At 37.6% G+C, this 72,089-nt stretch overlaps 2 protein-coding genes, 1 non-coding gene and 1 pseudogene across 3 annotated transcripts in view; 1 reads left to right on the top strand and 3 right to left on the bottom strand.

The window, feature by feature from the left end:
• The window catches only part of LOC133292791 (beta-amyrin synthase-like), a 9,373-nt gene extending 6,727 nt beyond the window's left edge, over positions 1–2,646 (bottom strand). The window contains exons 1-2 of the mRNA XM_061491244.1: positions 2,431–2,646; positions 1,172–1,354 (exon numbers count right to left, since the gene is read on the bottom strand). Of these exons, the coding sequence (XP_061347228.1) occupies positions 1,172–1,354; positions 2,431–2,631 (384 nt within the window). The 5' untranslated portion in view covers positions 2,632–2,646. The remainder of the gene's footprint in view (positions 1–1,171; positions 1,355–2,430) is intronic.
• A 4,224-nt stretch (positions 2,647–6,870) lies between these two features.
• LOC133292793 (small nucleolar RNA R71) lies at positions 6,871–6,977 on the bottom strand. The gene has a single exon (XR_009748971.1). It is a non-coding gene; the product is annotated as a small nucleolar RNA R71 (small nucleolar RNA).
• Positions 6,978–9,391: 2,414 nt separating this feature from the next.
• Positions 9,392–10,944, top strand: LOC133292789 (uncharacterized). The gene is made up of 2 exons (XM_061491243.1): positions 9,392–9,618; positions 9,924–10,944. The coding sequence occupies exons 1-2, from the start codon at positions 9,392–9,394 to the stop codon at positions 10,942–10,944; spliced, it is 1,248 nt and encodes a 415-aa protein (XP_061347227.1).
• Positions 10,945–32,721: 21,777 nt separating this feature from the next.
• On the bottom strand, positions 32,722–63,904 carry LOC133292788 (beta-amyrin synthase-like; annotated as a pseudogene).
• Between the last annotated feature and the right edge of the window lie 8,185 nt (positions 63,905–72,089).

Genomic DNA, 72,089 nt, shown 5'->3' with positions numbered 1-72,089 from the left:
CAAATGAATTAGAAATAAAAGAACCAAATAAACTGTCAGAAGACCGAACCACCAATATTACTAAACGATATCAGCCACAGATCCTTTATTTAAGATTAATATCGGTTTAGCATACTACATATAACAGAGATTGCAAATTATATGAATATTTGAATAAATGGATTCATCCCTTTGAATCTTTTATCACAGGGAAGAAAAATATCGGGGATGCAGCGACGGCGTCGCGATGGAGGCTATGGGCAGCAACGGCGGCGCGACAGAGGCTATGGATGGCGGCGGCGGCGTTTGAGAGTATAATTAGAGAGAGAGAGAAATGGGGAGAGGGGAGAGAGAGAAGCGAAGACAGGGGCTATTTAGGGATTAAACGAAGACCGTCGGATCGTTACTACCAATCTAACGGTGAGATTGACTGATAGTAACATTGGTTGTAACTTATATCCTTTAAAAGAATAAATTATATTTTCTTAAAATAAATAATTATCTTAATCTTTTAAAAATATAAATGTTACCGGTTTGAGCCTCTAATAATAAATAGGGAAATCAAATATAATGTTGTTGGCAAAAAAAATTTATACCCTACTGACACAGAAAAACATGGGTCCCACTTGAAATAAAAGAAAAAAAAATATTGACACTGCTTTTAGTGGTGTTTGCAGGACACAAACTTTTATACATTGTATTTGGTTTCCCGATCTTTTATGTCTATTTGATCTTTAATTTTACTATTTTCAGGATATACAATTGATTCTTGGAAAAGACAAATTCAGTGTTAAAAATTAATTAAAATTAATTAAAAGATATTCAATTGTGTCATTTTAATTAAAATTACTGTATTTTATTAAAAAAAAAACAAAAATCATAATAGGAGAGAGTAAGAGATTTTTTTTTTAAATTTAAATATTAAATAAATAATAATAATTTTAATTAAAATAACTATCATTTAAAAGGACCAATATAAAACCTTAATATATTTGTTATTCAAAATTCAAAATTTATATTTAGTATACATAAAAGTTGAAGATTAAGATAACCTTATGAATCTTAATAAAATATATATAATAATGTTATAAAGTAAAGAAAACAGGGCCTACTAAATAAAGTAACTTTACTTCTGCCGTTAGAGGATCATAATTAATAATTACCCATGAAATAAAGTATTTATGATACTGACCAAAGGAGGAAGATAAAAGAGTGGACCAGCTACTTGAGCAGGCCAATGGCCATCAGTAGCTTGCAATGCTGATAGGTAATGGGTGGCCCTTCTTAACGCGGCTGTTGTATTCTGGTACGTAATCTCTCCGTCCTCTATCTTCGGACTATCTATTATTTGTCGGAAGTTCTTTTCTCTTAGAAACTGCATCGACCAGACTAAATTATCAGTTTAACCGCTAAACATATTGCAAAATGGAAAATGAATACTTATATCTAAGGCCAATAGGCAATACGATATACGGTGTTATTAACATGACAAAAACAACAACATGCATGATGGTATTATATATCGTATATTGTAGAGATACTTTTAAAGTTAGATAAAATTTAAAAACATGAATTTAAAAGAAAAAAATATTTTTAAAATTATAAGGTTGATATCTAACTATGTTCGCGGTTTGAATTGGATCGGTTTTGAAACAAAAATTATTTGATCTAATCTCTTCGGTCTAATTCATTTGGTTTAGAATTTTTTTTTTTAAATTCAATTCAATTCATTCCAATTTTATTTTGTTTGGATTGGATCGGTTTTCGATTTTTCAAAAATCCTAAAATTTCAGCCATACAAATCACTAGTTATTTATAAGCAGAAGTTAGATCAAACATGTTTTGAAAAAAACTCTTATAATTAAAAGCTCTTTTTTTATAATGAAGAAAAAAAGCTAAAAGTCAAAAGCATCTAGGATGAGCTTTTTTTTAAGCTTTTATCAACTTTTCTTGAATTATGTGTTTTTTTTTAATAAAAAGCTATACAGAGATATAGAGAGAGAGAGATTTTTCTTGAAATATATGCTTTTAAATAATTATTATTTTTTTTTTGATAACATGCTTTTAAATAATTTTAAGTTAAAAAATTTATGTAATCACCAAACAGTTTTTAGTGCTTGTTTGGATCTTCTTCGTTTTTAAGCTAGAAGTTAATTATAAGAAAAAACTAGGCTAAATAAATTTTGAGAAAAGTTCTTATAATGAAAAACACTTTTTTTATAATGAAAAAAAAAAACCTAAATGCCGAAAGCTTCTAGGAGGAGCTTTTTTTTTAAACTCTTATCAATTTTTGTTGAATTGTGTGCTTTAGCTAATAAGTAGATTCTAGCTAAAAAAAAAGATTCAAATTTTATTTTATTTTTTTTAACTTTATTTTATAAGTGGTTTATAACTTTAAAAAAATATATAGAATCCAAACTGAGTCTGAAAAAGGAAAAAGAAAAAAGACACCTGAAAGCGCCAGAGAAGATCAGAACAGGCCTTGACACGGAAGCGATTGTTATAGAAATTTAGACGGGCAGCTTCAACCTGGGCTCGCTCCTTGGGGCTTCCTGCCTCAGGATCGAACTCCCATGTTTGCCTTCCCACGAAGTTGTTTGTCGAGAAGATATATGGGTCATTTCCACCGTCTGCTATCTTCAACCTCCACATTTTCTTTTTCTTTTTCTTGTTGGTGTTTCTTTTAGCCAAAGATGATTGCCCTATATGTACGTAGATGTAGAGTTTAAATAAGCAGATAGATTTCAGTCCTTTTTATTTTGGTAGATACGTGGTGTAAGCACACCGTTTTTCATGAGTCCACTATCGCTGCATGATTCCTACCCTGTCTCACGAAACACGACAAATCTTTCTTTGAAAATAAATTCAAAACAAAGAAACAGGTGCATACATTGATCAACTTTACATGTATTAAAACATGAGAAGGGTTATATTTACAAATTTTTATAGAAAAAAAAAATTATAATAGGAGAGAGTAAGAGGTTTTTTTTTTAAATTTAAATATTAAATAAATAATAATAATTTTAATTAAAATAACTATCATTTAAAAGGACAAATATAAAACCTTAATATATTTGTTATTCAAAATTCAAAATTTATATTTAGTATACATAAAAGTTGAAGATTAAGATAACCTTATGAATCTTAATAAAATATATATAATAATGTTATAAAGTAAAGAAAAAAGGGCCTACTAAATAAAGTAACTTTACTTCTACCATTAGAGGATCATAATTAATAATTACACTACGTTATCCCATTTTTTTGGAGGTTACAAGGAATTGAACACAACACCCTACACTACACACACTCCTAACACACACACCCCACACCACTAGGCTAACCCTAGTGGTGCCACTACGTTAACCCATTAAAACATATAAAACACAAATACAGAACATTTATTGATCAGTTTCTCTACTCATTTCCGGTATCCAATCCAAGAAGCAAGCACAACTCATGCGTGACTTCATATCTTTTTTAGAAATTTGTATATATACCATATAACCCCACGTTTTTTTATAACAACATCAAAACACGTTTTTTATAACAAGAATGGTTTGTGGCGAGAGAAGAATTATTTTAAGGGTGTATTCAATTAAAATTTTAAAAAATTATTTTTGAATACAAAACGATTAATATTGAATTCTGGATTTTAAATAATTTAAAAAAGTCAAATATTAATATATTATTCATTTAAGACAACTAAGATTTTAAATACGAAATAATTTTTTTTTTTGGGTATTCAAAAACTTGCTAATTTTAATATAATTTTTTGTTAATGTAAATATTTTTGTGACTTCTTAGTAATACATATAAATGTTACATATCCTGTTTACCAAAAAATAAATAAATATTATATCCTGTCTCTTAGTCTGATCACAACCCATAAGATTTCTCTAACAACATAGTGTGTGCCTTATATTGTTTTGAGTTCCAGTTTATGCAGTTATAGTACACTTGGATTTCAAGCATTGGCTTCAAAGTGAAGGTTTTTGCATGATTTACCTTTCAGTTCATGTATTTGGATTATGTAACTGCTATAAGCATTTTACTTTGTGCGTTTGTTTGTTTTAATCATTGCATGCATTGTTTGGATCATATGATATTGGTGGGGTGGAGTACTGTTATTGCCGGATGATTTTTTAACAAATCTATTAGGTTTGTACTAAATTTAATTTATTGAACTAAATTTATATTAAATAATATATTAACACAAGTAAATTTTTAAATAAAAAAATTATATATTTATTTGGTATAAACATAAATAAATGAATTCGAACCTTAAAATAAAATGTTAACTATATATAAAAAGTTATTTTACATAACTATTATTATGTTGTGTCTTTCTTTCTACTTCTCCTTTTTTTTATTAATATCATTAGTGCACAATAAATTATATGAGTTGCATATTATATGCAACTTATAACATATTTCTTATTCATAATATTATTGAAGAAGAGTTTGTTAGAATTGGGTCTTTTGATATTACCACATTCAACTTTAGTAAAATGTCATCATCTAATCTCTTAAAGTTTTGGGTTAAAATGTCGCTTATCATAATATTAGAGCTTCAGTAACTACGAGGTCATGAGTTTGATCCTCCTCGCCCCCACACATTCAGGTGAAATTAAGGAGAGTGTATTGGATCGGGATTTCAAAGGATTTTAATGGATTATTTTTGGACAAAAAAAATGTTGGAATTCAATTAGAATTTTAATGGATTGAAAAAATTCACTGGCAAGATTTCTACAAGAGGACTTGAAACCTTAGACAAGCAAGATTTCAAGCATGTGCAAGCTGGAAGATGACGTTTTGACGTCTAGGAGAGCATTAAAATGCTCTAATGAAGGAAACAACAAGAACTCACTGGAGCAGAACGTTTTAGCGGCCAAACAGAGCGCCAAAACGCTCCAGTAGCAACAAATCACCCTTCGAAGAGGGCGTTTTGGCGCCCAACAGCGCGCTAAAACGCCCATAGGCAGACAACAATACACTGGGAGGACGTTTAGGCCCACAAATAGCACGCTAAAACGTCCATGCACGAACCAATCAGCCCAAGATTTGATTTGATTTGCCAATGGATACTTATTTGAAATGTTTTGAATTAAAACAGAAACATATCAATCTTGATTTATTAATTGATAGAGATCCATGGGAAGATTTGATGAAAGATCATAACAAGGATTCGAAGCTTAAATTTGTCACCCAATATGCAAGATCTTAAATAAAAAAAGGAGGTAATTGAAGATTTGATTGCAAATTTGATAAGGATTCGTTGGGAGATTCAATAAAGGATACAACTTCAATGGTTATAAATAAGGAGTTGAGGATCAGACCAATTCACAAGTCCAGAGAATTACATAGAAACCTGAAGGAGGAATCCTGTTGCGGAGTGCTAGAACATTGAGGAACCAAGTCAACATCACACCAATGGAGGCTTGGGGTTCTCTTTTCTTTACTATTGTTTTTGAATTCAGTATGCTAGGCTAAACTTTTATGTAGTTAGGGGTAGATGGAACCTAATTGAATCTTTATGTTTAGGAATTCAATTGTCTCTGAATTATTTTCTTTTTATAATTGAATAAATTTATCTGTCTTTAATGCTTTCTATAAGTTTGCTCCTTATAAAATGATTTTGGGGAATTGTATGACAATAGGGATGTTGGTGCATGAACCCCGACTTGATAAATTTATCACAATCACTGTGATATAGGGATAGACATAGGGTAATTGTGCAATCTAGGAATTCTTGATCTTAATGCATGTTTTCTTGGGGAATAACTGGGGAACTAGGGTTCTTCTGAGATCACATAGATTTAGAGTAACAAGGAATTGAGCCCTAATTAACTTAGAAAGAATTGATTGGCAATGTTTTAAGAAAAGATTCTTGACTGTTTAATTCAAAACATATTGAGGAGATTGGGGGAAGTCGAAACCCTAACTACGCTTGTTTTTAATTCATAATCAATCATCATCTTTTTCAATTGTCTTTTGAATTCTGTAATTTTAATTGCATGTTAATTTTTTTCAATTCAAATTCTCTTCATCTTAATCTTGATTGTCCAACTAAATTGCGGTTAGCGAACTAGTGCTTGAAAATCCGATCCTCGTGGGAACGATCTCGTACTCCGGTACACTTTATTAATTTACGAACGGTGCACTTGCCGAGTCGCAACAAGATTTTTGCGCTGTTGCCAGGGATTTGATCCTTCAACATTAGAAGTAACTAAAAACTTTTTAGATTGGACGTTTTAATTTTCTGCACTTTAAGCATACTGCAAAAACATTTTCTGCATAAAAAAAAATTCAGCATATTTTAATTTTCTGCACATCTTTTCAATCTTAGTTTATGAGAGGTACTCTTAACCCGCGAATCTTGCAGTTTGATCCTAAGATAGAAAAGACAGAAAGGAAACTCAGAAAAAGCGCAAGGGAAAGGAAGGCACAAGAAGCAAAGGAAGCCTAAAGTTCAACAGAACCAAAGGAGGAAACAATGGCTGACAACAATGTAGTTCAGAACCCTCCAAGGACGTTGGGAGATAACCTGCCCCAGCTCGAGTTCCACAGACAACGAGCATTGTTAGACCAAATGTGGATGCTAACAACTTCGAGCTTAAGCCAGCATTGTTGCAATTAATTCAAAAAGATCAGTTCGCTGGAGGAAGCACGAAAGATCCTTATATTCATCTTGATAACTTTCTACTTTACTGTGATACATTAAAGATGAGTGGAGTCTCACGTGACGCCATCTTGCTCAGATTATTTCCATGCTCACTAAAGGATGACGCAAGAGCTTGGCTGCAGTCACTGCCTGAGGGAAGCATCACCAATTGGGATGATTTAGCAATGAAATTCTTGGCCAGATTCTTCTCAGCTTCAAAGATGGCAAGGCTCAAATCAGAGATCACTGCTTTTGAACAAAAAGAAAGTGAATCTTTGTATGAGGCATGGGATAGGTTTAAAGGACTACTCCGAAAGTGTCCTCAACATGGCATTGAAGCATGGGAGAGAGGAAGAATCTTCTTCCAAGGAATGACGCCAAGCACAAGAACATTGGTGAATGCTGCAGTAGGAGGATCATTGAAAACAAAAACTCCAGAGGAAGCATTGGAATTGTTGGAATCTTTAGCTTCTCAAGAGTATGACAATGCTCCAGTCACACAAAGGAGAGCGGGAATCATGAAGCTTTACGGATATGATGCAATCTTGGCTCAGAACGAACAAATACTGCAAATTAATAAGAAACAACAAGAACAATTAGATGCTCTTACAGAGCAATTTGCTACTTCTCAAGTTTCTTCTGTTAGTAGTACTCAAATAATTTGTGGCATTTGTGCAGATGCTCATGCAACTGAAGATTGCGACTACATGAGAACAACTGAAAAGGTTGAAGTCAATAGAATCAGGTACGATCAAAAGAACCAGAACAATCCGGGGAGGAATCAATATGGTAATAACTATAATCAAGGGTGGAAAAATCCTAACCGACACCCCGGGATAAGTTACAAAACAAATCATCAAATGAATCCTCCCTTGCCACTGCAACAACAGTCCCCACCTCAAGGCAACACTTCAGAGTGGGAGGAAGCTTTTGCACAACTATCCAAGACCACATCAGACTACATTCAGAATGCAAATGCTTTCAGAGATGAGACAAGAGCTTCATTTCAGAATCAATAAGCTTCTATCCGGAACCTGGAAACTCAAATCGGCCAGTTGTCAAAACAATTTACTGAGAGAACTCATGGCACCTTCCCAAGTAACACAGACACGAACCCAAATGCGCAATGTAATTCAATTGTCACCAGAAGTGGAATCGTGATCTAACCTGTGGAAAAGCCGCCAGTTGAAAAGAAGAAAGAAGCTGAACCTGAAGCTGAGAAGGAGAAAGAAGAAGATGCATGATATGCGCCTAGCATATAAGGAAATCTGAGCCAAAAAGAGAAAGAATGTTGATGAAATCTTGAGAAAAAGAGCAAGAATCACTGTTAATTTGTCAAAATCTTTATCAAGGATTGAATACTGATTTTATGCTAATTTTGTAGGAAAAAGCAAACAAACTGGAGCAAAACGAGGATTTTGCAAAATCAAAATTCACGCTCAAAGCGTGGATCTCACGCTGGCAGCGTGGAAGGAATTTTTCAAACAGAAGCGTTCACGCTTGAAGCGTGAATTTGACGCTGAGAGCGTTAGTTTGGGAATTCTCAGACCCCGTGTTTTGCAACGGGGCAATTTTGGAAAAGAAAAAAAAAAGATTTAAAAATCAAGTTTTTGATTCAGCAATGAGATCTCTATCCAAATTAGAGATAAGATTAGATGATTTGTGATAAGATTGAATCAAGATACAATAAAGATTTGAAATTCTAATTTATCAATCAAATCTCCAAGGTTGTTACATGAAAAAAAGGAAACAAAGTTTAAATCAAATACAAACTCTTGGATGGGCTCAATGCCGGTGGTTATAAATAAGGAGCTTGGGAGCACAACAAAGGAACCAATTCACAACTCGGAGCAAGCAGAGGGTGACTGAAGATCAAGAATTCTTCTCCATTCTTTCCAATAATTATAGTTTTTATGCTTTCTTTTGAATATTTGTTTATGTCAGATATGACTATGTCTGGCTAAGTTCTTTTATTGTAGTTAGGGTCACAAACCCTATGTGAACCCTTGTTGTGACAGATTGATTTAAATTATTTTACTCGTTTATATAAATTTCTTTATCTAATCTTGTGCGTATTTGATATTTTCCTTATTAAACCTGATCAATTTGATAGTTGAAAATAGTTTGAGGGTTTGAACCTTAAATAGGGATATTGGGGTTTCTGATCTCGAAAGGAGATAAGATAACTATTGGTATGCATACTAGGGATAGATGTATATTTAATTGCAGATGTTGGAATTACTGTGTTCATTGCTTAATTCTCATGAGGGGTTACTAAGGGATTAGGATTCTAAGTGAGGTTAAAGGGTTAAGTTACCAAGGGATTGGGATTTAATTATTAATATATTGAGATCATAATTATCTGAGAAATTATATAAATAAGTATTTTGTATCAATCCAAAGTAATAAGTGGGGATCATAGGGAGAGTGTTCCCTAACTGCAATTCTTTCTCATATTTTCAAAACCAACTCCATTATTATTCTTCTTTTCATTCTTGAAAATACAAAAACTCAAAAATAAGTCTTTACTTTTATGGTTACTAAGATTCAATTTAATTTTCCCAACAAAAGATCAAGTTTTTCAACTTAAAGTGACTGATTATTTTAGTACTTGGTTTTCAATCCCTGAGGAGACGATCTTTCTTACTACTTTACTACTTATGCGAAACGGTATACTTGCCGGATAGCATCAATGCAGGAGAAGCTAAAAGGAGCAATTCAGAGAAGAAGCTGTTCAAATGGGAGAAAATGAAAGCTCTGGACCGGCAACCAAAAGCGGCAGACCCGTCTCCCTATGCAAAAGTTCCATACCCTCAGCGGTTGAAGCAGGAAATCCAGAAACAACAATACACCAAATTTCTGGACATCTTCAAGAAGCTGCAAGTTAACATTCCTTTCGTAGAACCCCTGGAAAGCATGCCCAATAATGCGAAATTCATGAAAGACCTTCTGTCAAAGAAACGCAAGTTGAAGGAGTGAGAAACAGTGGCCCTAACTAAGGAATGCAGTACAATCATCCAAAAGAAACTTCCTCCCATGCTGAAAGATCCAGACAGCTTTAGTATTCCTATTGTCATAGGAAATATTGAAGTAGGAAAAGCATTATGTGATATGGGAGCAAGTGTAAATATGATGCCACTTTCCATGTGCAGAGCTCTTGGAATCAAAGAGCTAAAGCCGACTACGGTTTCTCTCCAGTTAGCTGACAGATCGATCAGACGACCAGATGGGGTAATTGATGATGTTTTAGTTAAAATTGACAAATTTATCTTCCCTGCAGATTTTGTAATTCTGAATATGGAAGAAGATGTCGAGATTCCTCTATTGCTTGGAAGGCCATCCTAGCCACTTCAAAAGCAATGATCGATGTGGAGCAAGGGAAACTGATGTTGAGGATGAACGAAGAGACAGTCACCATTGATGTCTTTGAGTCAATGAAGCATCCAACTGATGGAGGAAACTGTTTTCTGGTTAACATAATTCAAGAAGCAGTTGATGACGCGATGAAAGAGGAGAGTTCTCCACTAGAATTAGAACAAATCAACGAAGAAGCTGAACTTGCTGATAAAGAACCAGTGGTGGAAGAACTAGAAATAAAGAAAGATAACATCCCTCTTAGAGCACCGAAGGTGGAGCTTAAGGTGTTACCTTCAAATCTGAAGTATGCTTTCCTTGGTGACAACAACACTTATCCAGTCATCATCAATATTGCGCTATCAACCAAGGAAGAAGAAAAACTTCTCAAGGTGCTGAAGAAACACAAAGCTGCAATAGGATGGTCCTTCTCCGACTTAAAAGGTATAAATCCTTCCTTTTGTACTCATAAGATTCTAATGGAAGATGATATTAAACATGTGAGGCAGCCGCAAAAGAGACTCAATCCAACCATGAAAGAGGTTGTGAGGAAAGAGGTAGTTAAACTATTAGATGCAGGAATGATCTATCCTATATCTGATAGCGCATGGGTAAGTCTAGTAGAAATTGTACCAAAGAAAGGTGGAGTCACCGTGGTAAGAAATGAAAACAATGAGCTGATTCCAACAAGGACAATCACCGGGTGGAGGATGTGTGTTGACTATAGAAGACTTAATGCAGCCACTCGGAAGGACCGCTTCCCAATTCCTTTCTTGGACCAAATGTTGGAGAGACTAGCTGGTCATGCCTTCTACTGCTTCCTGGATGAGTACTCGGGTTACAACCAAATAGCAGTAGCTCCAGAAGATCAAGAGAAGACAACATTCACATGCCCTTACAGAGTATTCGTTTACCGGAGGATGCCCTTCGGCCTGTGCAACGTGTAACACCATGTGTATACCCGGTTTGTTATCATGTCATCGTATTAAGCTACGCTTAATTAAAATTGCGGAATAACTTTTTCTTTTCAATTATGACGTCATTAATATTAACCAAGTTGATTACTTAGTTCTCTTTCAAAACATTGCATGTATGTAATTGCAAATAAACAACTATCTATACTGAAATACCTCATGATATAAATAAGCGAGTATCTAAGTCACGGATCTACAACACATAGTCCGGACAATATCCTGATACATTTAACAACTCAAATCTAAAATAAGAAAGTCAACACAAAGTGGCATGGACAATCCTTATGCTCACCAAATAAGGAAACAAAGCCCAACAGAGTATCAACTCAAACAACAACATAAGGATAACAGGCTAAAACAACAATCCATAAATATAAGCTAGAAACAAAAGCAGCAGTCAACTAAGCTCCGGCCTCCTGCTGCCTGAGGTCTCAACCCCCGAGTTACCTGAACCTGAAAATGTGTCCCAAACGTGGGGTGAGATCTCTAAACAGAAATCTCAGTAAGGCAAGGGGTCCTCAAGGATTTCTCCACCCCAAGCTCACTTACATGTGCAATATAAGTTCTAAAAACAATAAACAATATCAGTTCCAAAATCAGTGCAATGCAAACATATAATCATGTCATATGTGTCAATATTATTCTACTGGCCAGAGAAATGCAGGATTTATATACGTCTATTACCCACATTAGTGCAAGACGCCACTTGCACCCACCCACTGGATCACCGTATTGTATGACGCCATATACTCAGGCTTACTGTCTAATTGGAACAACACATACATACTATAAGCAATTGCACATAAAGCTCAACAACATTTCCAATATCAAAGCATGTAAACACATCATGCATATAAACCATTCCCTCATGGGGTATGGTGGAACCACACAGTGGCTAAACCGAGGAGACGAAAGCTTACCTTACAAGCTAACTATCCAAGCCAAGAGTCCACACAAGCTCAAGGCCCACAAACAGCACAATCACAATCTGTTTATACAATAATTAATCATCAATAATCATTGCTCAAGATTCCATTAAGTGATTAAGGCTTTCTAACTTATTTTAAGTCATTTCATGCTGTTTCTGCAGGAGGTATTCAAATACTCCTCGAAGAGTATTCGAATACTCCAAGTCTCCAAAAAGTATTCGACTACTTTCACTTAAGTATTTGAATACTACAAGGTATTCAAATACTTTCCCACTCAGTATCCGAATACCCCCAAGGTATTCGAATACCAAACTAACTGTATTCAAATACTCTCTAGTATTCGAATAATTCTTCATAGGTATCCGAATACTTTTCTTCCCAAAAAAGTATTCCAATACTCCCCCAAGGAGTATTCGACTACCAAGGGATAAGTATTTGAATACTGCACGAAAAGTATTCGAATACTTATCAGACATAATGCAGAAACTCGAGCATTCTTCTGCATAAGTCCAATTTTAAGAGTTCAAATGCGATTGGGAGTCCAAAAACTCCCTAAACAGATATTCATTAACATGTTATGAACTCAGAAAATCAGTCTTTTACTTAAATGATCAAAACTAGAAAATGAGTGCTCTTGGAGCTCTCAAGACAGTCCCACAACACTGACTTTCAAGGACCATGAAAATGAGCACCAAGGAAGGACCTTTTACTCCAAAAGTGGCTTCTTGAAGCCTAAAATACAATGACAATGGCTTCCCCAAGGAGAACACAACTCAGCCCCCACTACCTCACCAAATAGCATCTAAACTTAGAAAACAAGTGCTTTTCTCCCACCCAAGCCTCAATCACACTCAACCATGGTGATTTGATGAAGAAATAATGGAGAAAGGTGGTCACTTTGAGCTTTTTCTTTGGAGGAATAAAGGTGGCTGATAGGATCTCCAGCAACAAGGGTCACGTAGGATTAGAATATGGCCTAGGGTTTTGGGCCAAAATGAGTATTTATAGCTCATTTAAATTTAAACATACAGTATTAACACTAATAGCTACGCTTAGCATTTTAATCTCAAACTTTAGATTCTGAACCTAGCCATTTTTCTAGGATTTTTCATATTTTTATTTTATTTTTCGCAGCACTTTTCGTTACGCGCTTTTACTTAACCAGTATCAGTTCTGACACCAGTTCTCATTATTTCGACTTGAAACTTGAAATCACAGTCCTATATATTATTCCGAGATACTTCATCGGTACGCACTTATACCGTGGAGCAGAACCGAATCTGCACTTTTCGTAAGAAAAGCGACTTTCAGCATTAATAATTACTTTCTATAATTATACAAGTCTTCTAATAATTATTAGGGTCAATTATGGAATTATCTCATAATTATTTAATTAAATTCCTTAATTAACAGTGCGGGTTCTTACACAACGCTCCGACAACTTTTCAAAGGTGTATGCTTTCTATCTTTTCTGATATGGTTGAAAAATCCATTGAAATCTTCATGGGTGATTTTTTTTGTTTTTGGTCCCTTTTTTTACACTTGTTTAGAAAATCTGTCATGTGTTTTACAAAGATGTCTGGAGAGTAATCTTGTTTTGAACTGGGAAAAATGCCTCTTCATGGTAAAAGATGACATTGTTTTAGGACACAAGGTGTCCAAAGATGGTATAGAAGTTGATAGAGCTAAAATATCTGTTATTGAGAAACTTCCCCCTCCCTCTAATGTTAAAAGTATTCGAAGTTTCCTCGATCATACAGGTTTTTACAGGCGCTTTATGTAACACCTCGTATATATCCGGTAATGTTATCATACTATCGTATTAAGCAGCGCTTAATTAAAAATGCGAAATATCTTTTTCTTTTCAATTATGATGTCATTATCATTACCAACTTGCTTATTAATCAATTAATAAAACATCGCCTGTATGTAATTGCAATAAAATAGCTAACTGAAATACCTCATAACATAGATAATAAAAGTGTGGCTCTAGTCACGGAACTACAACAACATAGACCGGACCATATAACAATTTATACAACTCCAATCTAAAAGTACTAACATAAAGTGTCATGGACAATCCCCATGCTCACTCAAATAAGGCAACACGCCCAACATCAGTCTCAACAACAACATAAACATACATAGCAGAAAACATAAACAGCATCCAAATCCAGTCATGGCAGCAATACAACAAAATATCATAATCAGCTAAGCTCTGGCCTCCTGCCGCCAGAGGCATCAGTCACCATATATACTACCTGAACCTGAAATAAGCATTCCCCAAACGTGGGGTGAGATCTCTAAACAAGAAATCTCAGTAAGACAAGGGGTCCTCAAGGATCTTCCACCCCAAGCTCACTTACATGTGCAATATAAGTTCAAAAGCAGTTTATCATCATAAGTTCTAAAATAGTGCAATGCAGCAGATAATCATGTCATGTGTATCAATTCTATTCTACTGGCCAGAGAAATGCAGGATTTATATATGTCTAATACCCACAAATAGTGCAAGATGCTACTTGCATCCACCCCGGATCACCGTCTTGTATGACGCTACATACTCAGGCTTACTGTCAAGATGGAACAACGCATGCATGTTAAAAGCCATTACACATAAAGCTGAACAGCATTTCAAATTATCCAAAGCATGTAACACAACATGCATATAACCAGATCCCCATGGGACATGGTGGAACCACAACATGGCTAAACCGAGGACACGAAAGCTTACCTCGCAAGCTAAAAACCCAAACCAAGGTCCACACTAGCTCGAGGTCCACAAACAGAACAATCAATATCTGTTTTAGACCTACAATTATATCAATATTCATATTCTAATATTTTACCATGATAAACAGAATTTCCAGCAACCAAAACGCGACTTATAATAGACACTGCGATCAAACCACTGATCCAATGGCTACGAAAATTTACAGAGTTGTAGCCTTATGTGTTAGCTTCACATAGGTCCAAGATATCGAATATTTACTAAAACAGGTTCGTTGCTGTCCAGACCAAAATATCGGGATATCTCCAACTGAATATCGGGATATCTGATATCCGGATATTTCCAACCAAATATCGGGATATCCGATATCCGGATATTTCCCACCAAATATCAGGATATCTGATATCCGGATATTTACAACCAAATATCCGGATATTTCGCGTCAGAATGCAGATTTTGCATTTCGCGAGATATCAATCCCAAGGGTCCATTTTTAACACTTAAACACGTTAAAGCATGCATTTTTAGGCACATTAAAGTTCATACAACTGATGGTTACTTGCTTAACTCATTAAACATGCCAAGACATCAACTTTAACCCATTAAACTCATGATCAAATGTTAGACAACTCACCCAAAGCTCAACCAGCCAACATAGGGTGCTCTTGGAGCTCACAAGACAACTCCAAGGTTCTGACTTCTTCAAGAAACGAAAATGTAAGTTGAAGGTTGGTCCTTTCTTCGCAAAGAACACACCTTGAAGCTTAACAAGCCAACTCGGAGGTTCCCACAACTCAACTCTCCAACTCAGCCCTCAAAGCTGACTTCCAACAGCCTCTAAACTCAGAACACAAGCTCTCTACACACTCACAAGGCCACTCACACAAGGCTCAAGTGTTTGGAGGTGAAGAAACCAAGCAAAAGGTGATTACTTGGCCAAGAAATGGAGAAGAAGGCCTTTGGACACTATTCTGGTCAGCCACCCTCTCCCAAGCCACGTACATGCAGTAGTTATTTAGGGTTTTGTGCCCAAGTGTGCCTATTTATAGTGATTTAACATTTAAACACACAGTATTAACTTTAATTGCTACGCTTAGCATTTTAATCCCAAACTTTGGATTCTTAACCTACTCAATTTTACAAGAATTATCATATTTTTCTTATAATTTTCTGAGCACCTTTCCGGTACGCGCTTTTCAAAGCCAGTACCGGTTTCTAGCACCAGTTCTCATTATTTGGACTTGAAACTCATTTTACAAGTCCTACATATTATTCTAGTAATTATCATGCACTTATTATAATTTTCCGGGATACTTTTTCGGTACGCATTTATACTGACTAGCAGAACCTGTATCTGCAATTTTCTTCCAAAAAGCGACTTTCAGCATTCTTACTCACTAATTATAATTATTAAAGCCTCAGAATAATTATTAGGGTCAATTATGGAATTATTTCCTAATTTGACATAATTAATTAATTAAATCCCTTAATTAACGGTGCAGGTTCTTACACTTTATCAAGGACTTTTCCAAGATAGCAAAACCACTATGCAAGCTGTTGGTCAAGGATGAGGAATTTAACTTCACAGATGAATGTTTGGTAACATTTAATATTCTAAAAGATTGCTTGACCACTACACCTATAATCACTGCACCTGTTTCACTTTACCTTTTGAATTAATGTGTGATGCTAGTGATTATGCCATAGGAGCAGTCTTAGGACAAAGAAAAGATAAATTGTTGCATGTAATTTACTATGCTATTAAAATTCTCAATGATGCACAAATGAGTTATGCAACCACTGAAAAAGAATTACTAGCAGTTGTCTATGCTTTTGATAAATTTAGACCATATTTGCTGGGGTCTAAAGTAATTGTTTACACTGATCATGCTACTTTAAAGTATTTGTTGAATAAGCAGGATGCAAAGCCACGACTACTTAGATGGATGCTACTCCTTCAAGAATTTGAAGTAGAGATCAGAGACAAGAAAGGAGTGAAGAACTTGGTGGCTGATCGCCTCTCCTGGATCCAAGAAAAAGATCTTCAAGATGGACCTGAACTGAAGATCAGAGAAGAGTTCCCTGATGAGCAAATATTGGATATCAATGTTATCTCAGAATGGCAAATGGAGGAAGTAAAAACCACAAGTACACCTCCATGGTTCGCGGATTTCGCAAACTTCAAAGCAGCAGGAGAAATTCCAGTATACTTTACATGGCAACAAAGAAATTTTTTTTTGCACGATGTTAAGAAATATTTTGGAATGAGCCATTCCTCTTCTACAGATGTGCCGATGGAGTAATAAGACGGTGCATTCCAGAGGAAGAGATGAAAGATATCTTATGGCACTGCCATGGTTCAAGCTACGGTGGACATTTCGCGGGAGAAAGAACAGCCGCGAAAGTACTGATGAGTGGCTTCTATTGGCCAACACTCTACAAGGATGCAAGGAAGTTTGTTGAATCATGTGATAGATGTCAAAGAACGAGGAATATTTCCAGATGACATGAAATGCCCCTCAACAACATATTGGAGGTTAAAATCTTCTATGTGTGGGGAATGGACTTCATGTGACCTTTTTCCCCTTCCTATGGCAACAAATACATCCTGGTAACAGTTGATTACGTTTCCAAGTGGGTAGAGGCTGTTGCTCTTCCTACTAATGATGCTTGGGTAGTCGTCGTATTTCTCAAAAGAAATATATTCGTCCAATATGGAGTACCGCGAGCAATCATAAGTGACGGAGGGACTCACTTTGACAATAGACAAGTGGAATACGTGCTGGCTAAATGCGGAGTGAAGCACAAGATAGCAACACTGTATCATCCGCAAACAAGTGGTCAAGTAGAGATATCCAACCGAGAGCTGAAACGTATCTTGGAGAAAACAGTCGGAAGTTCCAGAAAAGACTGGTCCAAGAAGCTTGATGATGCACTGTGGGCATACCGGACTGCATTCAAGACACCAAAAGGAATGTCTCCCTTCCAATTACTGTTTGGAAAAGCTTGTCACTTACCAGTAGAGTTGGAACACAAAGCACTGTGGGCAATCAAGTACCTGAACTTCGACTCCAAGACTGCAGATGAAAAGAGACTACTTCAACTGGATGAGCTTGACGAATTCTGACTCTCTGCATACGAGAGTGCGAGTCTTTACAAAGAAAAGACGAAGAAGTTGCATGAGAATAAGATCCTACCTCAAGACTTCAAGGTGGGGAATCAGGTATTACTCTTCAACTCTCGCCTCCGTCTTTTTCCAGGGAAATTGAAGTCCAATGGTTGGGACCGTTCATTGTGAAGAACATGAAATCATATGGAGCAGTGGAGATCAGTCTGCTGGATTCTGAGAGAATCTTCACCGTAAATGGTCAACAACTGAAATTATACATGGGAGGAGAAATAGACAGGGGAACAACCACTGTTGCCCTTGTCGAGGTAACTTGAACCAGGTACGTCAGGCTCGTGACATTAAACAAGCACTGATGGGTAGGTAAACCCATAAGTTACTGTTTTATTTTAAATTTTATTTTATTTTGATTTAGAAAAGAAAACAAAAACAGGTAGATGTGTGAGACTAATGGTGTTCATGATCTAAAGTGACAAGAAGAAGAGGGCTCAAGAAGCTAAGGTATGAATTTTTCTAAGTTAATTAAAAAAACCTCACTGCTTGAGAGTGTTTTAACGCTCATCAGAGCGCCAAAACGCTGAAGAAGAAACCAAAACTGAGTTTCGAATAGCACGTTTTAGCGGCCATATGCGCGCTAAAACGTGCTCCTAAAAGGGAAAGAGGAACAAACTTCACTATCTATGAGCGTTTTAATGCTCTATTGGGCATTCAAATTCTCTTGAAAGGGATAATTGATGATTCAAAGAACGCGTTTTAGCGCTCTCCTGGGCGCTAAAACACGCTCATGAAGTAACAGAACCCAATCCCTCTGGCTCTTAGCATTTTAACGCCCTATAAGCGCGCTGAAACGCCTTTATGCGGGCCTGTTATTTTTAAATCCCCTGTGTTTCTTCCCCCCTTCATTTTATACACAACTCAATTTTCCATCTCACTCTCAACTCTCTCTGCACTCATTCTCTCCTAATATCAAATACATCTTCAAGCAATTCTTTTCATCTCCACACAAAGAATTCCAGGTACTCTCTTATCATCTATAAATTCTGCATTGCTAAGTTGGTATTGACTTTCAATTCCCCATTCCTTGATTAGTAAGCCATAGAACGCTTAGGGTAGAACTTAGGGTTTCAATTTAGGTTTGCTAAAAAACTTATGGCAAATGACAGATGATGAGACGAGGATGTTAATTGGAGCCATTTCTTATGCATTGATGGGATTCTTGCATGATTAAATTGATATCAAATACTCTCTTCCTAAATATGCATGCAACCTGTTTGATGTAATAGCACAAAGGAATTGCATACAAAATTAATAAGAAAATGAATGAATGAACATAACATTGCAATAGAATCAGTCCCAAAACTGATTACAAAATTCATAAGTGATTAGATCATTTGTTTTTAAGGTAGATTGAGTTTTCTTTTTTCTCAACAATGTTGCAATTACTTGGGAATATGAACTTTAGAGGAGAGGTTTATTTTGGACATTCACCAAGCATTGTGCTACTTCATATTTTTACATTGTGGACTGTTGGAATACAACCATTGATTGATACATGCTGAATCTGAGTAGAAAATTCTATGCTACAATTAAAGCATGAAAGTGACCATTACGATTGCAATTGGAAATACACAGATGGAAACTCCAAATAGATACCTCCTGAATTTGATTCATAAATTGCTATAACTGGGAATAATTTTCTAATTTTCAGGAATGTTTACCAGAAGCAAAAATACAAAGAGGCTAAAGGTGAACCGGGGTGGATCCAGTTCTAGGCCAGCAGCTGAAGTTGGCTATGATGAGCACTGATTCCGGTCCACAGCTTATGCTGCCAGGTTCAATGAAATGGTAAAGAAGAAGCCCTTTGTTAGAGAAAGGGAATTTTATCTGAAGCAAGGGCAACATCCAGATTTCTACAACCTAATGGTGACTAGATGATGGAGGAAATTTGGGAGAATCCCAGTCAAAGCCATAAAAGAGCTGGCTAGAGAATTCTATGCCAATGCTTACACTGTTGAGCAAGGGGCGAACATGGAATATGTTAGCTATGTAAGAGGGAAAGAGATACACTATGATTCTGACACAATTCAAAACCTTCTCCAAACTGCTCACCATGACAACACCACGGAAACCACATGCATGTTCCAACAAAAATACACCAAGATATTCTATGAGATGGAAGATCCATTTGGAGTGGCTGAAACTGTTCTCCGGGGTATAGCACTTCCTGGAGAAAAGTGGGACCTAACTAAAGACCACAGCCAACCAAAGAGGATCTGGTTGAGGCAACTGAACAATGTGGCCAAAGTGTGGCATCACTTCATTATATGCAATATTATGCCAAGCTTGAATCAGACTGAGATTGTGGTGAAGAGAGTCGTGCTGATTTATTCTATCATGAAAGTATGGGAAATAGACTTGCCACGGATCTTAGCTGACAGCATCTATGATATGGCCCACAACAGATCCAAGTCAGCCGCCATTGGTCATGCCTCTTTGATCCAGAGTCTATGCGTAGCAGCAATGATACATATCCCCACTGAAGGAGACACAATCCCCTTGCGTCCTATTATAGACGTAAAATATATTTCTACCTATATAGGAGGATCAGTTGTTGAGGGAGAGGAGGACACAACACTGCCACAGGAGACTCGCGGCAGACCGAGACGCACACCAGGACCATCTGGTCCAGCTGAGAGAGAGCCAGTTTCGATTACTGATAGTCGACTGGATGATCTCGAGACACAGATGAGATTTCTTAGGCGGAGGCTCAGGTACATGCAGCGGAGAGAGCCGGATTACCAGGCTTATATGGTGGCATATCATTGCTCCGCTCGACCTGATGGACCTCCCCCTTTCCAGCCAGCGCTATATGACAGATCGGATGAGGAGGATACTTTTGATGCAGCGAGGAGGAGCACCTCTACAGCCCAAACCACGACTTCACATGCTGCGAAGGAGCCCGATGACGATGACGATGCCGATGCTGATGTCGGACATCATGAGGAGGCTGGCGCGAACACCGAGATGATCTCTGCCATTGTCCGAGACGCTAATGAGGATGACATGGACGATTGAGACTCTATTAGTCCACTGCTACCACCCCATCCCCATATTTTCTTTTAGTTTTCTTTAATTTTATGATTTGAGACTAGTATTTTGCTAGGTTACCCTGTGATACGATTTCGTATTTCTCTCTTATGAGTGATTATCTTGGATTGTTTCATGCTGTTTCAGAATGAGCGACTAGTTATCCATAGCTTTCACGCGATTTCTTTTTAGATTTAAGTCTGTTGCTGAGGATAGAAACATTTAAATATGGGAATGGGGAACACGCGATTCATCTAAGCGCAATGGATTGAGCCGGAGGAACTTCATGAGTATACACAGAATCTTCGGTTGAGACAGGGAACTATCTCAAATCTCTTTTCCCTTTATTTCAATTTTTGTTTTTCATGTTTTAATTAGAATTTTTTTTAATTGATTTTGTTTGAGAAACCCCAAGCCACTGTTTTGCGAAAATTCTGAATATTTTGAAAGTTTTCTCAGTGTTTTTAATTGGAAAAATGGCGGGAATTTTTAATTAGTAATTGATTCAGAGCACGATGATGCACTCATATACTGATTCATAATGAGCATCATTGCAATAAGTGATATGATTCATTGGATACATTCTTTGGTGATGAAATTTCTTGAGAAATAGATCAGGGAAATTACTGTACATTCATAGTCGTGAGTAGAGGTGGCAAAGCGGGCTTCCTGCCCCTGCCGGCCAAAAGCCCGCCAAAAAGCGGGCTGGCCCGCCCCGCCCCGCCATTGAAGGTGGGATAGATATCTCTGCCCGCCCCGCCCCGTTTGGGCGGGCGGGGCGGGCTGCCCGACAAGCCCGTCACATTTTACACTAAAATTTAAAAAAAAAAAAAAAAACAGCCCGGGCAGGCTGGCGGGCTTGGCGGGCAGCGGGTTTAGAAAACTCAGCCCGCCCCGCCCCGTTTGGCGGGAGGGGCGGGCCGGCCCGGCGGGCTCGGCCCATTTTGCCAGCTCTGGTCGTGAGGTTTTGAGCCTATACAGAAATTTTTTTATTGAGTGTGCATTCCATTGTTGAGATACTCTAGAACTTGCTTTGTTTCTTGATTGAAATGGTCTATGATATATTTTGTAAAGATGATAGAGGCATGTTCTTTCTGTAACTAGATGACCAAACAACTAACCTTTGCTGATATTCCTTAATTAAGCCTCTTTGAGCCTAGATGTGTTATTCGTGAAAACCCTTGAATGTGAATAGCCACTTTCCCAAAGAAATCCTCACCTTAATTGAAGATTAAGTTTCAGATTTGAAGTAAGGAGTGGATGAAAGTTGTGGTTACACAAGTGTTCAACGAATAGAAGTACAAATGAAAAGGGCAAAGGCCAAGGAAGAAAAGTCGATTAGAACAAAGAAGAGTAAACAATATTGCTCAAAGAAAAGAAAGGAAAAAGAAGTGAAAAGCAAGAAATAAAATGTTCTTAGAAAGAAAACAACAAAAAGAAAGGTTCAAATGAAGGAGAAGAAAGAACTGGAAAGAAGAAGAAAAGTGTTACAACTGGAAGAAACGAATTACACTTATTCCTTTTCTTCTAAGTCTGAATTTTAATCTTGAGCTTTTGTTCCAAAAATCTTTCCCTTCCTTTGACCAGGCCACATTACAACCCTGCTGAAGACCATTTGATCTGCTTGATTTATCATAAGAACTGTGGAGAGCGAGAATATAAGCAAGCCTATGGTAGTGTTGATTCAGTGGAAGAAGAGAGAAACACCAACCCTCTAGACAGTTGAGTGCGAGTTAATTGAAATCCTAATGAGGGAGTGTTTCAAAAAAAATCCCTTGTTCTTGATTTTAAGGAAGTTCATTGAAATTTTTTACTGATGGATTATGAATCGTGCTGCTTTGATGTATCATCCTTTTAAGTTTGAATGCTCTGTAATCATGTATCTGATTAAATCCTGCCTATGAACTCCATGCAATTGAAGGTCTTGATTAATTTCCAGTAAGTTTATTCTAGTTGATTGCTGAAGACAGTAATATTAAAATCTGGGAATGGATAATAAACTCGTGGTTTACCATAGTTTTAGGTCTAAATATACTTGAAATACATCTTGAATTTCATGGAAATTAGGGTTTTACACCATAAAGTCACAAGAATTGAATATCTTGCTAACATGTTGTCATAATTCTTAATTCAAGGGATTTTTGACATCCATTATGGCTTTGGAACCAAAAGATTGCTACAAGAGGAGTTGAAGCCTTAGACAAGCAAGATTTCAAGCATGTGCAAGCTGGAATAGGACGTTTTGGCGTCCAGGAAAGCATTAAAATGCTCTAATGAAGGAAATAACAAGAACTCACTGGAGCAGAACGTTTTGGTGGCCAAACAGAGCGCCAAAATGCCCCAGCAGCAACAAATCACCCTTCGAAGAGGGCGTTTTGGAGCCCAACAACGCGCTAAAACGCCCAATGGAAGACAACAATACACTGGAAGGACGTTTTGGCGCACAAACATCACGTTAAAACACCCATGCACGAACCAATCAGCCTAAGATTTGATTTGATTTGCCAATGGATACAGATTTGTAATGTTTTGAATTAAAGCAGAAACATATCAATCTTGATTTATTAATTGATAGAGATCCATGGGAAGATTTGATGAAAGATCATAACAAGGATTCGAAGCTTAAATCTGTCACCCAATCTGCAAGATCTTAAATAAAAAAAAGGAAGCAATTGAAGATTTGATTGCAAATTTGATAAGGATTCGTTGGGAGATTCAATAAAGGATACAACTTCAATGGTTATAAATAAGGAGCTGAGGATCAGACCAATTCACCAATTCACAAGTCCAGAGAATTACATAGAGACCTAAAGGAAGAATCCTGTTGCGGAGCGCTGGAACAATGAGGAACCAAGTCAACATCACACCAATGGAGGCTTGGGGTTCTCTTTTCTTTACTATTGTTTTTTTTTTTTTTTTTTTGATAACATCTTTACTATTGTTTTTGAATTCAGTATGCTAGGCTAAACTTTTATGTAGTTAGGGGTAGATGGAACCCAATTGAATCTTTATGTTTATGAATTAAATTGTCTCTGAATTCTTTTCTTTTTATAATTGAATAAATTTATCTGTCTTTAATGATTTCTATGAGTTTGCTCCTTATAGAATGATTTTGGGGAATTGTATAACAATAGGGATGTTGGTGCATGAACCCCGACTTGATAAATTTATCACAATCCTTGTGATCTAGGGATAGACATAGGGTAATTGTTCAATCTTGGAATTCTTGATCTTAATGCATGTTTTCTTGGGGAATAACCGGAAAACGAGGGTTCTTCTGAGATAAGATAGATTTAGGGTAACAAGGAATTGAACCCTAATTAACTTAGAATGAATTGATTGGCAATGTTTTAAGAAAATATTCTTGACTGTATATTGAGGAGATTGGGGGAAGTCAAAACCCTAACTACGCTTGTTTTTAATTCGTAATCAATCATTATCTTTTTCAATTGTCTTTTTAATTCTGAAATTTTAATTCCATGTCAATTGTTTTCAATTCAAATTCTCTTCATCTTAATCTTGATTGTCCAACTAAATTGCGGTTAGCGAACTAGTTCTTGAAAATCTGATCCTCATGGGAACGATCTCATACTCCGGTACACTTTATTACTTTACGACCGGTGCACTTGCCGAATCGCAACATATATACAATTCAAAATCCTTCTTAAAGAGGCCTTAAAGAAACTTCATTTAAAAATAAACTGATACCTTGACCTCAAAGAACTAAGCAAATATTTCTCATTGACTCTACAATAACTTCAAGATCGCACAAAATTAATTATTTTCTCCCTCTTAAAAAAATGTTGAGTATGTTCTCTATATTAACTATTTAATGGCGCTATGCCCTATCAAGATCGAAATACATAAGGAAAAATCTAAATCTCATATCCATTCATTATAATTCAATCCAATTAACAATTCTGTTATGGTATTGTTATCATATATATCAAAAGTATATTCATTATATTAAAGCAATTATATTAATTATGGGTAATAAAAAAAGTTAAACAAAATAATTAACACATTATAAAATTTCCTTTTGGAAGAGTAACTAATATACAATTATTTCATATTATTTAAGATTTTGTCTCAATGTAAATTCAAAAATTGCAGGTACAATAACCCCTCTGGGCAGGTAATCACAAACAATAATTTTTATCAATAAAAAAACTCCGACAATTCACAAATAATGTTCCGAATAATCATGCCCAAATAATATGAAAAACCTTATAACGTGTTTTCAAAATTCTTATTTTATTTACTAAACGATAATTTATCCCACAAATTTCAATCCTCAATATCAACAACTACGTACCTTAGCTAACTAATCAAACTTAATTGATATAGTACCTAAAATCTAAACTAAATTAGGGAGTAAGTACTAACACTATAATTACCATAATCTAGAATAATTTTTTCATTAATTAGAATTTGACATGAACATATATATTTATGTGTTAAGAAATTAAAATAAGTAATTTCAGAACGCAGAACATGAAGTTAGCTAAACACACTTAAAAATTGATTCAAAGAAAAAAAAGAATAATACAATAGGATTACATCTGAAGAAACTATAGGACAAGATACAACTTCAATTAAAGCAAGATATCATAATGAGATGTCTACCAAAAAAAAAGATATCATAATGAGATAAACATAATAGTGCATTCCCCTTTAGGTAAAATGCACTATCCAAGGTCAAAACCTTGGATGGGTTAATCAATGAGCACAATAGGTTGTCATATAAATGTCAACATAATAATATGTTCCCATTAGGTAGAATACACAAACCAAAGTCTAAACCAATATCACTTAACTAATTGGGCTTTATACTACATCCCCATATATATTTAATGACTTAGCTAATTTTTTATTAAAACAAGAAAAATACAATTGATTTTAACCCACAGTAATTACAAAAAATTCTAATAGTATAAACTAAACTACCATTCAAGGCAATTCCATCAGTTTGCGATATTCAGCTAGAGCCCACATTGGAAAAATACTTCGATACATTACATAATCGATAAGGCAATTCCTCAAGAATACGCCTGTGCACTCCTGCCATAAATTAATTAAAGAAATAATTAATAACTAACACTAGGGGTGTAAATGGGCCAGGCTGGGCTGGGTTTTGGCCTTCCTGGCCTAAGCCTACATAAAAAAATATTCAGCCTATCTGGCCTACTAAAGACTTTATTTATAGGCCAAACCTGACTTATTTTTAAAAATTAGAGAGCCTTATATGGCTTACAGGCCTTGTAGGTGTAACACCCTCCCTTGTATGCATCCAAGAGAGTTGTTTGCAAAGCGGAATTAGAGTTTTTGACATCATTTTAATGTTGCTAATAAAAGCTATTAGTTGAAACCAAGTTCCTTACAAAAAATCAGAGTATATTTCTTAAGTGCTGAAAATATTATTTTCCTGGAAGACCTTGCTGTCTTTAAAAATTCATATAAAATCAGTTTCGATGATTGAAAAAAATATTCCATGTAATCTAGAAAGAGCACGTCTAAGGCTTCGCGTGCATATAAAATAATAGTAAATCGGGGTTCGTTTTTCCCTTGTAACGTAACTCGCAAAGTGCTCGCAAAACTGTTTGAAAATCAGCACTTAATAAAATATCAGAAATTATTTTCGCAAAACGTTTCTAGAACTTGTTTCCAAGGTACTTGCTGATTATAAAAGTCTGAAAACAGTAATGAAATCATAGTTCAACAGTAATCCAAACTTCTTAAATTAATACAGTCATCCATCAAATAAACAGCAACAACAAAAGTCCAAACAGCAGCACAAACAACAAATATCCATAAAATCATGTCTTCATATGCTCTTCCGTCCTCCTGCCATTTTATAAAAATAGCAGCCCCAAAGGGGTGAGAAAAATCCCAGTAGTGTGATAGCAAAACCAATAATGCAACCGTATTAACTAAGCACAAAAGTATAAACAGTCGCTTCAACATTTCCTTTTCCCGATAATTCTTAACATTTCATGGTGCGTATATAACGCCATCATGAAGTACGTCATAGCACCGTTGCGCACGTACAACATACACAGTGGATATTCCATAATGACTTCCTCAAAGGTGAATTCCAACTGTGGCCTATGCGAACGGAAGTCAAGTGTCCCATACCCTGGTACCGAAGGGATGCCTATATGATGCGTGCTCAAACGAATGCATATTTATGTAGATATTATTATTAGCCAATGCAACATGAAATTTATGCACGTATGCCATGCTATGCTTTCACACGCCAATAGAAAAACAGATGCGGTATGATGTAATTATGCATGACTAAATCGTCAGTATCATAACATATTCTTCAAGCTGCCATATAACATTTTTACCCCATAACAAAATTACCATCAAGACATAGGCAGAATACTTTCATCATAAATGGCAGAAGAATTATTAGGCACATGTGGCAACATGTCACAATTTTATACACTAGTCAATAGTCACATTAGGTAATACCACCTAACACTTACCTCGCTTGTCACAAAATAAGTTACCAGGCAGCCGCGAAAAGTCCACTAATTCACGGAAAATGCGCACCTAATATACAGTGTAACAAAATCAGAATACGTTCCGGCCATTCCTATAAATTACCAACAAATTTCCAAGCTTAAAAGCTCAAGTACCCCATTCGGCCATCAATGTTTTCTCCCAAAAATATTCTGACTTCGAGTTACTCTTTACCAAAGTTAAACAGCGGGGTTTTCTCAAGGTTCCCAAACAAAACAGAATCGATTTTATAACATATACAAGGCTTATATCATTTATTCATAAATTTAACTTATCAAGACAAAGGGTGTGTGAAGGGTAGCCTATCAACATGCTGTATTTTTAATTAAAATATGACTAGCTCATAACAAAGTTCACCATGTCAGAATCGATTTCATCTAAACCAATCCATGTAATATAATTTATTCCCAAGACATCTTTTCCATAAGGGTGCGCTACTAGGGGAGTCTAAACATACAGTCCTCTTTAGTTAAATCCATGACAATTTAGATACTCTAACTCAGTCCCAAATTTTATAAGAAGATCATTTCAAGGTTTATTCAACTCATGTTTTCAGTCTATGACCTAAGGGTACAAAATGGCAGAATTTTAAAAGAGTCCAAAAATCAATAAAAGAGCCATTTCCTTAGCATACTTCACGGTTTAACAGAGGAAAAAAAGAGAGATTTTTTGTGCCTACCTCTTGACAATACACAAGGAAAACCGAATGGAACAAGGAGCAGCAACTCAATCCCTTAAGCTCCACTAAAACAGCAAGCTGCACTCTTCAAGCTGATGACCGCGCGCAAGGAAACGAAGAGAGGAAAAATTAGCTCGAGTTATCATTTATATATAATGGAACGTCTCCTTCAACCAAAAGAGGGAGCAGCGAAACAGAGGCACACTTTACCTCTTGGAATAACAACGCACAGCCGAGTAAGGAGAGGGGAGAAATCGTAGTTGAGACTTGGAAATTCCTCAAGGGGTTCCACGGTTTAGAGGCAGAACATAGGAGGAGGATGTGAAGTTATTCTTGAGTTCACTCTCTATTTGCTCTATGGTTCTAAGAAGGATGAGAGGGAATGGAATGGAAAATGGTACCACAATTCGGTTGGGGGCTGCTGTATGGTGAGGGTCACGGTTTTTGGAGGAAGGAGAGGTGAAGTGGCTGGGTTTTTCTGAAGCTACAAATAATGTTTCAACTTATCTCCTTTCCTACAAAGATCAGCGCATAAGGAATGAGAGGAGGGAAGGTTTAGGTGTTGATTTAAAGGGCTAACAAACCAGAAATTATCCAAAGCATTCTTCTCTGATCAGCGCATGAGGGGGTGAGAATGAGGGAGGGATTTTCCAGCCAATAACATGACATGCAAACTGCATCCCCCTTCTCCTATTGGTGCATGTCTTAAGGCTGAATAAATTTTGAATTACAGCTGAAAAGGGTTTATCCAAAGTAACAAGCAATCAGTTTCCTTTTGGCACTCCCTAAGCGCATGAGATAAGGGAAGCAATGAGAGAAGGCTGACTTAATTGATATTTTATGCAAGTAAGATCAGAATTTTAACTAAGCCCTAGGCGCACAAGTGGAGGGGAGAGATGATGAGCTTTGCCATATGGAGATTGCAAGCCTAGGGTAAGGCTAAGGTGAAATTACAAGAGTTGTGCTGAACCAAAACCCTCCTTAAGGCCCCACCCATTCGACCATCACAAGAGTGGGCTACAATTTTACAGTCCATTAGTATTGCTAATTTAAATATTAACCCATAAAACTATAAGTTCCCCAAGTCTTTTAAATCTTTTTAATTCCCTCCATATGTTACTACTAATTTAATTCCTACATCTTTTCTAAGGCTTTACATGCCTAAAATAAATTCTCACATATCATCATAATTCTAATAATTCCCTAACTCGATATTAATTTCATACTAGAAGCTAAATAATCCGAAATCAAAGCATGTATAGCCCATTACTCGAATTTAACAAGAATATCAATATTCCTCATAGCAATTTATATATTTTACTAATTACGTGGGATGTTACAGTAGGCCTCCCTAGTGAAATATTTTTAAAAATTTTAAAAATATTTTAACAATTTTAAAAATATTCGCTTGACATTACAAGTCATTAACGTGTTCATAAATTGCTGCATTTTTTTACACGAGATATAAATTTGACTAGTGAGCTTTAAAAATTTTACAATAGTAAAAAAAATAACTATAAAAATATATTGAGCAAAGTTCCATTCATGCATGCACTAGTAAGAGAAAAATCTAGGCGGTCAAAAGGGACTTGCACTTTTTTGGCTTTTATTCCAATTCTTACAAAAATTTTATAGAAGAATGTCTCAAAATATTTCCCGCCAAATGGGTTGCCATTCCCTTTTTTACGCAGAAGCGCTGAATCGCTATTCCCCCTTTACTAGATTTCCCAACATTAAAATGAGGAAGACAAATTTTACTATGTCTCTGAGGGTAAACTTACTACTCGAGAGCGCATCGCGCATAGTGCTAGCCAATAAAATACTTGAGATATTACGCGCGTTTAATTGTTTCTTTGGCTTTCTAATGTACGTTTAGCATTTTGTATTTGTATTTATCACATGTGATTGATTTGTGCATTACTCTATAGGAGAAAGATGGACGTATTCATACTTGCCTGCTTAGCGAACGATGGAAGAGACCGAAACTCCCTAGACTCAAATTAAGGAAGTTGTCGCCTTAAAGGCATGGTGAGGGAAGATCTTCCTCCTGCCAGTGGTGAAGGAGAGAAAGCTATCGCCAGATTAAGCGTCAAAGATATTGGACGAGATCATCGGCCAGAAATGATTCCTACTCTTGGATTTACTCTTGTGGAGGATGACGCATCCATGGGATGATGTTCTAGTTGTTGAAGAGACTCCTCGTCTAGCTCCAAAGAGGAAGAGTTCCACTTTTGCCCGAGCGAATGAGAGTTAGATGAAAATCAAGCGAAAGACGGTCGCTAGGAGCTTTTTAAATTGGTAGTGAGTAATGAAGAGAGAAATTCTGACCATTCCTTGGAGCACAAACAGTAGTGTCCCGAGAGTGCCTTCGCGTTCAAAGTGTGGATGGTACATATTAAGCGTGCTCTTTTTCCCAATATTTAATTCGGTAGGCTGGGTTGATAGCCATAGAAACCCCTTTGGATGTGTTTGCTGAGAAAAAAATAGGTCTGGAGTTCGTCAAAGGTGTCGTTGAACACCTCCGGAAGGACTCTGTTCATTTGCAAGGGGTTGCTAATCTTGTGTAGTTACACTATCAGAGGGGTATCAAGGCTGAGCAGCAACTGCACAATCATCTCAACAAGCAAGAAGAGGATAACTGGTCCAAGAAACTTCTCAAGAAACAAAAGGCCGATGATGACAACTGCATCATGGAACTTGGAGAGAGGCTTACCAAGGTTAAGGTCGACCTCACAGAGGCCATTGAGATATTAAAAAACCTTCGAGTAGAGAAGTAAATGTTTTCTTGGAGCAGTGCCAAATTTGAGGAGAGCTTCAACAAATCCCAACTTGAGATCCGTGGTTGAACTTGTCAATGAACAATCTCAAATAAATAAGTTGATACTTTAAACTTTAAGCTTGAAGCCAGGAAGAAAGATATAGATGAAGCAAAGAAAGAGACAGATAAAGTGAACATTGAGGTAAAAAACTTCTAGGATATGGTCCGCAAGATCAGTGTTGCAGCTTGCGAAAACATTTTAGAGCAAGTTAGGTTTTTGAACCTCTCAGCTAATTAGGAATTCGTTTATCGGCTACACAACGTCCAAGAGGGCAGGATCTTTATTGTTAATGCAGATAAGTCTCCCACCCTACTCTTTGACACTTCATGCTCTCCTACTAAGGAACCTTCCTCCACAACTGATGATGCTCCATATTTTCTTACAAAAATTGAAAAGCTAGAAAAATGGTTGTTTTTTTGTATTTGTTTTTCATAGTTTAGGTATTTATGGGCTGGTTGGCTAACCCACGATTGATGTAACTCACAAAATTTTTATATACATTAACAACGCATTTGATTGGATTATTTATCTACCGCTATTTTAACATGCTTGTTTTTCTTACAAAAGTTATTTTTTCTTTTCCCATTGTATTGCTTTTACTCACTTTATGCTACTTTCAAACACTGCCTTTCCTCGAGGGGTTCTTGCTCGGACTTCTTTCCAAGCTTTAAGATATGAAGAAACCTTTTTCGCAGGATGTTCGCTTACTCGTACTAGGGTTTGGGGATATGAAGACATTTTGCCCATGGAGAATTTTCCCAGATTCGTACTTGGGTTTAGGGATATGGGGACATTTTGCCTATGGAGAATTTTCCCATATTCATTTTGGGATTTGGAGATATGGAGCTATTCCTAGTGGAGAATTTGCTCAGATTTGTTTCGGGGCTTGGAGATTTTGACGATATTCCTCGATTGGACAATTATCCCAGATTCATTATGGACTTAGAGATTTTGGCGATACTCTTCGCTTGGAGAATTTGCCCAAATTCGTTATAGAGCTTAGAGATTTTGATGATTATTTGGCGAAGACATTGTTCTTTTTCAGCAAGCTCTTGAATAGTTCTTTGGTTGCTGGGTCCATGATAGGAATATACTCTCATGAAGATGTATGTAAGGAGGGTAGTAGGGGATTATTTTCTACCAATGAGGTGGCATAACTAACTTTTGGAGGGAGAATAGAACACTTTAGGAGGTTAGGTTGGGTGTGAGATGAGAATGTAAAGTGTGTGAGGGTATCTGGGATATCTCTTGGAATTGGGATCCTTTTGGATTTTGAGTGAGAACTCTGGAGCCTCTCGAATTGCTCTAGAAAATAGTATTTTTCTTCTAGTATGTTTACCTTTTATTGCATTTATCAGTCCTCACAATAATCTGTATTCCCTATTATAATTTGTATTGTTAAGTTTGGGAATTCAGCAAGAGGAATACAAATTATGGTTAAAACTGCAATAAAAGGTGAAAATACTAGTTTCTAGAGCAATTCGAGAGGCTCCAGAGTTCTCTACCAAATTCCAAAAGGATTCCAATTCCCAAATATATCTCAGATACCCTCACACACTTTACATTCACATCTTATAATCAGTCTAACCTATTAGACTATTCTCCCTTCAAAAGCTAGTTATACCACCTCACTGGTAGAACATAATCCCCCTATTACCCTTCTTACATACATCTTCATGAGAGTATATTCCTCTCATCCTACTGGTGGTGGTGTGGGTAGAGCACGAACAGAGGAAACTAAGTGTTTATCTAGTGTCTCCACGTGTCGTTCTGAACTGGATCTTGAATCGGCTGAACAGTGTTGCGAGTATTCACCACTATTTTTTATTTGAAGCTTCAAAACTCAAAACTCAAGCAATAATTAGCTAGAACAAAGATTAGAGAATGAGAATCAGAATTTACCGTGTGGTGTTGGGTTCGAATCCCATAAACGGCAGCACTGAACTAAATCAGAGTGTGAAGTATAAATATGTTTCCCAAGTGGGTAAAATATGTTGATATAAAGAAGATAAAGGACGCAGTGGTATATAGACCAAAGCTCTAAGGTATATTTGATTAGCCTTAGGTATGCTAAGGGTGTACAATGGGGATGGTGAGTAAGGGATATAGATTATGGTTATGAAGCAAGTTCAGCGAAGCAATAGCATTGGAGAGTAGAATTGGAAAGATGAACAATAGAGGAGCTAGGACCCCTTTAAATAGGAAGTTAGAAATTCTCTCTTAATGCACAAGGCATGAAGCCATAACCGTTTCCAACCTTATGGACCCCACTAGGTGAGAGGCAACATTACCCACAATGTATAAAGGGTCATGCATGCAAGGGAAATATAAGGGAACACTATGAGGGAGTCACATACTCCGCGTGCTGAATGATGGTGGGCCCTCCAGCCAGATCCTAGGTTCATCTTGCCAGACCAGAACATATAGGAGAATGAATTCTCTTAATGTGAATAATCTTATCCATTATTGATAAATTAAATGTCAAAATTAAAATCATCATTTTTCCTTTTCCATTTCACAAATTTTTCATTAAAATTGTGACCATATATCTATTAAATGATTTTTCACGTGATATGATACGGTGAAACGAAATATGGGAAGATCCGATTTCGATTATTTATCACATACTTCCAACCATTCTTGAGCTCCTGCTGGCTCCCACCCTGAGAAACCGCCTTTCTTACCCTACAATAATCGAATTGGAGATTTGAGATTCAAAGTGAATCACGTACAAAAAATAGAAATAAAAAATTAGTGTGCTCTAAGCAAACAAGTTAATTGTTTCCCATGTTACTACGATGGAAACAAAAATTATGCAAATAAAAGGGCCATTTGTTGTAAAAAAGAAAAAAGGGCCATTGGTTAATTAATTAAAAGCATATGGATGTAAATTTAATAAAACTTGCCTGAAGCGACAAAAGGAGATTAACCGAATCAAATAACTTTTCATCATCCATCTTCTCACCAACTATCTCTGATGGAAACATTGATAAAAGTAGACAGCACTGAAACACAACATGATTTGTCTAGTCTTAACTAATAAGTGAAACCAAGTTCAAGAATTAATTTACTTCATTACCTTCAAACATTCTGCAGAGCAATCAGAAACTTGCCATCCATTATCTTGATCAGAGAAGGTCCATGATCCTTTAGAAATGTGATGAAACATTCTTTTAAAGTCTCCTGAAGAGTTTTCCTTAACCTATGGAATGTGAACTTTAATTCATTACTGCTAACTATAGAGCTAGCAGACAAATATAATTGTTCAACAATTAATGAAAACAGAGAAATCAATCACTTACAAATATGTTATGGAAAATGAAATGGGGCTTACTTATGTTGTTTATAAGATCAATCGTGTTTTTCTCCCCTTTTTCATGGTCTACGGATATCGATTAGTATTAAGAAAATTGTGCTACATTAAAAAATATTGTGAATTTGTAGGTAGTTAGTTCTACGTGAATATGTTTCTTAGTTCGAGTTGGAATGTACATTAAACACACCTGAGATTTCTTGAGAAAGTCATGTCCTTTCAAAAGTGTAGGACCAATTTCGTCAATAAGGTTTGTGGCAAGCAGAGATTGAACAACTAATCCAGCATCCCATGATTGGCTACCAATGCCCTACACCAAATAAATACGATAAAGTGCATTTTTTAATATCCCATTGATTACACATTTTGAAAAAGCTATACAAAAAGAGAGAGGGAGAGATAAAGAGAGAGAGAGAGTTATACCTGCATGGTCATTCCATCTTCTGAAAGCCACAAGTAATCATGGATCCTTGCAAGATGCTTCTTGAAAGCATCTCCATTTGGATCTTCCACACAACAAGCAAGCATAAACAAAACCTGGCCAGTAAATAAATTTATACAATGTTAATGTTTATTTTATGATGTTTAGAATTATATGTGTCTTTAATTTTATTTTTATTGTAGTTGATGCATAGGTACAGCGAAAGGTGGTATGATACCTACCTTTTCCACACATCCATTGTCAATGTATCGACCATTCTCATCTTCGTAATGGATATGTTTCATTGTTATCTGAAGGGCCTTCTCTCTTACCATATTGTCGAAGGGCCAGTGCGTAAAAAGTGGTTCAGAGAACATGTATAGGCTATCCCATAATAGATCTTGTATGAAGTGATGAGAATAGTGAAGATCTTCCTGTCATATGTACATATGACATGAATTAACAATTCCTCCACGATCATATAGTTTGGTACGTGATCTACTGATGATAATATATAGATTGATCTACTCTCTCACCTTTGCACAGGCATGACGTACTTTTTTCCAATTAATTTTATGGCAAGGTTGAATAAAAATTTCTTCTCCCAACTTGGTGTGATTGGACCCACAAATCTCTTCCCATATAAGTAAGACATAAGCAAGTAAACTTGCCGGCAATAACACCACATTTTAGCTGCATTAATTCAGATCACAATCGCATAAAAAAAAATATATAGTTATATATGCTATATAAATGCATACTGTTTACTTAAAATCCGTGTTCACCAGTTATTTATGCATAGTTAGCGTTTACTGGTCCAAATTAAAAATGGTGTGCAACAAGATCTGGATAATTATAATTTTCGTTAAATAAACACTCAATTAATTAGTAAGTTGTATATTAATTTCATGTATTAATTATTATGTTATTGCATACATAATAACCGGACAGGATTAGTTATATCATAATCCACCTGGATGCATAGGAAGAAAAGAAGGAAGCATACAAAACTCTAGATGCATTGGGTTGGCTCCCGACCAGTCGAATAAACCTAGTATCTGCAGTTGCAAGATTGACTCATATAAGTGACGTACAACAACATACACACATGAAAAATAAAAAGAAGAAAAACATGTTTATCAAAAAAAAATATTTGCATAAATAATTACGATATGTTCCAATTTTTATATATATGTGTACGTGTGTGCGCGCGCGTGTGAGAGAGATGATCAACTTACACTGGCATAAGAATGAAAAGTCTTATACCATATCTTAACTGTTGATTTTTGTGTATCCAACAATTAAAATTTATTGAGTCATTAATTATTACGAGACCCATGTATGTATACCTCAAGAGGTGAAGTATGTCACTTTAGGAGTAAATAGTGTAAAAAAAGGGTATTTATAGGTAGAGGGGGATGGTGAACAAATGGCTACGGTGGCTCTCTATATTATCATAATAACAGCTCATAACATTAGTAAATAGTGTAAAAAAAAGGGTATTTATAGGTAGAGCTGAGCTCCTCAAATGTGGGAGAAAAAGCCAAGTCATTCTACAGTCATTGTCAGCATACAATGACTACTACATACGGGAAAAGTGAGACGGACATTCCAACTAAGATGCTAATATGTTTTAAGTTGGAGTATCTGTTGGGGCAGCACTGACATGAGCCAATGCTTCTATTATTTGGCCAACTAATTGTGCTGGCCAAACAGACTCAATATCTATCGGCCTCTCTCTAGCTTGGTGCAGCATATATCCAGCGTCTCTAGCTAATGCAGGGCCTAAGATGTGCAAATCTCTCATGTTTATAGTGAAGGCAACTGCATGGCGGATTCGCTGGCTTCGAATGCACACACTTAGAACTGGGATGTCTGATTCTTTACTCCTCCCCCAAGGAATGCTTCCACCTCCCGGTGGATGACATGGTAGGGATGGATATCCCTCCACTATTCTTGCCTAATTAGTAGGCTTGTGTTTTTTCTATCGTATTCCAAAGAAAAAACAAGTTGCACAATATAATCAGAAATAAAAAGTTCTCTTTTACGTTTAACTGTTTAAGTGCCTATCTTAAAGTTTTTTCTAAAAATAAAAAACTTGTACTGGTTACGTCATCCGGTTTATACGGTGGAAGCAATGGGATAGGATAAGACCTGATACTATAAGACCTGATTGTATAAAACCTGATTAAATTTTAATACTATCCAGCGTTTAGTATGATATTGTATAAAATAATATTCTCTAATATTTTAAAAATTAATATATTAAAAAAATTTATTTTAATATATAAATATTGAAATGATATATTAGTTCTTGGGAATTGTACTTGTAAGCAATATTAATACATCAACCCCTTATCAGGCCTATCCACCACTCCTAGGCCGGATTGAGTTATACATCATTTTGATATATAAAGGAATCCTGCTGTATAAGCTTATACTATACGATGGTCACACTAAACAACTGAAAATGTCATAACGTATAGTATAAGCTTATACTATCAGGCCTTATATATCTCACCAAACAGGCCTTATACTCATTTATTTTTAGGTTCAAATTTTAACATTTCTTTAACCATCTACGTTGGTTCTGTCGTTAGATATACATTGATAGTTACGTTCATCTAAAAATATTGTTATAATGTACCCAGAAAAAAAAAATTATTGTTATAAGCCCTCATCAGGCTTGTAGCATTTACTGACCATGGAATGAGATAATTTTTCCTCTCCTAAAGTTTTATTAACCGGAAAAAACTATTATATTATGGGGGAAATGTTTCTGTTCTCCCACATTTTTTTTCTTTCTCTTTACAACGAGACCCACTTACATAAAAATATAAAAACAAATTTGCATTAACATTAAACACCTTACATTATCCCTGACCTTCATATGTCTATCAGTTGAAATGAATATACTATAAAAAACTTTCCACACAAAAAAAAAAAAAAAATATATGAGTAGACCATTATATTGAATATATTAGAAAAACATATCGAAAGCCAAGTTTTCCCCCACGACGGTATATATGTTACGCCATCATGATCATGAATCCACTTGCGAGCTCTAGCACACGCATCATCTTGACCTCCATCAGACCCTTCTCCAAGAATGCGCATACATATGTAGTTGAGTGGAGTACAAAACATGGTGCTATGTCCTTCTATGTCTAGTCCCCACCCCCCATCTTGGTTCTTCAATTAATAATAATTTTTTTTTTTTTTGATAACATTCAATTAATAATTTAATATACAACAATGCTAATCATTCACTAATTTTACATCATGGTTAATTGGGTATGTACGCAAATAGTCTGAAATTGAACAAGTGTACCTGGTGGCAATAAATATAACGAAGCATCTCTCTGCGGTACTCTTCTGGGAATACTGAATCAAGATGGCCTGTAATGTACATGCAAAATACCTGCAATATTTTATCGCAAGTGCAAAATTTATGTTCATTAGTGCATCTGAACTTGAACTTCCTCAAAATTCCGGTGCATATCAAATTATTAATAAAAACGACGTCTATGTAAAATATGTACTTTTATTTTTTTATAACTATGTACTCTGAGGAGTACATAATTATAATATTAAAGTTATATTTTTCTTTCACTTTCTATGTCACTCGAAAATTTCTGAAGAGAAAAAAATAAAACTTTAGTATTATAGAAGTGTATATTTATAAGGAGTAAAATAATATAACTTAGGTCCTTTAAAAGGACAAATTATTTTTCCTTAAAATAAATATTTATTTTGATCTTTTAAAAATATAAATGTTACCGATTTGAGCATCTAATAATAAATGGGAAATCAAATAATGTTGCAGGACAAAAAAATTTATATCATGCTAACACACAAAAACATGGGTCCCACTTGAAATAAAGAAAAAGAAATATTGACACTGTTTTTAATTAGGGTTGGTAAAACGGGTCAACCCGGATCGGCCCAACCCGCATTCAACTCGAAAAAACGAGCCGAGTTATGGTTTGCTCCAAAAAAAATGAGCCAGAAAATCCAGCCCAACCCGACCCGAGTCGGGTTAGGATTGGCTCGCAGGTTGGTTCAAAAATATGACTCGTGGGTTGGCTTGAAAAAATAGCTCGCGAGTTGGTTCAAAAATTGGCTCGCGGGTTGGCTAAAAAATTGCTTGTGTGTTGGCTCGTTTTCAGCCTATTTAAATGACCCTGTAGTATTAATGCACCAGTTATGTGGCTTCTATTAGCATAAACAAAGGGTTACAAAATGAGAAATAAAAGCAAAATATTTTAGTTTCGAATTTTCTTCACAACAAATTTGCATCAACATCAAGAAATAATCAGAACCACTTGCTACCAAGTGGGTAAGATATTTGAACCAACACAGCCTAACAATATAAAAATGACAGGGATGTGAGAAGATTTGAGACTTAGGTTTAGAAAAGGAAGAAAAATGATGACAACATGTGTGAGTTTTGTCCATTTTTGTATATTATATTTTGTATTTTATATATAAAAAAAACCTCAACTCGCGAGTTGGCTTGTTTGACCTGCGGGTTAGCTTGTTTTTTCACGAGCTGGCTCGGGTCGGGTTGGCTCAGATTGATAGCTCATTTTTGCCAACCCAACCCGACTCATTTTTTACGGGTTACGAGCCAACCCGACAGGTTAGCTCATTTTTGCCAACCCTACTTTTAATGGTGTTTGCAGTACACAAACATTTTTACATTGTATTTGGTTTCCCCGAAATGAATACACCACAAATGTGAATCTTTAATGTCTATTTGATATTTAATTTTACTATTTTCAGGATATCAAATTGATTCTTCGAAAAGACAAATATATATATTTAATTAAAATAATTATCATTTAAAAGGACAAATATAAAACCTTAATATATTTTTTATTCAATATTCAAAATTTATATTTAATATACAAAAAAGTTGAAGATTACGATATGCTTATGAATCTTAATAAAATATATATACTAATGGTATAAGGAAAAAAAGGTCTACTAAATAAAGTAATTTTACTTATACCGTTAGAGGATCATAATTAATAATTACCCATGAAATAAAGTATTTATGATACTGACCAAAGGAGAGTGGACCAGCTTCTTGAGCAGGCCAATGGCCATTAGTAGCTTGCAGTGCTGATAGGTAATGTGTAAGAATCTGCACCGTTAATTAAGGTAATTAATAATTAAATGTGAAAATTAGGAAATAATTCAATAATTGACCCTAATAATTATTATGAGGCTTTAATAATTTGTAGTAAGTGAGTAATAATGTTGAAAGTCGATTTTCGGAAGAAAAGTGCAGATATCGGTTCTGCTAGTCGGTATAAATGCGTACTGATAAAGTATCCCAGAAAATTATAATAAGTGCATGAATATTACTAGAATAATATATAGGACTTGTAAAACGAATTTTAAGTTAAAATAATGAGAACTGGTGCCAGAACTGATTCTGGCTACGGAAAAGCGCGTACCAAAAAGGTACTCCGAAAAATATAATAAAAATATGATAATTCTTGTAAAATTGAGTAGGTTAAAAATCCTAAGTTTGGGATTAAAATGCTAAGCGTAGCCATTAGCGCTAGTATTGTGTGTTTAATTCATAAGTGGCTATATATACTCTTGTTAGCACAAAACCCTAGGCCATAATTCTGATCCTACGTGAGTCTTGGGGCTAGTCAGCTGCTGGTTCACTGTTCCATTGGTCTTCTTTACCATTTTGAGACCAAGTTGTCACATTTGCTTCATCTCTTCATCTCTAAACACATTTGCCTTGTGTGGGTTGATCTTGTGAGGTTGTGAGTGACTTCCTTGCTGAGTTGTAGCCTCCGTTTGAGTGTGTGGAGGTGCTGACTTCATAGTGTGGGTGGTGGAAGCCATAGTCTTGACCTTTTGAACTTCAAAGTGTCACCTTTGTGAAGAAAGAGTCTTTCTTGTGGTGCATTTTCGTGGCCTTTGGTTACTGCACAGTGGAGGGGTGTAGGAAGCTCCATTTCCCTGCCGTTTTCTGCTTTGAGAAGCTTGGTAAACATACTCAACCTTTGATCATGAGCTATTGGTTAAAAATGGAACCTTGATGCATGTAATGAGCTTAAGAGGATAACCTAACGTTGGGTAATGCTTAACACACTTAGAAATGCATGTTTAAGCCTCTGTAATCGGTAAAAGTTAGATCTTTGGTTTGGATTTTCGCGAAATGCAGAATCTGCATTCTGTCGCGAAATATCTGGATGTGATATCCGGATATGGATATCCGGATATGATATCCGGATATTGGTATCCGGATATGGGGTTTTCTGATATCCGAATATGGATATCCGGATATGATATCCGGATATGATATCTGAATATTGATATCCGGATATGTCCCCGACATATATCTGGATATTCTGGGTTTTCGAGGAACAATAGCTTACTGTTCATATAGAATTGAGTAATGGGTTCGTGGACCCTATTTTGAGGAAGTTGAACTTCTGGGATAAATTACCTAAGTCAGAACCTAAGTGTTTAAGGGCTTGTGGCTTGTTGGTAGCCTTAAGACGTAAAACGTAAAAGGAAAAACGCAGTCTTGTTTATGCTTATGAGCTATGTTTATTGATATGCTTGCTGGTCCTAAATCAGATTGTGATCTGCTGTGTTTGGACTGTGAGATTGTGTGGACTCTTGGCTTGGATAGCTAGCTTGCAAGGTAAGCTTTCGTGTCCTCGGTTTAGCCATGTTGTGGTTCCACCATGCCCCATGGGGGCATGGTTATATGCATGCTGTGTTACATGCTTTTGATGTGTTGGAAATACTATTGAGTTGTTATATGCCAGTGTCTTCTTGATATGCATGTGGTGTTCCACCTATACGGTAAGCCTGAGTATGTAGTACATACAATATGGTGAGGCTGTGGGTGAGGTGCAAGCGGTGTTCCTTGTACTAGTGTGGGTAATAGACGTATTCCTGCATTTCTCTGGCCAGTAGAATAGTTATAACACACATGGCATGAATATCTGTTGCACTGCATAGTTTTGGAACTTATACTGTTAAATGATTTTGAACTTATATTGCACATGTAAGTGAGCTTGGGGTGGAAGATCCTTGAGGACCCCTTTTCTTACTGAGATTTCTGTTTAGAGATCTCACCCCACGGTTGGGGCACCATTTCAGGTTCAGGTAGTGCTGGGGTTGAGACCTCAGGCGGCAGGAGGCCGGAGCTGAGTTAGATATTGCTGATTATATGATGACATGTTGGGTGCTGGAAATGCCTGCTGCTTTTATGCTTTTAGCTTCATTTATGATTACGTTGTTGCTGTTGAGATTTGTAGGCTTTGTTGCTTTATTTGTGTGAGCATGGGGTTTATCCATGTAACTTGATGGTTAGTACTTTAGTCTGAGTTGTATAACTGATAGTTTGTCCGGTCTACGAGTTGTAGTTCCGTGACTAGAGACATATTTATATTGTTTTAATTAATGAGGTATTTCAGTTAGATGTTTATTTGCAATTTACATACAGGCCATTTTTATTAATCGATTAAAAGCAAGTTGGTAATGATTAATGACGTCATAATTGAAAAGAAAAATATATTCCGCAATTTTAATTAAGCATAGCTTAATACGATGACATGTTAACAAACCGGGTATACACGGGGTGTTACATTTTATGGTATCAGAGCAAAGGTTCTAGGGACAAGCCTGTATGTATTGCAATAACTAAGATGTTTGGTTGTGTCTGTCTTGTGTGTTTGCTCCATTGGATTTTATGATGATGATGCATATGTGATCACATTGCGTGGGCCTGATCAACTCATAATTGTGTAACTTGTGCAGAGTCATGGTAAATTCCAAGAGAACCCGCAGGACTGCTGAGGGTCAACCCGACCCGATCCTGACTGCATTAGCTGAGATGTAGGAGGCCGCTAGATTGGCCAACGTGGCAATGATGGACGCTGCCAGGGAAGCGAACCGGAAGGCCACGGAGGATGCTCTTGAGGCGAACCGTTTGGAGAACATGACCATGATGAGAGTCATGTTGGAGGAGATGAGAGCTGGTCCTGCTGTTGTTCAGTTCCCACCGCCACCACCTCCACCGCCACACCGCCGCCTCCACCTAGTCTGCAGGGTGAGAGCTAGAGCCGTGTTGAGGGCACTGGTCATCTTACTGGGGTGATGGAACCCTTTGTGGAGCCTGCTGCAGACCGTGATTTGATTGACCGCCGGCTTAATGCTTTTCACAACAAGATCTTCCGGGTCATGCAGTGTTCAGATTCGCAGAAGCTGATGTTTGCCTCATACATGCTGGAGGGCGATGCCCATGAGTGGTGGACGAACACCTCTTATGCTTTTGAGATGCAGGGTCATGTGATGACATGACCATTCTTCGAGGATTGCTTTCTGGGTCGGTACTTCCCGTATGATGCACAGGAGAGGAAGCAAGGGGAGTTCGATAGGTTGGTTCAGGGCTCGTTGTCTGTGGACGAGTACCTGGCCAAGTTCAATGAGCTGGTGAAGTTTGCACACTTCAGGATGGAGAGACCTACTCCAGTTTTCTTGGCTGCTAAGTTCCGCAGGGGACTTAGTGAGGATATTGCTAGTTACCTTACTGGTTCTGCTTCGAGAGACTTTGGGACACTGGTGCAGCAGTGTCGGGATATCGAGGACTTCCGCCACTCGAGTCAGGCCAAGAGGGCCAAGGTTGCTGAGACGATGAAGGTAGATGGTCGTTCCACTTCATGGCGAGACAAGAAGTTTGGGAACAAAGGTAAGGGAAAGCAGTTGGCGGCTCGGCAAGCTCCAAATCAGTTTAAGAGGACTTTTGCTCAGGGGAGTGCAGCGAGACCTCCCACTCCCAGGTGTTCGGGATGTGGGAAGACTCATTTTGGGCCGTGTTCTACAGACCAGTTGATATGCTTCCAGTGTGGCAAGGAGGGCCACTACTCCAGAGACTGTCCGTCGACGACAGCGAGGGCTGCTGCAGTTCAGGCAATACCATTGCAAATGGTTCCCCTTCCACCTACTTCGGCACCTGCAGTGTCACCTGCCACGGGGCATGTTTATACTCTGGATCGTCAGCAATCGGACCGAGCTCCGAACCTTGTCAAAGGTATTGTTACCATTGGTGGTTCTCTTGTTGATGTCTTGTTTGACTCTGGGGCTACACATTCCTTTATTGCTACCCCGATTGCTGTGGGGCTTGAGTTGCCCATGTCTATGCTTTCTCCACCGTTGCGGGTGACCACCGCCACCGGAGAAAGGTGTGATTCTACCACTGTTCATCGCGATGTGGCATTTCAGTGGGATGGCCGTGACTTATCGGTGGATCTGATAGGATTGCCGATGGCCAACCTGGAGATTATTCTGGGCATGGATTGGTTGTCCAGGAATATTGTGATGATTGACTGTTGTGCCAAGCGTGTGGTGATGTCTCCGTGTGACTCCACAGCCAGTTCCTCGCCGTACATTTCGTTGCTACAGGCTAGGAGAGCATTGAGAGCAGGGCATTTGGTTATGTCATGTTGGGAGGTTTGGTGAGTGGGGCACAGGAGGACATCGCTGGCATTCCTGTGGTGAGGGAATTCCTCGAGGTGTTTCCTGAGGAGATTTCTGAGTTTCCGTGACAGAGAGAGATAGAGTTCTCCATAGATTTGTTTCCTGGTGTGGGGTGTTGCAAAATCGGCAAGTATACTGTTTGTTTCAAGTAATAAAGTGATAAGTAGAGTATCGTTCCCACGAGGATTAATGCACCAAGTACTAGTTTAACTATTCCCCTTAAGTTGGAAAATAAAATTGGTTTGGTTTGAGAAAGTATTTGAAATTGGTTGATGTAAATTAAAAACAGAAAATTAAAAACAATAATATTAAAAACATGCAAGAAGAGATAAAGAAATATCAAGAATTTATGAGAGTTGTGAAAAATTATAAAAAGGATGTAGCCAGGATGAACTTCACCTCCGATCCTCCCTTATATTCCTATATTGTATTTATAATTAATTAATTGGTTTGCTCAGACAATTCATTATTTACCTATAAAATAGTTGAACCCGAATGTCTTAGTGATTTCAACCCTTTAACCCAATTAGAATTCTAATGTCTTAGTAATTCCTCTTGAATTAAGCATTAAGCAAATGAATTATGAGTCTGCAATTTATGTAAGCCTATGTTTAGATCATACACAAATTGTTATTCTGCCCTTGTCCAGACTAAAACTCCAATATGTCTATTGTGAGTCCTAACCCTCAAAGCCCTATAATTTAGAGTGATCAGTTCCAAACAGGATATGAAAAATTAAACCAGGTAGAATAAAACAAACAAACTAATTAAATTATAAAATATCAATACAGAAATTATAAAGGATTCACATTGGGTCTGTGATCCCAACTACAAAAACAAACTAGCCAGACATAGCTAGCTGGCTTAAACAAATTAAAATAATAAAAAGAATTCATAAAAGCAATAAAGAAGAAGAAGAAGAAGAAGAAGAATCATCATCTCCAGCGTGAGTCTCCTAAAATTCTCTCCAGCAAAAGATTTTTTGTCTCTGAGGTCTGGGTCTCTATTTATAGAGTTTATGCCTTGCTTAGAAATCCTGATCATATCTTTAATAGAATCTTCACTAGAATCTGTAATCATATCTTTGATTCAATCCTTCAAATTTCTAATCATATCTTTGACCAAATCTTCCTCTTTTTAATTTAATGGAAAACTTTCCTTAAAAATATTCAAACTAGGATTTGATAAGATCTTCAATGATTCAGAAATCCAAAGCAACTCTACTTGATATCTCCAATTTATCTCTTTATTGAGCTGAAATTACTGAAAAATATCAGAAATCTTACGAGAATATTATTGAGAATAAAATAACAATTTAATTATAATTCTCATACTTTTTAATTACTTTTAAATCAATTTCACACTCATATTGACCCTTAATACATAGTAAATTGGAGACTCATCATGGGGCCTATTTCATTAGCTCCATATCAGATGTTGCCACCGGAGTTGGCTGAGCTGAAGAAGCATATTGAGGATCTTTCAGCGAAAGATTTCATTCGGCCGAGGGTGTCGCCTTGGGGAGCACCAGTTATCTTTGTGAAGAAGAAGGACGAGACAATGCGATTATGCACCGACTACAGGCAGTTGAACAAGGTGACGATCAAGAACAAGTATCCCTTTCCTCGGATTGATGATCTGTTGGATCAGCTCAGGGGTGCTTGCGTGCATTCAAAGATTGATCTCCGGTCCGGATACCATCAAATTTGGGTGAAGCCGGAGGATCTCCCTAAGACCGCATTTCGCTCGAGATACGACCACTTTGAGTATTTGGTGATTCCGTTTGGACTCACCAATGCACCTGCAGTGTTCATGGATTACATGAACCGGATTTTCCAGCCGTACCTGGATCAGTTTGTGATCGTCTTCATTGACGATATTTTGATTTACTCCAAGACGAAGGAGGAGCATGCGGAGCATCTGAGGATTGTTTTGCAAGTGCTGAAGGAGAAAAAGTTGTATGCTAAGCCTTCTAAGTGTGAGTTTTGGCTCAAGTATGTGAAGTTTCTTGGGCATGTTATTTCTGCTGAAGGAGTTCCAGTGGATCCAAACAAGATCGAGGCCGTACTAGATTGGGAGAGGCCCAAGACGGTTACCGAAGTGAGGAGTTTCTTGGGTTTGGTAGGTTACTATCGGAGGTTCATTCAAGGATTCTCCACCATGGTTCTACCATTGACTCGCCTTACCCGTAAGGAGACTCCATTTGTGTGGACTCATGAGTGTGAGGAATGTTTTCAGGAGTTGAAGGAGAGACTGACTACTGCACCTCTGTTAGTCCTTCCTGATCCTGCGCTTGAGATTGAGCTTTACACCGACGCCTCCGGGAAGGGGCTAGGTTGTGTGTTGATGCAGTTGGGCAAAGTGATTGCCTATGCTTCGAGGCAGTTGAAGCCTCATGAGGAGAATTACCCTACTCATGATTTGGAGTTGGCTGCTATTGTATTTGCTTTCAAGATTTGGAGGCATTATCTGTTTGGTTTGAAGTTCGTGGTGTTCAGTGACCACAAGAGTTTGAAGTATCTCTTTGACCAGAAGGAGCTGAACATGAGGCAGAGGAGATGGATGGAGTTCTTAAAGGTTACGACTTTGAGTTGAAGTACCATCCTGGCAAGGCCAATGTGGTAGCGAATGCCTTGAGCCAGAAATCCGGGAGCCTATCCAGTTTGTTGCTTGGTAATTTTAATGTGGTTGAGAAGTTCTGGAACCTGGAAGTTACCTCTTTATGTGGCAGCGCACTTCTCGAGACGGAAGCAGCAGACGTTGTGAATGAGCTGTTGGAAAAGATCAAGGAGGCACAAGTGCAGAGAGAGTGCCTGGACTACGTGAAGAACCAAGACGGTGTATCTTGGAATAAGGATGGACTTCTATTGTTTCAGAAGAGGATCGTGGTTCCTCGAGGTCCGTTGACCGAAGAGGTTATGGCAGAGGCTCATAAGGGCCAATTTTCTATCCACCCTGGTGCAACAAAGATGTATCAAGACCTGAAGAAGAACTTCTGGTAGCCGGACATGAAGAAGGATGTTGCTGTTTTTGTGTCCAAGTGTTTGATTTGCCAGAAGGTGAAGATTGAGCACCAGAAGCCGTCTGGTAAGCTTCAACCTCTTGAGATTCCGAAAAGGAAATGGGAGAGCATTTCCATGGACTTCGTGGTGAGTTTGCCGAAGGCCAAGGTTGGCTGCGACTCTATCTGGGTCATTGTGGTCAGACTGACGAAGTCTGCCCATTTTCTTCCAGTGAAGGTGAGCTTCACTACAGAGCAGTTGGGCAAGCTTTATGTTCGCGAGATTGTGAGACTTCACGGGGTGCCCAAGAGTATCATTCGTGATAGGGATCTGAAGTTCCCACTCGGTTCTTGGAGGCGCTGCAGGAGGCTTTCGGTACGCAGTTGAGATTGAGTACCGCCTATTGTAACGCCCCGTGTATACCCGGTTTGTTAATATGTCATCGTATTAAGCCACGCTTAATTAAAAATTGCGGAATATCTTTTTATTTTCAATTATGACGTCATTATACTTAGCCAAGTTGATTACTAATCATTTTCATAAAATATCGCCTGTATGTAAATTGCAAATAAACATCTAACTGAAATACCTCATAATATAGATAAAGTGAGTATCTAAAATCACTGATCTACAACACGTAGTCCGGACAATATCCTGATGCATTATTACAACTCCAAAAGAAACAAGACATAATCAAGTCTATGTGGCATGGGCAATCCCCATGCTCACCAAATCAACATCATAACAACAACGTCTCAACAGGACAATTCATAACCATAAATGAAGCTAAAATCATAAGACAGTAAATAGGATCCAACATCCAATCACAACAACATATCAGCATAAGCAGCATAAACATGTAACATCTATCAGCTAAGCTCTGGCCTCCTGCCACTAGAGGTCTCAACCCCCGCATTACCTGAACCTGAAATAAGCATTCCCCAAACGTGGGGTGAGATCTCTAAACCAGAAATCTCAGTAAGACAAGGGGTCCTCAAGGATCTTCCACCCCAAGCTCACTTACATGTGCAATATAAGTTCTAAAAGCATTTATATCAATATAAGTTCCAAAACTATGCAGTGCAACAGATATTCATGCCATGTGTGTTTAAATTATTCTACTGGCCAGAGAAATGCAGGAATACGTCTATACCTACATGTAGTACAAGGAACACCACTTGCAACTCACCCACAGCCTCACCATATTGTATGTACCACATACTCAGGCTTACCGTATAAGTGGAACACCAAATGCATATCATAAAGGCACTAGCATATAACAGCTCAATAACATTTCCAAAACATCAAAAGCATGTAACGCAACATGCATATAACCATATCCCCAAGGGACATGGTGGAACCACAACATGGCTAAACCGAGGACACGAAAGCTTACCTTGCAAGCTAGCTATCCAAGCAAGAGTTCACAAGCTCAACTCCAAACACAGCAGAATCACAATCTGATATGGACCAATAATAAATCAATAAACTTGCACCACAAGCATATAATATTAAGACCACGCCTTCTCATTACGTTTTACTTCTTAAGGCTTCACACAAAGCCATAAGCCCTTAATCACTTGATTCTGACTTAGTTAAGTTATTACAGAAGTACCACTTCATCAATCTAGGGTCCACAAACCCATACAAGACCTCTGTATGAACAATACCTTACTGTTCATCGAAAACCCAGAATATCCAGATATTCCTCGGGAGCATATCCGGATATCCAATATCCGGATATCTCACTGGCCATATCCAGATATCAATATCCGGATATCCAGAACCCCATATCCGGATATCCAGAACCCCATATCCGGATATCTGACTTGCAAGGAACACGAAAATGCCACACCAAAGGTTGGTTCTTGCACCAAAAGATGATCCTTGGCACCACAAATGCCAAGCCAAAGGACCACACCCTCTCTAAACTCAAAGTCAGCACCTATCCTCACCAAGGCAGTAGCAAGAACTCAGAAAAACAACCCATTTTTACTTTCCAAGGCTAGAATGCACTCACCCATAGAGTTTTCATGAAGAACCCAAGAGCAAATGAGGTCTCTTGGTGTCTCAAATGGAAGGAGAATGAGGTGGTAAGGTGGCTGGAGTCACACCTTCAGCAAACTCACGTAGGAGAAATGTATGGCCTAGGGTTTTGGGCCATACTTTAGTATATATAGTCACTCAAACCATAAATGCACAATATTATCGTTAATTGGTACGCTTAACATTTTAATCCCAAACTCAGGATTCTTAATCTACTCATTTTTCTAAGATTTATCATAATTTTATTTTATTTTTCGAAGCATCTGGTACACGCTTTTCCATAGCCACTATCAGTTCTGCATCCAATTCTCATTATTTTGACTTAAACTTATTTAACAAGTCCTACACAATATTCTAATAATATTCATGCACTTATTTTAATTTTCCAGGATACTTTTTCGGTACGCAGTTATACCGGCTAGCAGAACCGGTATCTGCACTTTTCTTCCGAAAAGTGACTTTCAGCATTAATAACAACTTACTATAATTATTTAAGCCTCAAGTTAATTATTAGGGTCAATTATGGAATTATTTCCTATTTTCACATAATTAATTAATTAACTTCCTTAATTAACGGTGCAGGTTCTTACATTCACCCCACCTTTTTAGGATTTTGTCCTCAAAATCAGAAACATACATGTCACGAAACTCGGGGTACTACCGGAGAAGCTCGTCCTCACGCTCCCAAGTACACTCCTCAGGAGTTCTTCCGGTCCACTGCACTTTGACCATCGGAATGATCTTGCTCCTCAGCTGCTTCTCGCCACGATTGAGAATCTTGAGTGGTCCGACGGGAGTCTTTAAGTTCTCCCGAACCTCCACATCATCCGGTTGCACCACGTGTGAAGGATCTGCTATGTACTTCTGAAGCTGAGACACGTGAAACACGTCGTGGATGTTGGCCAAGTTCGGAGGCAAGGCAAGCCGGTAGGTAACAGGTCCTACTCTACCAAGAATCTGGTATGGCCCAATAAACTGCGGGCTCAGCTTCCTCACTCCGAGTGCCCGACCAACACCGGTGACAGGTGAAAGTCTCACAAACACGTTCTCACCTTCACTGAACTCCAGTGGACGATGCTTGACATCATAGTAGCTCTTCTGGCGATTCTGCGCCTGCTTCAACTTTTCTCCGATCAACTGAATCTGCTGGGTAGTATCTTGGACAAAGTCCACGCCAAAAAGCTCCTTGTCTCCAACCTCAGACCAACAGGTAGGAGTCCGACACCTCCTACCATACAGTGCCTCGTAGGGTGTCATGCCTAGGCTAGCATGCAAGCTGTTGTTGTACGAAAACCCCACCAACGGAAGATACATATCCCATGCTGAGCCCTGCTCCAAAGTGCAAGCCCGCAACATGTCCTCCAAGATCTGGATGGTCCTCTCAGTCTGTCCATCAGTCTGAGGGTGATAGGTTGTACTCAGCCTCAATTGCGTACCAAAAGCCTCCTGCAGTGCCTCCCAGAACCGAGATGTGAACTTCGGGTCCCTATCACTGATGATACTCTTGGGCACCCAGTGAAGCCTCACGATCTCGCGAACATAAAGCTTGGCCAACTGCTCTGTAGTGAAGCTCACCTTCACTGGAAGAAAATGGGCAGACTTTGTCAATCTGTCCATAATGACCCAGATAGATCACAACCCGCCTGAGTCTTAGGCAAATCAACCACGAAGTCCATAGAAATACTTTCCCACTTCCACTGTGGTACCTCAAGAGGTTGAAGCTTACCAGACGGCCTCTGATGTTCAATCTTCACCTTCTGGCAAATCAAACACTTAGAAACAAAAACGGCAACATCCTTCTTCATTCCCGGCCACTAGAAATTATTCTTCAAGTCTTGATACATCTTAGTAGCACCAGGGTGGATACATAACTGGCCCTTATGGGCCTCTGCCATAACCTCTTCGGTCAACGGACCTCGAGGAACCACGATCCTCTTCTGGAACAAAAGAAGTCCATCATCATTCCAAGACACACCGTCTTGGTTCTTCACATAATCCAGACACTCTCTCTGAACTTGCGCCTCTTTGATCTTTTCCACTAGCTCATTAACAACATCTGCGACTTTCGGCTCAAGAAGTGTACCCCCACACGAAGAGGTCACTGCCAGATTTCAAAACTTCTCAATCACGCCAAAGTTATACAATAACAAACTGGATAGGCTCCCGCATTTCTAACTTAAAGCATCAGCTACCACATTGGCCTTGCCAGGATGGTACTTCAACTCAAAGTCGTAGTCCTTCAGGAACTCCATCCATCTCCTCTGATCATGTTTAGCTCTTTCTGATCAAACAGATACTTCAAACTTTTGTGATCACTGAACACTGTAAACTTAATACCATAAAGGTAATGCCTCCAAATCTTGAAAGCAAAAACAATGGCCGCCAACTCCAGATCATGAGTCGGGTAGTTCTCCTCATGAGGCTTCAACTGCCTCGAAGCATAAGCAACAACTCGGCCCAACTCGGCCCAACTGCATCAACACGCAGCCCAGCCCCTTACCAAAGGCATCACAATACAACTCGAACTGCTCCACAGGATCAGGAAGGATCAACACAGGTGTTGTAGTCAATCTCTCATTTAACTCCTGAAAGCACTCCTCACACTCGTGAGTCCACACAAATGGAGTCTCCTTCCGGGTAAGGCGAGTCAATGACAAGACCATCTTGGAGAATCCCTCAATGAACCTCCTGTAGTACCCGGCCAAACCCAAGAAACTCTTAACCTCAGAAACGGTTTTGGGTCTCGCCCAATCCATCACTGCCTCAATCTTGTTGGGATCCACTGCAACTCCCTCTGCAGAAATCATATGCCCAAGGAACTTCACAGACCTGAGCCAAAACTCACACGTTGACGGCTTCGCATACAGCTTCTTCTGTTTCAGCACTAGCAGAACAATCCTCAGATACTCAGCATGCTCCTCCTCAGTCTTGGACTAAATCAAAATATCGTCAATAAAGACGATCACAAACTGATCCAAGTACGGCTGGAAAATCCTGTTCATGTAATCCATGAACACAGTAGGTGCATTGGTGAGTCCAAACGGAATCTCTAAATACTCAAAATGACCGTATCTCGAACGTAATGTGGTCTTAGGGACATCCTCCGGCTTCACCCGAATCTGATGGTATCCGGACTGGAGATCAATCTTCGAATACACGCGGGAGGGGATACTTGTTCTTGATTGTCACCTTGTTCAGCTACCTGTAGTCGGTGCACAATCGCATTGTCCCGTCTTTCTTCTTCACATAGATGACCGGTGCTCCCCACGGAGACACACTCGGTCAAATGAAATCTTTCACTAAAAGATCCTCAATGTGCTTCTTCAGCTCTGCCAACTCTGGTGGTGACATCCGGTACGGAGCTAACGAAATAGGCTCCACACCAGGCAACAGATCAATGGAGAACTCTATCTCCCTCTGTATCGGAAACTTAGGAATCTCCTCAGGAAACACCTCGAGGAACTTCCTCACCACAAGAATTCCAGTGATATCCTCATGTGTCCCGCTCACCAAACCTCCCAACATAACATAGCCAAATGTCCATGCTCTCAAGGATCTGCTAGCCTGCAGGACTGAAATATATGGCGAGGAACTGACTGCGGAATCACACGGAGACATCACAATGCTCTTGGAACAACAATAAATCAATGCACAGTTTCTGGACAACCAATCCATGCCCAGAATAATCTCCAAGTTAGCCATCGGCAATCCTATCAGATCTACCGAATACTCACAGCCATTCCACCGAAACACGACATCTCGATGTACAGTGGTATAATCACACTTTTCTTCGGTGGTGATGGTCACCCGCAACGGTGGAGAAAGCACAGACATGGGCAACTCAAGCCCCACAACAATCGGGGTTGCAATTAAAGAATGCGTAGCCCCGGAGCCAAATAAGACATCAAAAAATGATCCACCAATGGTAACAGTACCTCTGACCAGGTTCGGAGCTCGGTCCGACTGCTGACGATCCAGGGTGTAAACTCTCCCAGTAGCAGGTGGCACTGCAGGTGCCGCCGGTGGTGGAAGGGAAACCATCTGCAATGGAGCTGCCTGAACTGCTGCAGCTCTTGCCGTCGATGACAGACAATCTCTAGAATAGTGGCCCTCCTTGCCACACTGGAAACATATCAACTGGCCTGAAGAACACGGCCCAAAATGAGTCTTCCTGCATCCCGAACACCTGGGAGCAGGAGGTTTCGTTGTACTCCCCTGAGCAGAAGTCCTCTTAAACTGATTTGGCGCTTGCCGAGCCGCCATCTGCTTTCCTTTACCCTTGTTCCCAAACTTCCTGTCTCTCTAAGAAGTGGAACTACCAGCTACCTTCGTCGTTTCAGCAACCTTGGCCCTATTGGCCTTACTCGAGTTGTAGAAGTCCTCGATATCCCGTCACTGCTGCACCAGTGTCCCGAAGTCTTTAGAAGCAGACCCCGCAAGGTAACCAGCAATATCCTTACTAAGCCCCCTGCGGGACTTATCAGCCAAGAAAACAGGAGTAGGTCTCTCCATCCTGAAGTGCGCAAACTTCACCAGCTCATTAAACTTGGCCAGGTACTCGTCAACAGACAACGAGCCCTGCACCAACCTATCGAACTGCCCCTGCTTCATCTCATGTGCATCATAGGGAAAGTACCGACCCAGAAAGCAATCCTCAAAGAATGGCCATGTCATAACATGACCTTGCATCTCAAAAGCGTGAGAGGTGTTCGTCCACCACTCATGGGCATCGCCCTCCAGCATATAGGTAGCGAACATCAGCTTCTGCGGATCTGAACACTGCATGACCCAGAAGATCTTCTCCAAAGCCTGAAGCCATCTTGCCGCAACAATGGGATCATAAGACCCATCAAAATAAGGTGGCTTATGCTTGCGAAAAGCATTAAGCCGGCGATCAATCACATCACGATCTTCTGCAGGCTCGACAAAGGGTTCCATCATCCCAATAAAGTGACCAGTGCCCTCAGCATGGCTCTGGCTCTCATCCTGCAGACTAGGTGGTGGTGGAGGCGGTGGTGGCGGTGGAGGTGGTGGCGGTGGGAACTGGAAACATATCAACTGGCCTGAAGAACACGGCCCAAAATGAGTCTTCCCGCATCCCGAACACCTGGGAGCAGGAGGTTTCGTTGTACTCCCCAGAGCAGAAGTCCTCTTAAACTGATTTGGCGCTTGCCGAGCCGCCATCTGCTTTCCTTTACCCTTGTTCCCAAACTTCCTGTCTCTCTAAGAAGTGGAACTACCAGCTACCTTCGTCGTTTCAGCAACCTTGGCCCTATTGGCCTTACTCGAGTTGTAGAAGTCCTCGATATCCCGACACTGCTGCACCAGTGTCCCGAAGTCTTTAGAAGCAGACCCCGCAAGGTAACCAGCAATATCCTTACTAAGCCCCCTCCGAGACTTATCAGCCAAGAAAACAGGAGTAGGTCTCTCCATTCTGAAGTGCGCAAACTTCACCAGCTCATTAAACTTGGCCAGGTACTCGTCAACAGACAACGAGCCCTGCACCAACCTATCGAACTGCCCCTGCTTCATCTCATGTGCATCATAGGGAAAGTACCGACCCAGAAAGCAATCCTCAAAGAATGGCCATGTCATAACATGACCCTGCATCTCAAAAGCGTGAGAGGTGTTCGTCCACCACTCATGGGCATCGCCCTCCAGCATATAGGTAGCGAACATCAGCTTCTGCGGATCTGAACACTGCATGACCCAGAAGATCTTCTCCAAAGCCTGAAGCCATCTTGCCGCAACAATGGGATCATAAGACCCATCAAAATAAGGTGGCTTATGCTTGCGAAAAGCATTAAGCCGGCGACCAATCACATCACGATCTTCTGCAGGCTCGACAAAGGGTTCCATCATCCCAATAAAGTGACCAGTGCCCTCAGCATGGCTCTGGCTCTCATCCTGCAGACTAGGTGGTGGTGGAGGCGGTGGTGGCGGTGGGAACTGACCCTTATTGTGGCCAGCCCGCAACTCCTCCAACATAACCCTCATCATGGTCATGTTCACCAATCTGTTTGCCTCAAGGACATCTTCTGTGGCCTTCCGGTTCGCCTCTCGAACGGCGTCCATCATAGCCTGGTTGGCCAACCTAGTGGCCTCCTGATCGGCTAACCTAGCCGCCTGCATCTCAGCCAATGCAGTCAGGACAGGATCCGGCTGATCCTCGGTAGTGCCTCGGCTCCTCCGAGGTAGTACCATGACTCTGCACCAGTTACACAAAGAATGAGTTGATCAGGCCCACGCAATGTGGTCACACATGCACTATCATAGTAGAACCCAATAGAGAGAACACATAGACACGACTTGCAACAAACAACCTAAGTCATTGCAATATATACAGGTTTTTCCCAAGAAAGTGCTCTGATACCATAAAATGTAACGCCTCGTGTATACCCAGTTTGTTAACATGTCATCGTATTGGGTTTGCCGAAATGGAAATGGGAGAGCATTTCCATGGACTTCGTGGTGAGTTTGCCGAAGACTCAGGTTGGCTACGACTCTATCTGGGTCATTGTGGACAAACTGACGAAGTCTGCCCATTTTCTTCCAGTGAAGGTGAGCTTCACTACAGAGCAGTTGACCAAGCTTTACGTTCGCGAGATTGTGAGACTTCACGGGGTTCCCGAGAGTATCATTAGTGATAGGGACCCGAAGTTCACATCTCGGTTCTGGGAGGCGCTGCATAAGGCTTTCAGAACGCAGTTGAGATTGAGTACCGCCTACTGTAACGTCCCGTGTATAACCAGTTTGTTAACATGTCATCGTATTAAGCCACACTTGATTAAAAATTGCGGAATATCTTTTTCTTTTCAATTATGACGTGATTATACTTAGCCAAGTTGATTACTAATCATTTTCATAAAATATCGCCTGTATGTAAATTGAAAATAAACATCTAACTGAAATACCTAATAATATAGATAAAGTGAGTATCTAAAATCACGGATCTACAACACGTAGTCCGGAAAATATCCTGATACATTATTACAACTCCAAAAGATACAAGACATAATCAAGTCTATGTGGCATGGACAATCCCCATGCTCACCAAATCAACATCATAACAACAGCGTCTCAACAAGACAATTCATAACCATAAATGAAGCTAAAATCATAAGACAGTAAATAGGATCCAACATCTAATCACAACAGCATATCAGCATAAGCAGCATAAACATGTAACATCTATCAGCTAAGCTCTGGCCTCTTGCCACTAGGGGTGTGCAAAAAAACTGGTTCACTTGCCTTGCCCTTGATCCGACCTTGACTCGACCCATAAATACCCATATTTTTTGAACTGGTTTAAATACTGACCCACTTTTATTTGGGTCAGTTTTAGACTTGACTCGTTTTAATATTGACTCACTGACCCAAAACTTGACCCATACCCATTACGTGAAAAAAAAATCACAATTAAATTAAAAGAAAAGTTTTAACGTAAAACAATTACGTTAAAATTTTTTATGGAAAATATTTTCATAAAAATTTTCGCAAACATTTTTGACGAAAAATATTTTCATCAAATTTTTTACTAAAAACATATCGGTAAAAAAATTTGACGAAATATTTTTTTTGTCAAATTTTTTTACGGAATCTAAATTTCGTCAAAATATTTCACAAAACAATATTCATAAAAACTTTCGACGAAACACATTTTCATCGAAATTCTTCGATGAAAAAAAATTTCATCAAAATTCTTTACAGATTTCAAATTTCAGCGAAAGTTTTCGACGGAAACATTTTCGTTAAATTTTTTGACAAAAAAAAATTTCGTCGAAATTTTTAGCGAAACACATTTCTATCAAAAATTTTAGACTAAATATTTTCATCAAGTTTTTTGATAAAGAATGTATCCATCAAAATTTTCAAAGGAACACATTTCTGTTAAAAAAATTCGTAAAATTTTTTGACAAAAATATTTCGATAAGAAATTTTGACAGAAAAAATATTTTGTCTAAATTCTTTAGAGAATTTAAATTTCGTCGAAAGTTTCAAATGAAACAATTTCCATTGAAAATTTTGACGAAACACATTTCCATCAAAAAATTTCGACGGCAAAAAATTTCATTAAAATTCTTTACAGTTTTTAAATTTCGGCGAAAGTTTTCGACGAAAATATTTTCGTCATCAAAAAATTTTGACGGCAAAATTCATCAAAATTCTTTACAGATTTCAAATTTTGGCGAAAGTTTTCGATGGAAACATTTTCGTCATCAAAAAATTTTGACGGCAAAAAATGTCGACGGCAAAAAATTTCATTAAAATTCTTTACAGATTTCAAATTTCGGCGAAAGTTTTCGACGGAAATTTTTTAATCATCAAAAAATTTTGACGGCAAAAAATTTCATCAAAATTCTTTACAGATTTCAAATTTTGGCGAAAGTTTTCGACGTAAACATTTTCGTCATCAAAAAATTTTGACGGCAAAAAATTTCAAGAAATTTTGTTTAAGATTTCAAATTTCGGCGAAAGTTTTCGACGAAATTATTTTCGTCATTAAAAAATTTTGACGGCAAAAAAACTCATCAAAATTCTTTACAGATTTCAAATTTCGGTGAAAGTTTTCGACGAAAAAATTTTCGTTAAAGTTTTTGACAAAAAAAAATTTCGTTGAAATTTTTAGCGAAACACATTTCAATCGAAAATTTTCAACTAAATATTTTCGTCAAGTTTTTTGATAAAAAATTTCCATCAAAATTTTCAACGAAAAACATTTCTATATAAAAATTCCGTAAATTTTTTCACAAAAAAAACATTTTGACACAAAAAATATTCTGTCAAAATTCTTTATAGAATCTAGATTTCGTCGAAAGTTTCAAATGAAACATTTCCCTCGAAATAATTTCCGTCAAAATTTTCGTCAGAACATATTCCCATCGAAATTTTGAACGAAAAACATTCCGTCAAAATTCTTTTTTCGTTTAAAACATTTGATGGAAGAAATCATTTTCGTCAAAACTCTTGACGGAAACTAAATTTCAGTAGAAAATTTTTTTTTGTAAAAATTTTGACGAAAAAATTATTTTGTGACGAAATTTTCGTCTTTTGCAACGTAAAAATTTCGACAAAATTTTGTGAGAAAACCAAGTCAAAAACGGGTCAGGTCAGATTTGACCTAGTTCAAAAACCAAGTCAGACCCACTTCAGAAACCAAGTCAGGGCAGATCCAAACTGGTTCTGAACTAGTTCAATAAAATCCAATCCAAGTCAGACCTGACTTGGATCAAATTAAAGCGGGTTGGGTCAAAATACCTGACCTATAAAAACCAAGTTGGATCGAGTCGGACAAAAACCTGACCCGACCCGACCCATGCACAGCCCTACTTGCCACTAGAGGTCTCAACCCCCGCATTACCTGAACCTGAAATAAGCATTCCCCAAACGTGGGATGAGATCTCTAAACCAGAAATCTCAGTAAGACAAGGGGTCCTCAAGGATCTTCCACCCCAAGCTCACTTACATGTGCAATATAAGTTCTAAAAGCATTTATATCAATATAAGTTCCAAAACTATGCGGTGCAACAGATATTCATGCCATATGTGTTTAAACTATTCTACTGGCCAGAGAAATGCAAGAATACGTCTATACCTACATGTAGTAGAAGGAACACCGCTTGCACCTCACCCACAGCCTCACCATATTGTATGTACCACATACTCAGGCTTACCGTATAGGAGGAACACCACATGCATATCATAAAGGCATTAGCATATAACAGGTCAATAGCATTTCCAAAACATCAAAAGCATGTAACACAACATGCATATAACCATATCCCCATGGGACATGGTGGAACCACAACATGGCTAAACCGAGGACACGAAAGCTTACCTTGCAAGCTAGCTATCCAAGCCAAGAGTCCACAAGCTCAAGTCTAAACACAGCAGAATCACAATCTGATATGGACCAATAATAAATCAATAAACATGAAACACAAGCATATAATATTAAGACCACGCCTTCTCATTATGTTTTACGTCTTAAGGCTTCACGCAAAGCCATAAGCCCTTAATCACTTGATTTTGACTTAGTTAAGTTATTACAGAAGTACCACTTCATCAATCCAGGGTCCACAAACCCATACAAGACCTCTGTATGAACAGTACTTTACTGTTCATCGAAAACTCAGAATATCCGGATATTCCTCGGGGGCATATTTAACAGTACCCAGGATATGGATATCCGGATATTGATATCCGGATATTTATCTACCAAATATCCGGATCTTTCGCGACAAAATGCAGTTTCTGCATTTCGCGAAGATATCCACCAAAGGTCCAACTTTTACCAATTAAATGCGTTCAAGACTCCATTTTTAGGTCTATACAGGTTCATACACATGTTAGTTACTTGTTTAACCCATTTACATGCAAAGGCACCACCTTTAAACCCTTTAAACTCATGATCAAGGTTAGACAACTCACCAAAGCTTCAAACTCAGAAATGGAAGGCTCTTGGAGCTCACCAAACAGCTCCAAATATACTGACTTGCAAGGAGCACGAAAATGCCACACCAAAGGTTGGTTCTTGCACCAAAAGATGACTCTCTTGGCACCACAAATGCTAAGCCAAAGGACCACACCCTCTCTAAACTCAAAGTCAGCACCTATCCTGACCAAGGCAGTAGCAAGAACTCAGAAAAACAACCCCATTTTTACTTCCCAAGGCTAGAATGCACTTACCCATAGAGTTTTCATGAAGAACCCAAAAGGAAATGAGGTCTTTTGGTGTCTCAAATGGAAGGAGAAGGAGGTGGTAAGGTGGCTGGTGTTCATACCTTCAGCAAACTCACGTAGGAGAAATGTATGGCCTAGGGTTTTGGGCCATACTTTAGTATATATAGTCACTTAAACCATAAATGCACAGTATTATCGTTAATTGCTATGCTTAACATTTTAATCTCAAACTCAGGATTCTTAATCTACTCATTTTTCTAAGATTTATCATAATTTTATTTTATTTTTCGGAGCACCTTTCCGGTATGCGCTTTTCCATAGCCAGTATCAGTTCGGGCACCCAATTCTCATTATTTTGACTTGAAACTTATTTACAAGTCCTACATAATATTATAAGAATATTCATGCACTTATTTTAATTTTCCGGGATACTTTTTCGGTACGCATTTATACCGACTAGCAGAACCGATATCTGCACTTTTCTTCCGAAAAGTGACTTTCAGCATTAATAACCACTTACTATAATTATTTAAGCCTCTAGTTAATTATTAGGGTCAATTATGGAATTATTTCCTATTTTCACATAATTAATTAATTAACTTCCTTAATTAACGGTGCGGGTTCTTACACCTATCACCCTCAGACTGATGGACAGACTGAGAGGACCATCCAGACCTTGGAGGACATGTTGAGGGCTTGCACGTTGGAGCAGGGCTCAGCATGGGATAGGTAACTTCCGTTGGTTAAGTTTTCGTACAACGATAGCTTTCATGTTAGGCTGGGCATAACGCCCTACGAAGCGTTGTATGGTAGGAGGTGTCGAACTCCTACCTGCTGGTCTGAGGTTGGAGACAAGGAGCTTTTTGGATTGGACTTTGTCCAAGATACCACTCTACAGATTCAGATGATCAGAGAAAAGTTGAAGCAGGCACAGAATCGCCAGAAGAGTTACTATGATGTCAAGCATCGTCCACTGGAGTTCAGCGAGGGTGAGCACGTGTTTGTGAGACTTTCTCCTGTCACCGTTTTTGGTCGGGCACTCGAAGTGAGGAAGTTGAGCCCGCGGTTTATTGGGCCATACCAGATCCTTGGTAGAGTAGGACCCGTTGCCTACCGGCTTGCCTTGCCTTCGAACTTGGCCAACATCCACGACGTGTTTCACGTGTCTTAGCTTCGGAAGTACATAGCCGATCCTTCGCACGTGGTGCAACCTGATGATGTAGAAGTTCGGGAGAACTTAAAAACTCTCGGCAGACCACTCAAGATTCTCGATCGAGGCGAGAAGCAGCTGAGGAGCAAGATCATTCTGATGGTCAAAGTGCAGTGGACCGGAAGAAATCCTGAGGAGTGTACTTCGGAGCGAGAGGACGAGCTTCTCCGGCAGTACCCCGAGTTTTGAGACAGGTATGTTTTTGATTTTGAGGACAAAATCCTAAAAAGGTGCGGTGAAAGTAAGAACCCGCACCGTTAATTAAAGTAATTAATTAATTACATGTGAGAATTAGGAAATAATTCCATAATTGACCCTAATAATTATTATGAGGCTTTAATAATTGTAGTAAGTGAGTAATAATGTTGAAAGTCGTTTTTCGGATGAAAAGTGCAGATACCGGTTCTGCTAGTCGGTATAAATGCGTACCGATAAAGTATCTCAGAAAATTATAATAAGTGCATGAATATTACTAGAATAATATATAGGACTTGTAAAATGAATTTCAAGTTAAATAATGAAAACTTGTGCCAGAACTGATACTGGCTACGGAAAAGCGCGTACCAGAAAGGTACTCCGAAAAATATAATAAAAATATGATAATTCTTGTAAAATTGAGTAGGTTAAGAATCCTAAGTTTGGGATTGAAATGCTAACCGTAGCCATTAGTTCTAATACTGTGTGTTTAATTCATAAGTGGCTATATATAGGCTTGTTAGCACAAAACTCTAGGCCATAATTCTGATCCTACGTGAGTCTTGGGGCTGGTCAGCTGCTGGTTCACTGTTCCATTGGCCTTCTTCACCATTTTGAGACCAAGTTGTCACCTTTGCTTCATCTCTTCATCTCTAAACACCTTTGCCTTGTGTGGGTTGATCTTGTGGGGTTGTGAGGTTGTGAGTGACTTCCTTCCTGAGTTGTAGCCTTTATTTGAGTGTGTGGAGGTGCTGACTTCATATTGTGGGTGGTGGAAGCCATGGTGTTGACATTTTGAGCTTCGAAGTGTCACCTTTGTGAAGAAAGAGTCTTTCTTCTGGTGCATTTTCGTGGCCTTTGGTTACTGCACAGTGGAGTGGTGTAGGAAGCTCCATTTCCCTGCCATTTTCTGCTTTGAGAAGCTTGGTAAACATACTCAACCTTTGATCATGAGTTATTGTTAAAAATGGAACTTTGATGCGTGTAATGAGCTTAAGAGGATAACCTAACATTGGGCAATGCTTAACCCACTTAGAAATGCATGTTTAAGCCTCTGTAATCGGTAAAAGTTGGATCTTTGGTTTGGATTTTCGCGAAATGAAAAATCTGCATTCTGTCGCGAAATATCCGGATATGATATCTGGATATGGATGTCCGGATATGATATCCAGATTAGATGTCCGGATATGATATCCGGATATGGGGTTTTTGGATATCCGAATATGGATATCCGGATATAATATCTGGATATTGATATCTGGATATGTCCCCGACATATATCCGGATATTCTGAGTTTTCGAGGAACAGTAGCTTACTGTTCATACAGAATTGAGTAATGGGTTCGTGGACCCTATTTTGAGGAAGTTGAACGTCTGGGGTAAATTACCTAAGTCAGAACCTAAGTGTTTAAGGGCTTGTGGCTTGTGGGAAGCCTTAAGACGTAAAACAAAAGGAAAAAGGTAGTCTTTATGTTTATGCTTATGAGCTATGTTTATTAAAATGCTTGGTGGTCCTAAATCAGATTGTGATCTGCTGTGTTTGGACTGTGAGATTGTGTGGACTCTTGGCTTGGATAGCTAGCTTGCAAGGTAAGCTTTCGTGTCCTCGGTTTAGCCATGTTGTGGTTCCACCATGCCCCATGGGGGTATGGTTATATGCATGTTGTGTTACATGCTTTTGATGTGTTGGAAATACTATTGAGCTGTTATATGCCAGTGTCTTCTTGATATGCATGTGGTGTTCCACCTATACGGTAAGCCTGAGTATGTAGTACATACAATATGGTGAGGCTGTGGGTGAGGTGCAAGCGGTGTTCCTTGTACTAGTGTGGGTAATAGACGTATTCCTGCATTTCTCTGGCCAGTAGAATAGTTATAACACACATGGCATGAATATCTGTTGCACTGCATAGTTTTGGAACTTATACTGTTAAATGCTTTTGAACTTATATTGCACATGTAAGTGAGCTTGGGGTGGAAGATCCTTGAAAACCCCTTGTCTTACTGAGATTTTTGTCTGGTCTACGAGTTGTAGTGATGGGGTTGAGACCTCAGGCGGCAGGAGGCCGGAGTTGAGTTAGATATTGCTGATTATATGATGACATGTTGGGTGTTGGAAATGCCTGCTGCTTTTATGCTTTTAACTTCATTTATGATTACGTTGTTGCTGTTGAGACTTGTAGGCTTTGTTGCCTTATTTGTGTGAGCATGGGGTTTGTCCATGTCACTTGATGATTAGTACTTTAGTCTGAGTTGTATAACTGATAGTTTGTCTGGTCTACGAGTTGTAGTTCCGTGACTAGAGATATATTTATGTTGTTTTAATTAATGAGGTATTTCAGTTAGATGTTTATTTACAATTTACATACAGACCATGTTTTATTAATCGATTAATAAACAAGTTGGTAATGATTAATGACGTCATAATTGAAAAGAAAAAGATATTCCGCAATTTTAATTAAGCATAGCTTAATACGATGACATGTTAACAAACCGGGTATACATGAGGTGTTACATAATGGGTGGCCCTCCTTAACGCGGTTGTTGTATTCTAGTACGTGATCTCTCCGTCCTCTATCTTCGGACTACCTATTATTTGTTGGAAGTTCTTCTCTCTTAGAAACTGCAACCACCAAACTAAATTATCATTTTAACCGCTAAACATATTGTAAAATAAAATGAATATTTTTTGTATATATAACCTGGCGGGTGTCTTTGAGGAGAGAGGCACATTCTCGGACTCCAAAGATTTTCTAAAATTTTACTTAAGATATGATTTGAACCCTTGAGTTGCATATCAAATTATTAATACGTGTATGTAAATTTCTCAAAAATAATCAAATTGAGTTAAGCATGCAAAAAATAAAATTAAAATAAGAGAAAACGTTTTGTACTTTTTAAAGCACCTAAGTTATATCCCTTCACCCCTTTATTATTATGTATTCCAAGAAATGTATAATTATAATATTAAAGTTGTACTTTTTCCTATTTTTCACTTTCCATATCAGCGGAAAGTTTGTGAAGTGAAAAAAAATACTACTTTAATATTATAGGAGTACATAGTTAGAAAGGTATAAAATGATATAGCTTAGGTCAACAAATTATTTTCCCTTAAAATAAATATTTATTTTGATATTTTAAAAATATAAATATTACCGGTTTGAGCCTCTAATAATAAATGGAGAAATCAAATGACAAAAAATTTGTGTCCTACGTACCAATGTTATTAAAATCGGCCTAATCATTGATCCCGAGATACTAGGTCACTGGTTCAATTGGCTCAGTCACCAATTTTCATAAAAACTGATCGGGTCATATCGGGTCACACCGATTCTGATGCATGATCGATCCGTTACTTTAACCGGATCGATTATATGACCGATTTATGAATTCTCGGATCAACCCGACCGAGTCGATCACGTCAATCCAGTTTTATTAACACCGCTAGACACCATCAAAAGCAGTGTCAATCTTTTTCCTTTTCTTTTATGTATTTTACGTGGGACCATGTTTTTGTGTGTCAGTAGGACACAAATTTTTTCTCTTGCAACATTAATTATTGATTCTTCGAAAATGTCAATCTTTTATGTTTCTTTGTTAGTTAATTTTACTATTTTCAGGATATCAAATTGATTCTTCGAAAAGACGAATTCAATGTTAAAAATTAATTAAATGACCATTTAATGTATTATATTAGTTTTTATTCTTTTAAATGATATTAATTATATCATTTCAATCAAAATAATTATACTTTATAGTGAGAAAAATAGGAATTATAGTGCTAGAAAGTGAGAGGTTCTTTTTTTAAATTTAAATATTAAATAAATAATAATAAATTTAATTAAAATTACTATAATTTAAAAGGATATATGGGTCATTTCCACCGTCTCCTGTCTTCAACCTCCACATTTTCTTTTTGGTGTTTCTTTTAGCCAAAGATGATTCCCCTATATGTATGTATAGTTTAAATAAGCAGATAGATTTCAGTCCTTTTTCTTTTTTGGTAGATACGTGTGTAAGCACCCCGTTTTTAATGAGTCCACTATCGCTGCATGATTCTTACCCTGTCTCACGAAACACGACAACTCTTTCTTTGAAAATAAATTCAAAACAAAGAAACAGCTGCATACATTGATCAACTTTACCTGTATTAAAACATGGGGAGGGTTATATTTATAAATTTTTTGTTTATAAATTCTTACAAACTACACTATGTTCTTCCGGAAAAACACTAGGTTACACTATGTTCTCTTGGGAGAACACATTATAATTTGCAAAAATTTGTAAAAAAAATTTGTAAACGGATCATTCCCCGTTAAAACATATAAAACACAAATACAGAACATTTACTGATCAGTTTCTCTACTAATTTCCGGTATCCAATCCAAGAAGAAAGCACAACTCATGCGTGACTTTATATCTTTTTTAGAAATTTGTATATATACAATATATATAACCCCACATTTTTTATAACAACATCAAAACAAGTTTCATTGATAGTGTGCTAGCACAAGAAGGGTTTGTGGCGAGAGAAGAACTATTTTAAGGGTGTATTTAATTAAGATTTTAAAAAATTATTTTTGAATACAAAACGATTAATATTGAATTCGGGATTTTAAATAATTTAAAAAAGTCAAATATTAATATATTATTCATTTAAGACAACTATGATTTTAAATAAGAAATAATTTTTTTTTGGGTATTCCAAAACTTGCTAATTTTAATATACTTTTTTATTAATGTAAATATTTTTGTCACTTCTTAGTAATAAATATAAATGTTATATCCTGTTTACCAAAAAAAAAAAATTAAATATTATATCCTGTCTCTTAGTCTGATCAAACCCATAAGATTTCTCTAACAACATAGGGTGTGCCTTATATTGTTTTGAGTTCCAGTTTATGGAGTGATTTGTTACATTGAACCTGAAACAATATGAAAAGGAATTAGAATCTTATCAAGTTGTTGGTATTTTAATATCTTTTAGATTTATTAATTAATACTATATTATTGACAATCATATTAATCAAAATTTAAAGTAATTTTAATATTAAAAAATAGTGTCTTTGACACTTATCATTAGCTGATGTCAAAAGACCCAATTAGGTAGAATTCAGCTGCGGCTAAAATTGTATTATTTTTAAAAACTCAACCACTGCTAAGGTTGTACTATATTTTTTTAAAAAAATTGTACTATTTTTAAAATGTAGTCGGTGCCGAGCTATGTAGCACCGATACTGACACGTGACACGATACGACACGACACTTCGACACGTTAATTCTAAAAAATGTTAAATTTCGACACGTTAGGACACGTTTGATATTAAATAATATTTTTAACTTATGTAGTATATATTATATTTAAGATTCAATAATTTAACAAAAAAATGTATCTAAACTTATAATATTCATAAATTTTGCAAAGAAACATAAGATATCCCAAATATTTATATTAAACTCAATAAAATGATAATCGTAATCCAACGAATCTAATAGTTGGAACTAAAAACTCAACGTAACTTAACTTTTAAACCTTTTTTTGAATTTCTATAACGCGTGTTGGAGTGTCGGGGAGTGTCGGAGTGTCCGAGAGTGTCGGACACGACACGTCAGGATTTTTGAAGAGTGTCGGTGCTTCAAAGGTGCCGAGACACCAGTTCTATTTTTTTTTCTTCTCTTACATGTAGATCTCACCTATAATTTTGTTTTTACTATATGAGATAACTCTTTTCCTACAACATAAGAAAATCATTTTCCATAACTTATATTTCTAAATAATTTTCAGAGAAAATTTTATATATAAATTAGTCCAAACATGCGTGAATCAGTGGTTCTATATTGACATAGTGACAAAAAATTAATTAATCATTTTTCTATTTTGTTATTTTAATTTGTCCCTTTTTTAGGTTATCTTTCTTCTACCTTTTTTTGTTGTTAGAAATTTCTTCTGTTCTTTTAAATTTAATAGTTATTATCGAAGATCTAATCTTTATAAGAAGAAAAACAGAGAGATTTTTGCCTCCCATTATTTTCAATGTCCCGGTATCTGACCGATTGAACTGGAACAAGTAAAAAAAATCGGAACTTACGACTATTCTTTCCAAAAGATTTGTAGATGATTGGAATTCGCACTTAGTTTGTAGTTTGTAGCACCGAATATAATTAATCGAATATCTTCTATAACATATATTGCATGCATGCAATGTAGTTTTTTTGTTGATTATTTTTTTCTTGTTTGGTCACCAATATTTTATCTGTTAAATCTAAGGTTCCAAAGTTTCAATCAATAATGTCAGCATATCTAGCCATGGATATGGCTATTATTTTAAAAAAGTCCACGGGCTATGCTGCTATATGTATATAACCCACCTAAACCAATTATGAATATTTTATCTGTTAAAATAAAGGTTCCAAAGTTTCAATCAATAATGTCAGCATATCTAGCCACGGACATGGCTATTATTTTAAAAGGGAAAAATTATTCTCATGTTACATGAAATAAGTTTTTCCTCCTATACACCCTTCGATAACTATGCCACCTTTTATGTAATTAGCATTTTCAATTGAGATTACCAGGTCTTGTGATTTGAGATTAGAGAATTTCTGTCCTAATTGGTTTATCTGTTGAAGACTTGTGATTTTTGTGTATTTTCTGTATGCTTGGTAATTGTTAGAAAGGATTGGTTGATCTTAGTCTTTGCTTTTAATTTTAGTTTTTGCCCAAGAGTGCAAAAAGATAAGTGCGTGAGAATTTGATAACACATATTTTTTTACACTTATTTATTACTCTTGGTTAGTATTTGTAGGATTTATTTGAGTTAAATAAAGGTCTTTTGGGTCAAATTAGAATTCTAGATTTTAATTGGGTTTAATTGATTTTCGTCAGAATTTTTCAGATTTACACTACAGGCTATTATTTTAGCCATATCTCACTGTATAGATGTTCGATTGACTCCATTCTTATTGTGTTTTGCAGATAACAGAAAGGGCTACAATTGCTTTGTCAGCCACTGAAGCCCAATTTGGACGGAAAGATGATCGAAACATGAGCTCAAGATGGACGTGTTTTGTTGGAAATTTATTTAAAAGTGGACTTAAGTTGTAATTTTGAACCCAATGTACTTGAGGTTCAGAGCCGGTATTTCTGTTTTCTTTTCTTTTATTTTGGGTTGGATTTTTAGAGCCCGAATCCCAGCTTTATTTTGGAAAGATCATCTTTCGTTTGAATTTGAATTTTACAGTTTTGAATTAATATAATTTTCGTCTTTTTTCTCTTTTCTTTTCTTTAATCAACCCAAGGGTTGAGGATTCCATGGTTGAATCCTGAGGACCCGCGCCTCATTTTGAACCAAATCAGTTTGTCTTTTGAACTTGGCTTGACATCGCGCGATTGTGGGTGTTCAATATAAGATACGCGATTGCGTTCTTGGAAAAGAGATTAACCATTAGATTTAATGTTAGGTTGATTAACCCAATGAACTCAAGTCGAACAGGTTGATACTCCGCGATTGCATGAGTAGACGCGCCATATTCGACTAAACACTAGGCGATCGTCTAGAGAGGGGTTTCTAAGTGAATGCAGGGATACTAATTCGATTAGGGTCAACCGTGATTTGGTAATTATTTGTCCAATGATGGATATCCTTGGAATCCTAATTCTTGGGATGGTTGCTTTTAATTTGATTATTCTCTTTTTTATTTTTTATTTCCGTTTAAATTCATAATCATATTAAAAAAACCCCATTTTAGTTTCTATTTTTCTTCAGTTTTTCGTTTCTTCTTAGTTTCTCTTTTATTTAGTTCCCATTTTTATTTGGTTTCTGTAAGAACCTGCACTGTTAATTAAGGAAATTAAGTAATTAATAATGTTAAATTAGGAAATGATTGCATAATTGACCCTAATTATTATTAAGAGGCTTTAATAATTATGATAAGTGATTAAGAATGCTCAAAGTCACTTTTCGGAAGAAAAGTGCAGATACCGGTTTTGCTAGTCGGTATAAATGCGTACCGAAAAAGTATTCCAGAAAATTATTATAAGTGCATGATAATTCCTAGAATAATTTATTTGACTTGTAAAACGAGTTTCAAGTTAAAATAATGAGAACTGGTGCCAGAAACTGGTACTGGCTATGAAAAGCGCGTACCGGAAAGGTGCTCCAAAAAATATTATAAAAATATAATAATTCTTGTAAAATTGAGTAGGTTAAGAATCCTGAGTTTGGGATTAAAATGCTAAGTGTAGCAATTAAAGTTAATACTGTGTGTTAAATGCTTAAGTGGCCTATATATATACCCTCATTGCTGGCACACAACCCTAGAATCAGATTTTCCTACGTGAGTTTTTGTGGAGGCTGACCAGAATAGTGTCCCTTTGACTTTTTTCTCCATTTCTTGACCAAGTAATCACCTTTGATGCTTGTTCTTTCATCTAAACACTTGTGCATTGTGTGAGTGATCTTTGTCAGGGTGAGAGGTGGCCTTTTTCTGGTTGTGCAACTTCTGAGTTTTGAGTTTGGGGGCTGACCTTGTTGGTTTGAGTGTTGAGGGGCTTTGTTCTTTGCTTGTGAGGCTTCAAGGAGCAACCTTTGTTAAGAGAGAACCTTGGTGGTGTGTCATTTTCGTTTCTTGAAGAAGTCAGAACCTTGGAGTTGTCTTGTGAGCTCCAAGAGCACCTTTTGTTGGCTGGTTGAGCTTTGGGTGAGTAGCCTAACCTTTGATCATGAGTTTAATGGGTTAAAGTTGATGTCATGGCATGTTTAATAAGTTAAACAAGTTGGTAATCTGAGTATGAACCTATATGTGCCTAAAAACGCATGCTTTAACGTGTGTAAGTGTTAAAAATGGAGCCTTGAAAGGATATCTTCGCGAAATGCAGAAACTGCATTCTGTCGCGAAATATCCAGATATTTACCCGTGAAATATCCGGATATTGATATCCGGATATGGGGATCTGGATATCCGGATACGGATATCCAGATATTTCCAGAGAGATATCCGGATATTGCATATCCGGATATGTCCCCGAGGAATATCCGGATATTTTGGGATTTCAAAGAACAGTAGCTGCACTGTTCCTACAGTAGGCTATTGGGGTTTTGTGGACCCTAGAGTGATGAAGTTGAACTTCTGTTATAATTGAACTAAGTCAGAATCATGGGATTAAGGGCTTATGGCTTGGTGAGAAGCCTTAAGACGTAAAACGTAATGAAAAGGCGTTGCTTTTATGTTGTATACTTGTAGAGTGTGATTGTTGATGTATTGTTGGTCCATATCAGATTGTGATTCTGCTGTTTTTAGACTTTGAGCTGTGGACTCTTGGCTTTGGGTGTTAGCTTGCAAGGTAAGCTTTCATGTCCTCGTTTTAGCCATGTTGTGGTTCCACCATGTCCCATGAGGGTAAGGTTATATGCATGCTGTGTTACATGCTTTTGATGTTTTGGAAATGCTGTTGAGCTGTTTATGCTAGTGCCTTTATGATATGCATGTGGTGTTCCACCTATACGGTAAGCCTGAGTATGTGGTACATACAAGATGGTGAGGCTGTGGGTGAGGCGCAAGTGGTGTTCCTTGTACTACGTGTGGGTAATAGACGTATTCCTGCATTTCTCTGGCCAGTAGAATAGTGATAAACACACATGGCATGAATATTTGTTGCACTGCATAGTTTTGGAACTGATATTGATATTACTGCTTTTAGAACTTATATTGAACATGTAAGTGAGCTTGGGATGGAAGATCCTTGAGGACCCTTTATCTTACTGAGATTTCTGGTTTAGAGATCTCACCCCACGTTTGGGGAATGCTTATTTTAGGTTCAGGTAATGCATGGGTTGAGACCTCTAGTGGCAGGAGGTCAGAGCTTAGCTGATAGATGTTGCATGTTTATGCTGCTATGTTTGATGCTGGATCCTGATTACTGTCTTATGCTTTTAGCTTCAGTTTATGGATTATTATGTTGAGACTTGGTTGATTATGTCATTGATTTGGTGAGCATGGGGATTGTCCATGCCACATAGACTTGTTTATGTCTTGTTTTAGTTGGAGTTGTAATAATGTATCAGGATTATTGTCCGGACTACGGGTAGTAGATCCGTGACTTAGATACTCACATTTATATCTATATATGGAGGTATTTCAGTAAGATGTTTATTGCAATTTACATACAGGCGATATTTTATGAAATTGATTAAGTAATCAACTTGGCTAAGTATAATGACGTCATAATTGAAAAGAAAAAGATATTCCGCATTTTTAATTAAGCGCAGCTTAATATGATAGTATGGTAACATTACCGGGTATACACGGGGTGTTACAGTTTCCGTTTTCATTTGGTTTTCCATTTTATTTTTATTTTTATTTTTATTTCTATGCTATTAAGTTCCTTGCAAACTCCTTGAGAGATAACTCAGGTTGACACTTTGCTATAAAATTTCAATAAACCTGACTTACTTAATTTTCGCGTGTTCGACAACTCATGTCAAATTTGGCGCCGTTGCCGGGGAGTTTGCATCGTTCTCTATCGTTCTTTACCCTCTTCCTCCTTTTGTTTCAATTATGCAGAAAATTAATCATAAGGAGTGATGTGATAAGCAGAAAGAGAGGATGTTCACATGTGGATGGATATTGCCTTAAGCCTTTTTATGAGGGACCCCAGCGGCAGCCTGTGGAGGCACAAATCAAGCTCACTAATGCCACTTACCCTCCCTAAAGAGGATAAGGAGTCTTCTTTTCCTTTTTCTTTATTTCTTTTTTCTTTTTATTTTTAATTTCAACTTTAATTGTCAATAAGTGGATTTTTTTTTCTTTCTGATAATTATTGAGTT

The sequence above is a fragment of the Gastrolobium bilobum genome, unplaced genomic scaffold (assembly GCF_033153095.1).
Source record: "Gastrolobium bilobum isolate Gb01-03AN ecotype WA unplaced genomic scaffold, APGP_CSIRO_Gbil_v1 utg4835, whole genome shotgun sequence".
Lineage (NCBI taxonomy): Eukaryota > Viridiplantae > Streptophyta > Magnoliopsida > Fabales > Fabaceae > Gastrolobium > Gastrolobium bilobum.
Note: the sequence above shows the minus strand (reverse complement) of the source record. Positions and strands in the feature narration are given on the sequence as shown.

Bases quoted from the DNA above. Each gene is read 5' to 3' on its own strand.
- LOC133292789 (XM_061491243.1), top strand. From the start codon at position 9,392: ATGAAAGCTCTGGACCGGCAACCAAAAGCGGCAGACCCGTCTCCCTAT. The intron at 9,619-9,923 runs GTGAGAAACAGT...TCTTCCCTGCAG, and splicing joins AAGAAACGCAAGTTGAAGGA to ATTTTGTAATTCTGAATATG.